Here is a 72,089-nt window from a genome sequence, read left to right on the forward strand (position 1 = left end):
CAAACCTTAGCACCATACGAACTAGGTCACTAGAGTAGTTCCTACAGGCTGCCCTTGTGTCCTGAGTCCATTAGAATTATGAGATTTTAATGTTTCCTCAGTCAACACAGTTCACTGACCACAGAATCATTTGATAGTTACATGGGATTTATTATTTTTAAAGAATAATAGTCTTTCTTTAAAAAAACAAAACAAACCCTCTTTATTCATAGGAATTAGCATAGTGATATGCCCAGGAGGTTTCTACCCTGAGCAGGCCAGTCCTGGCCATGGTGAGCCACCATCTCCTGCAGGGGATAATCGAGCAGGATGAAAACTTTATGCAGAGAAAATTACAAAGTAGTAATCAGAGGTCCAGTATGAAATATCACCAAAGAAAAGCAGAATGTGAAATGAACTTAAATTTAGCTATTGTGCAGAAATAGAGATTATAATTTGATGATAGTAAGATGAATGGAATTTGTTAATACTCTGAAATTACTTGAGTATTACTGGTCTATAAGGTAGGGACCACAGATAGGATATTGCTCAATTCAATGGTTGTGGTATAAAATATACACACTTTTTTATTGAAGTGTAATACTTCTTACTACTTGATATATTTTATGTTAAGAACATAAAATTTGCATATCATCCCAGGGACAGACACTCCTTCATCCTTTCACTTTAACAGTTGCAGGTTTTAAGGGCATTGGGATGAAAAAATGATGTTAATCATTATTGAAAAAAGCCAACTCATTTGTCCTCATCATTGAAAACAAACATAAATATGTTTCAAGATGTCATATTTAGAAACTACAGAATGCTGTGTTGTTTTCTTAATTTAATGAAATAGTACATTTAGGCAAATTTTAGCATTCTATGTGTGGTGTTGGTTACAAATTTTACTTTTTATTAGTAAAGGAAATTGAAATTCTGGCTTTATTATTGTTAATTTATAGTCATTATTCATGGCTATTCCTTTGCAGTGAACAAAGATAATGTGTTTTATACCCCAAGAGATGATTTGACAACTGGATATATGAAAAAATTTAAGAAATAAAGAGGTTCATATTCTATAATTCAAATTGATTTATTCCTCAATTCATTTCCACAAGAATTTATCATGTGCCTATTGAATGACTGTATGAAATACATCCTGCTATATTCTGTTTTTAAAATTTATTTCTATTTTTATTGATTTCAGAGAGGAAGGGAGAGGGTGAGAGAGAAACATCAATGATGAGAGAGAATTGTTAATCAGCTGCCTCCTGCACACTCCATACTGGGAATCGAGCCCCCAACCAGGGCATATGTCCTGACCAGGAATTGAACCGTGACCTCCTGGTTCATAGGTCGATGCTCAACCAAAGAGCCATGCCGGCAGGCCTCCACCAGATTCTAAAGGCACACATTTTAAAAAAATATATCTGTGTCCCCAAAGGGTCTAATAGCAAAGTAGATAAACACAATGCAATTGCTTTAATGGGACAGACATACACAGAAGAAGAGCTCAGACTGCTGGAGGAATCAGGAGAGGTTTGACAAATAAACTTAAAGCTGAAATGTAAGAGTTTTTCTGATGAGTTGAAGATGTGAGAAGGAAGAATTCTACAGAGAATGCCTCTGCAGGCATGGAAGTATCAAGAGCTCGAATAATTTGCTGTATACAAAGCATACATGGGAAAAAAGCCAAGAGATAATGTGCACTGCCAGTTAGGGGCCCTAACAGGAAGAGCTATAAATAGGTTAGGGGCAGCCAATTTAAAAATAATTAACAAAGGAGCAAGATGTCAGCTTTTTGTATTCCACCGGTTATTTTGCAATAGTGTGGGAGATGGAACGCATGAGTTTGAGACTGAAGTAGGAAGACCAGGAGAGATGAGAATGTGAACTAAACAGTAAGGATGAGAAGCAGAAGTGAGGACAGGTATAAAAGATAGTAAGGAGAAAAAAATAGTTTAGTACAGTGATTCTCAACCTGTGGGTCGCAACCCCTTTGGGGGTCGAATGACCCTTTCACAGGGGTCGCCTAAGACCATCGGAAAACACATATGTAATTACATATTGTTTTTGTGATTTCATCACTATGCTTTAATTATGTTCAGTTTGTAACAATGAAAATACATCCTGCATATCAGATATTTACATTAAGATTCATAACAGTAGCAAAATTATAGTTAGCAAGTAGCCACGAAAATAATTTTATGGTTGGGGGTCACCACAACATGAGGAACTGTATTCAAGGGTCGCGGCATTAGGAAGGTTGAGAACCACTGGTTTAGAATGAAGAGTAAGAAAAGGAAGATGTGTAGGGTGATTCCTAGGTTTCTGTCTTGGGCAACCAAGTGGATAATGTAGCCAAACAGTAAGAGCAAATCCAGGAGGAGGAACAGATGTGTGTGCGATGGGAAGATATGATCATTTGAATTGAAATGAAAATATCATGTTCTGGGTATATTCAAGGAGGTGGCTTTTATAAAAGTAGTTACGTGGTTGTCTGTATTAGTCATGGTACATTTATGTATTCGACATTCTTGCTGAGGAATTACAAGCCAAGGGTAATGGGTGGGGGTGGACGGTACAATAAGCAGTGTGCGTGTGCGTGGTCCCTGCCCTTCAACAGCGTATCATTGGGCGGGAGAGTGGCAGTAAACCGCATGCCTCAGCAGCTTGTATCAGCAGCAATGTCCAAAATGGTGACAGTGAGAATTCAGGCAATCCTTTTCCATGAGGGGTGTTATCAGCCCGCTTCCTGCAGGAGATTGTGGGATGCTGAGAGTCTCCTTTTATGTCCGATGCTTTCTGTCCCTTGTTAGTCCCAGCTGGCAGTGCTCCTGGTGATAGAGTATCACCAAGCACCTTGTAGCTTTATGTGGATTTCAGAGGAGCTCGCTCTATTAGACAGAACGCTCATCCACAGGTTTTTGTTTTTTTGGTGGGGGGAGAATAATTCCATTTGTATTTTGGGCTTCAGCTGAGATGGCTGAGGGGCACTGCCAATAAGCTTTTTGGAGGATGCCTGCTTTGATTAGGATCTGTGAGGCACACCTTTAATCTCTTGTGATTGAATACCTCTGGCTTCTTTTTTTTTTTTTTTTTATCTCTCCAGTGTTGCAGCAAAAGGTTTCACAGCCACCCCACAGCTTTCACTCTGTCCCAAATCAAGTCCTGGTTCCTTTTGGTGTAAGAGTTCTTTCTTCAATTTCTTTTCCTCTTCTCACATTTTACTAGAATAGACAGAAGAAACCAAGTCTCACCTTCAAAACTTTGCTTAGAAACCATCTCAACTCAATTGATATTCAAGTTCATCATTTACAAGTTCTGCTCACTACCTCAGGTAATTTTTCTAAACTTCCCTCTGTGACCTAACAATAATCTCTCTTCCTCCAGTTTCCAGTATATCTTCTCGCTTCCCTCTAGGCCCTCACCTGCAGTATTCGGAGTGTCCTTATTTCTACGAACAGTCTTTGCAAAGCCAACGGCACTGCTTACACAGTTCACTCCCTGATTTCAAAAACCCCTTCTACTTTTGGGGGTATCTTTCATGTTAACTCTTTCAGTACCAAAGTCTGTATTAGTTTTCTATTGCTACAAAATAAATGATCACAAACAAAGGAGTTTAAAACAATACCCACTTATTATTTCACAATTTCTGCACATCAGGAGTCCAGGCAGGCTCAAGTGGGGTTTTGTTTTCAAGGCTGAAATCATGTGTTTTCATGAGGAACTCAAGGTCCTCTTCCAGGCTCATTCTTGTTATTGGTGGAATTTCGTTCTCTGCAGTCACAGGAACTAAGGTCCCCATTTCATTGTTGGCATTTAGTCTGGGGTCACGCTCAGCTGTTTGTGGCCACTCTCCAACCCTTGCAAAGGCTCTCTCCATCTGCAAAGTCAGCAATGGTGCATCAAATCCTTCAACTGGAGTTTTTTATTTCAATTTAGTGTACAATTTGTGGACTTTGATTCTGATATAACCTCCCTACAATGAACTTTTCAAGAATTGTTTCTGCCTTGATCTGAGAGCATACATTGATTAAGATATTTTCCTCTCTCCAGACACTGGGTTTTGTTATCAAATGGCAGCACCTTGTTCCTCTCAAATTTCAGGAACCCTATGAGGGCTTCCTTTATGCGACCTGTGTACATATTTGAAAGTCTTGTTTTTATCTTATCAAGGACAGATTATAGACTGAAATGCCAGGCACCTACTTATATGACATTTCTATCTCCTCTGAAAGCAAATAATAAATGTATATAAGCAAATACAAGTAATAAAATAAAAGTCTTCATTAATTTTAATTGGAATTTAGCCACATTAAACTACCATTTGAAATGTGACCAAATATCATAATATAATATTAAATAGATATATATTTCGAGAAGGTATTACATATGTCAGTTATTAAGTGTGAAATTATTTTGAAAATGTTCATGTTGATGTACATTTCAATACACACTAATTAATTTACTGATTTATTAATAATTAACCAAACTAAGCAAAAACTCTACTTGACTTTCCTATTTGAAGGAAAAATTCCTTCAACCACCAATGACTAAAAGAGGCAAAAATTTGTTTTTAACCTCTTTAAAAGAATTTAATCAGAGGTTGGGTGATAAGCTAGTTAAAATCAGAACTTTCTTATAGAACTAGAAAAGAGAATTTGTCAAAATCAAAAAAAATTATCAATCTCTGTTCAACTATGATATTCAAATTTCCTGAACCTTAACTCTTTAAGGTCCCATTATGTTGAATAAAAACATAAATTTTGATAAACACAGACCTAATACTGAGAAAAGTAGTGTAAATGGATATATGTACATATATTTGGACTGTATTCCTATTTATTCATGTTAAGTAGCTCATTGAATTTAAGAGAAGCTGTTTCGTAATCTGGAGTTTTGTGACATAGAAGGGCATTATTCCTTTATAATAACACAGACTGTATATGCCTGCATTTTTTTATTTTTCTGGTGGAAAGTTTAAATTATGTGTCAAATCCTAAAAGATTTCCATTTGTGGTACTTCAAAAACATGACCGTAATATTTTGCACTCATTCCATCAAAAGGTGGAGTTTATTTTGCCCCTTGAGTCTGGCCCGTCCTAGTGAACTGCTTTGACCTCCAAACTTGGCAGAAATGACACTGGGTGAATTCCAGAACAAGGCCTCAAGAGGCGTGCAGATTCTGCTTGGGCGCTCCTGCAGTTCTGAGACCACCTTGCTGTGAAGAAGCCATGGGGAGAAGACACATACACCTCCCTCTCTGCAGCCACCCTTTCTCCCCAGTGAAGCCAGCTGAATGCAAGTGCATGAGGGAGCCCAGGGGAGACCATCTGGAGCCGCCCAGTCAATCCCCACATTGTGAGAAATAATGTCAGTTTTGTTTTAAGCCACTAAGCTTTAGGTTATGATATATGATGTAGCAACAGATAACTGGCACACCAAAAGCCTTATACCCCGCGAGAGGTTGATTTAGAGGTAAAAACAAAACAAGTTTAACTTCCAACACGACCGAGCCTTTTTGGCAAATATGCTAGAAAAGACTTTTGTCAACATTTTAATGATGTTTTCTTCTAATACTAAGTCAAAATGTGGTAATATTGATTTTTCAAGGTAATTTGATTACAACAGTTCGGACTTTTAAAAATATTTTTAAATTAATTTTTATTAAACATTTAAATTTACTAAAGATTTTGTTCTATTTGTATGAAGTCAAAATGCCCGGGATCATTTTATCAACACAAGTCATATTCCGTTTCTAAAGATGAGGCAGCCACTTTTACAGATATATTTGCTCCACTCTATTACTGTCTGAAAGGTAGAAGGGGGAGGCCTGGTGGCACTGCAGAGCTAGTTGGCCACGCCATCCGGGCTTTTTATAACATAAGAGAAGCAAGCCCTTATGTATCAGACCATTGGAAGTGGGTTTTGTTCAAGGTGCCCGAGCATGATCTGTAACTGCATCCCCTACCTGGAGACACTGCTCTGTGAAGTGCAATCCGGTCCATTTGATTGGTGCCGCCTGTGGTTGTGCAGTGCACAGCCTACACAGCTGTATGTGGTGGCTCTGGCCAAAACCATACTTTCCTAAAGCATGAACCTCCTAGTATTGCCATGGTGCCACCTTACAGACAAGGAATTGGGGGGGAGAGGGGAGAGCCATAAATATGAAATGTAAGATAAACTTTAAAGAAAAAGTCTAAATGAGTCTGAAGATTACAGTTTAGCTATCCCTTAAGTTATTTAAAACAGCATTCATGATGGTTAGTTAGCATTAAAAAAAACAGTCCCACTTCTCAATTGGGCAGAAATGATTTTGATTATATTGGCAAATAGTTTTAATGGAAATAATATGATGTAAATATTTCTCATTTAATTTTTTGTTCTCTAAACATAATTTAACAACCATGAACCGGAGGGAGCCCATGACTTATAACGCTGCATGCAAACTAGCTGTATAAACAATTGACGTGGTAATGAAGTGAGTCAGTGAACGTAAGTAAAAACTGTAGATTTTTTAAATCAATTTTCATCACTCTAATTCTAGAGAATTAGTCTTCTGCCTTTTTTTTTTTTTTTTTTTTTTGCTTGTGTTTTGGAAAACAACCTCAGAATTCACAGTAAATGAATTATGGTTAAATATTCAGATCAACAATGGATGGGGAGGAAAGAGAATGGAAAAATAAGCACGCCCCGTTTTTTCTAAATATGACAGCTATACTTTGAAATTCCTAAAACCAGATGGAAAATAAAAGCTTAGTATTTGCGAAATAAACACATGCAAATGAATGAAGAATTGGAGATAGAGCGCATGGTTTTAGCAAAATAACATAGTACGTTTTCTACTCTATCAGTTGACGGTAAGTACATTAACTGTCCCCGCAGAAATCTGAGATCTAAACAACCCAGGTCCACGCGACGCAGACCGGCCCGTCTAATCCTGGTGCCGCTGGGTCCGGCGGGGCGCTCATCTCAGTCCCCTTCTGACCGCGACCTTGGCCTTCCGCCCCACAGCGGCCTCCGGAGGCATCACCCCGCCCAGGGGGCATCACCCCGTCCAGGGGGCATCACCCCGCCCAGGGGCATCACCCCGTCCACGGGGCAGGGGCTCAGCCCCGACCGCCTTCCACCTCCATCGAGTGAGGCCACGCGCTGGTCCCGAGGCGGCGGTAGCGCCACGCAGGCCCCTGCTCTTTCTATTTGTGCACTTTCCAGTCTTTCCCTTCCTTCTCCTAGTTCCAGGCTAAGAAAGTAAGAGAACCACCGAATTGAATGGATGGAAAGGCCACCCGACGACTGAAGAGGACGACGAATCTGGAGCGGCCCTTAGGGACCGGCGGCTGAGACGGGCACCCCCAGCCCCGCGGCCCGTCCTCCGGGCGGACATGGCCCCCAAAGCCAGCCAGTCCCTCGGGCCTGGAAGACAAAGGAAGGCGAGGGCCGAGCGGGACGGGAGGGTGGGAGCAGCGACTCGCGTGAGCGCGGGGACGTGAGAGCGCAGCCCCCGCCCCCTTCCCGCCCCGTCCCCGCGAAAGGCGGGGCCTCCAGGCCACCCCGGGAAAGCGCTCCCCGCAGCGTGCGCCGAGGGTCCCCGGCGGCCACCCGCGTCCCGGCAAGGGCGGCGCCAGGCCCGCAAGGTGGGGGAGGAGCGGGGCGGGGGGCGGAGCCGGCGCGGAGACAGACAGCGGCCGGCGGGGCGGGGCCTGGGAGGGGGGCGGGGCCTGGGCGAGGAGGGGCGGAGCCGGCCGGTCCGCGGCTGCTTGAGACAGTCACTGCCCTGGCGGCGGCGGCGGCGGTTGGCCGTTGGGGGCTGGGAGGAGCTGGACCCTGGCTGTCGGCGCAGCTGGAGCTGGCAGTTGCCGGGGCCAAGCGGAGGATCCGGCGCGGGGAGCGCGCCCCAGGCCGGGCGGAGCCTGCGGCTGCAGCGGGACTGCCGGGCGCGCTGGCCTCGGCGGCGTCTCCAAGAAGCAAGTGTCTGAGGCTGAGCTTCGGCGGCGGCTGGGGCGGAGGTAACCGAGGGCGGCGGCGGTGGAAGCGAGGCTGCTCCTGGGGTCGGGAACCTGGGGACTGCAGCCGGGTCGCCGACCTGACCCACCCACGCGCTTTCGAGGCGGGGACCCCAGACGGCGCGGATCCCCTCGCTCCGCGGAGGGCCAGGCGGGGGCGGGATCGGCGCGCGGGTCGGGGGCGCAGAGCGGGGCAGAGCGGGACGCGGATTCGGAGGCGACCCCTCGGCAGGGATTGGCAAGGACGTGGGGCACCCCTCCCCCTTCGAAAGACACACCCCAATCTCAGGGCGGGGCGGGCTGCCGAGGATTTCCCAGCCTCTGCGAGGGAAGACCTCCCGGAGGAGGCTGCACCTCGGTCTGGGGGCCCCCTCCCCGCTCCCCAGCTCCGAGGTGGCCCCCTGTGGCTCGGTGGGGCTGCTGAAGCGGAGGTGGCTCTGTCGCCGGGAATCCCGGAATTCCTTTTGTCTATCAGCCGAAACCAGCGGCCGGAACTGTAGGCAAACACCCACCGGCGCTGGAGCACTCCACTCCTTCTGCCTTTCTGCCGGGGAGGAGTTGTCCCCGGCCGCCTCCTCTCCGTCCGCAGGAGCCGCTTGCACTCCTCACCCCCATCCCAAACCCTCATCTTTGGCACCGAGCAAGGAAAGATTCACGTTGTACCTGTGTTTGGATTTATCATGCGTGTGAGATCATCCCCCTCCGCCCCTCTTTTTTTTTTTTTAACCCTTTGCCATCCAGCCTCCTCCCTGGGAATGATCCCCCTAGATTTTGCAAACTATCAACAAAGAAGTGTGGCTAGTGGAGTAAACAGAGTCCTTGACTGGCTGGGCTGTGCAAGTTAACAGAGCTTCCTTCGCTGGTGCCGTTCTAACCAAGCTAGTGGAACGATCTTTTGGGCTAGGCTTAAGGATGTTACTCTAGGGTGCACGTTGTCTTTTTCCTCCCGTCTTCAACCCTTTTACAAATCTAGGGTAACGATTAAAATGTAGCTCTTTAGGAAGCGTGACCGTAGTGGAAGAAAAATACAGAAAGAAAAATGTAATCATTATTTTAGGGTAATTGTCCAACTTTTTGAAAGTGCCAAAAAATGAAAATATGGATTTTGGGGATTAACTGGTAAATTGTATCCTTTGATAAGGAAGCTTTTAACATATATTTTTTGCATAAAAATATATTTGTTTTATTTCAGTTACTTGTGGAAACTCTTGATTACCTGGACACCTTATAAGAGGAACCTGTGAACAGGTTCATTAAGCATCTGTCTTGAAAAATGCATTTTATGAATGCTTTGAAATAAGAGGTGTGAACAGTGGCCTGTCACATAAGAGACCACAATCTACACAGTTGCGTCCCTGGCAGTTGTCCCTGTGTCTGAAAGTGGCAGGGTCTGGTAGTTTGAGGGGCTATCCTTCAACAAGAAATATAGAGCTACCTACCTACTGTATAAATATAATCTCTGATGACATTTACTATAATGGACACCTTTTCTGATCTAGTTCTCAGATACAGAATTAACCATTTGAATCTGGAGAAGCATTTTGTACAAATGGAAAAATTGGGCTTTCTCTTTCATTTTCCAGATGTATTGTCTCATCTGCATACTTGAAGGATCTACAATCACGTAAACTCGTCTGTAACCATGGAGCCATGTGACCCATCAAGACATAGAAAAAGTGCTGCTGAGCTTGGGAACCAGGCACTTGTTCACCAGTTCAACAATTAAACTAATATATTCTCTGCTGATGATCAAGAATAGAGAGCCAAGTAAAGTCATGCACATTCTATTGACAAATGGACTCTGGCTGTTGAATTTTGCTGTAACTGGTTACTCTGTCATTCAAAGTCAACTTACTATGCCAGTTATGTCCTAGTGGATGTAAAGACCTGTGTTGATGTATTCTGATGTTAGCAAATGTTGAAGATAAGAAACCTATTATGACTAATCCTTGGGAAGAGAAAGTCTGCAAAATGGCTCAAACGAGTTTACTGCAGGGGAAGCAGTTTTACTGTAGGGAGTGGGTTTTCCACAAGCTTCAGCATTGCCTCCAGGAGAAAACTAACTGCTGCAACAGCACTGTCAACACACCACCCCTCTTAGTGAATTCTGGGAGCAATGCTAGTGTTGTCTCTGGAAAAGGCGCTGCCTGGGGTGTGTTGTTAGTAGGAGGGCCTGGCAGTGGCAAGACAGCCCTATGTACTGAGCTCTTGTGGCCAAGTTCGCCTACAGGCTTGCAGCGAGGTTTACATCGCCAGGCTTTGGCCTTTCATTTCTGCAAAGCCCAGGACTCTGACACGTTGTGTGTTGGAGGGTTTATTAGAGGTCTTGTTGCCCAGATTTGCCACAGTGGGCTCCTCCAAGGATATGAGGACAAGCTGAGGGACCCAGCCATCCAGAGCCTCTTACAGCCCGGGGAATGTGAGAGGAACCCAGCTGAAGCATTTAAAAGGTAACAAGAATGAAATGGTGTTCTAGTTCCTATGCAAAAATGAAAATTAAATTTTTTAGATTATTCTAGTTTTTTTATAACAAAAACTTTGTGGAGTACCTGTACTTCTGCTGTAAATTTGGGGATAATCTGTGGTTGTGAGTGAACATGCTTATTTGAATATTGAAGGAAACAAAATTTAAGCTCTGTTTGCACAGGATATGGATTAAAAATGTCTATAACAGAATTTGAAGTACTGTAGAAACATTTTTTCAAATGTATGCCAAATATTTGCTTTTCTAATATTACTTATAATTGGTAAGGGATATCTGTTCTTATGTAGTGAAGAACATTTAGCTACTTGTAGTGAAGAACGTATAGCTGCTTGGAAACTGGGCTGCATTTTTAGGAAGGGCAAACTATATCTATACCTGGTCCTGAGTTTAGAGGAGTTCTCAGCATAGACTCTACCATCTTCTTTGTTTATAGTATTATTCCTTTAAATAAGAAAAGTTCTCTTTGAAAGAGACCATTGAGAATCTGAAGAAAATTTGCTAATATGTTTTGCAAGTAAATGAAAAGTTGACTGATGAAATATGTGATCTTTAGAAAATAATGGAAATTTTTCGTCATTTTTAGTACTTTTAGTGAGTGATACAAAAAAACAATTTTAAGTTGTTTTGCAGAGTGGTTCCAGATCCAAAATGTGTTTTAAAAAAATGATTACTTGAAAATGTTTTGTATATCACTCCTCTACTCATTGTAAAAGAAGGAGGCAAATAGTTATTCTGTGCTTGCTATTATTGCCTCCCTGCTGCCTTAGTCATTTTGTCATATACTTTTATCACCTACACAATAAGTAGTTCTCAGCTGGCAAAAGTTTGTTTCCCAAAGACAGGTATACTCTGCACTGAAGGTTAGTGTGCGTGTGTGTGTCCGAGTCATTTCAGCAGGCTTTGAATTGCTGCGAAAGTGATTTTGTTCTTTTGACGTCCTCAGATCTAATGGTATGAAATCTATTGAAAATAATAATAGTAGCAAGCACTTTGTGTGAGTCGTTGTTTAAGTGCTATACCAGTATTAAATCATTTAATCTTCATAACAGCCCTGTGAGGTAGATACAGTTATTAGTCCCACTTCATAGATAAGGAAACTGAGGCACAGCCGAAGTAACTTGTCCAAGGTTACAGGCTAGCAAAGGGCAGAGCGGGGCTATGAAGGATGTGTGTATGTGTACAGGTTTGTAATCACAGACATCCTTTGGAGGACTTGGGGAAGGGGAATAGGTTTGAAGTTTGTGGAGAATGGGTGTTTGTCACAGTTGCGGTTTGAGTGTAGTTTTCCGATTACCCATCTACGTGATCAGTGGTTAGTCTGGAATGATCATGATGAATAGAGGCACACAGTTCCAACAGGTGAGGGGTTGATGAAATTCAGCCAAAGGGTGGTATCTTTGAGAAGTGTGATATTCTTGTAGACCTTTTCATGTGTAAGTGCCATCCGATCAAATCTGTTATCTTTTGCTGTTAGCAAAGTCTGGGTTAAAACTATTATATCATTCATAAACCAATGAGGAAATCTGCTAGCACAAATATGAGATGCCAGGTTTGATGGACAATGTTTAACATGGACTCACTATTTCCATATGAAATCAATAATGTAGGCTTTAATATAAAACTTTACTTCTTAAGAGACTTCAAAAAAAAAAAGAGAGACTTCAAGCCTCTGTACACAAATAACTCTTGACGTAATGCTTTTTCTGCACTAGTTGAAGAGCTGAATTTGCATTTCATGTAAGTCATTTCATAAGCTATTTGGATTTATTGACACCTTAGAAAATCAGTTTTAGAGTATAGTCTAACTAAATTTAACTTAGCCTAACTAAATATGTACTTTATTTTATTGGAATTCATATTAATTTTCTAATACTTTTAAATATTTGAAATCATGTCTGATAACTGTATATTTTTATATATTCTGATCCTGAGCAAATCTTTATAATATCATAGATTTTCCTGAAAAAGATCCTTCTACTCGGAGGATCCTCTTATTTTCGTTTTCCTGTGTGAATTTTAGTGTTTAGCTAATTGGAGAGAAAAAGCAACTGGAGCTGTGTGTAAAATCCACACCAGTACGGATTATCTGATTGGCCGAAGGAGCTAATGAACACTTTGTATTCCTAGTCTGTATTTTGGTAGAGAAAACCTAGTGTTTCTACTTGGACCGTTGTGATGCTCTAACTTAATCTCCTACTAGATCTTTCAGAAACCTGAGTCACTTTTTTTTTTTTATCATAAAGTAATCAATCATTCAATAAATTAGGTAATTTTGGTATTGGAACAACTGTTTCTGATAATTCATTAGATATATACTTCTATGATTGGGAAGCTGTGATATAACCATAGTCAAATATAAACATGAGAACACAATTCAAAGTTAAAAGAAATATTTTTGCATAGTCTATGGCATTAGATGGTTGTAGGCCTCTACTTTTGGACAGATAGTCAAGGTTTTATTGTAGGTTTGGTTAGTGACTGCAACTGACTTGTTAAATAGGTCCTTTAGAGAATTTTAATCGGAATGTATGTTATTTAGGCTGGATAGAGGTAATTCAACAAATAGACAATGGGCGGAAGATCGTTTGATCATTGTTCTCAAGGAGTTAACAGTATTTTGTGGGAGATGGAGATCAAAGTAGCTAAATATAAGAGAAGGGAGAAGGATAGAGGCACCGGAGTTAAGGAATGAGGGGGTGGGGCAGTGGTTTTGGGTCCTATGCCTGGTTTAGAAGCACAAGTGAAGATAGCTATTTAATTCATTCAGCCATAAACTCCTTTTTGAACCTGCTGTCCCTACTGTCATGCCTTGAAGCCAAGGGTCTTTTTGGAGATCATATGTATGTGTCCTAACTTTTATTTGTTTAACAATCTGCAAGACCAGGTGTGAGTTTTCTGTGTATAATGTCAATTTTCCCCTGTTGAGTAAAAGATTGTGCTCTGTGTGATGATAGGAATGGCTTGTTAGGATAGGAAACTGGAAGTCTGAACTCTGACAATTTTTTTTTTATCTTGAACAGGAATCCTTAGATGGTGTAATCTTTTTTCTATTCATCTCCTTCTCTTGACATTTATAATTATTCACGCATATCTCTTGAGATTTTAACTTTTTTTGTAGTTATTTATGCATGTATCTTCTGTTATCTCCTCTATTTGGCATATGCTTCTTCATGACATTATTTATGACTGATTAATTTTTTATATTTACCATTGTGCTTTGAACAGCACTTTTTATATAGTAATTGCTAAATGATTATCATTTGAATGACTGAATAATGCTACTTACCTATCTAGAATATGTTTGAATCTAATTGAAGGACAGCTGAAGTTCTTGCATATGAAAGGAAATTGAAATGTTTTATCACTTAGGTCAGTTTTCAGTGCAGACCAGAGTGGTGTGGTGATTATTAATTTATTCACTTGCTGTCTGTTCCTTAGCACGTGTGTATATGGCATTGTTCCAGATAGTTTTAAGTGGCCAGATGTCTATCTTCTGTCTCTACTGGCTCCAGGTATTTTTGGCAAACTCAATAAAAGGATGAAGAACAGAATGGGACTAGAAAGGGTGCTTCCTTCTTACCCTCACTAGTGGGGTATTTTCAAGGCAAAAATATTCCCTTTTTATTATCTGCCTCATATAACTAATACTATTTACAATAACTGTTATCCATTCTTAAAATAATGTCAGATTAAAAGATCTTGTGAAAGTGTCTTTACTGTTCACATTTTGAATAAAATAAATGAATAAATATAATTTTCATAATCAAAATTCCACATTTCCTTTAGTCTAAGATGGTCACTTTTCAGTGAAATGTCTGTTGTTTCCAACATTTAACTGTTATACTTATTTTAAGATGGACTTCCTTTCATTCAGACTCTTCTTTCTCTTCCTAAAATCTTCCCTTTCTTCCTTGGATGGGCTTTCTCTTTTATGCTTCATGTCTAAGTGCTGTTTCCTTTGGTCCCTGGTACTCTATCATTTGCTGAACCAGTCCTCAACCTTTATTAATCACTTCTGCGTTATAATGGCACAACATATTGCTCCCTGCTTATACCGTGTAATGTTAGCCAGCCACATTCTTAGTTCTGCTTGGCCATGCTTTTATTTGTGTACTTCTCGAAAACTCAGATTTTTTTTTAGACCAGAGAGAGTAAAGTGGTGCCCTACAGGGTGAATATGTTTTTTACCCAATTCAGGAAATTTCACACACATACCGGCTTTTTGTTTTTTCTTGAAAAAAAAAAAGGAAATTTTGACAATATTAGGCTCTAATTTCTTTGGAGCAATAATCTGGTTGAGCTGAGTTAGCTGCTGTCTGTAGATGGGCTTACACACTAATTTGATCCAGTCGTCCCTCCTCACCCCTATCATTCTATCCAAGACCATTTCATTTGTTTACTGTGCCAGCCTGGCTCCGGTAGGCATTTTCAAATATGAATATGTTTCCTATTCCTTTGAAAAAAAAAAGAATCACTATATTTTATCTCCCCCTAAATATGCCTTCATGTTATCACAAATTTGTGTATACAAGTGCTTCTTCCCTTCACCTTGCTTCCTAACTTACTGAGACCTGACTTCTCTCTACATATGCACAGGAAGTTATTCAGGCAAAGTAGCTTCTGAACTCACTGCTCTATCTTTAGCCTTGGGTGGTATGTTTTAGAACAATATTTCATTATCTGTACTTTGTTCCTTTCAGAATCCCCTCTCCAGCTGTGTTCTTTGGTGGCTGTTCCTCTGGATTGTGCCTGGATGTTTACCCAGCAAAACTTTTTTTTTTTTTTTTATTGCTTAAAGTATTACAAAGGGTATTACATATGTATCCATTTTATCCCCCCGCCCTAGACAGTCCCCTAGCCTCCCCTATCACCCAGTGTCTTATGTCCATTGGTTATGCTTATATGCATGCATACAAGTCCTTTAGTTGATCTCTTACCCCCCTACCTCCTGCCCCCCAACCCTCCCCGGCCTTCCCGCTGCAGTTTGACAATCTGTTTGAGGCAGCTCTGCCTCTGTATCTATTATTGTTCAAAAGTTTATAATGGTCTCTATTGTCCATGAATGAGTGAGATCATGTGGTATTTTTCCTTTATTGACTGGCTTATTTCACTTAGCATAATGCTCTCCAGTTCCATCCATGACGTTGCAAATGGTACGAGTTCCTTCCTTTTTACAGCAGCATAGTATTCCATCGTGTAGATGTACCACAGTTTTCTAATCCATTCATCTACTGATGGGCACTTAGGCTGTTTCCAAATCTTAGCTATGGTGAATTGTGCTGCTATGAACATAGAGGTGCATATATCCTTTCTGATTGGTGTTTCCGGTTTCTTGGGATATATTCCTAGAAGTGGGATCACAGGGTCAAATGGGAGTTCCATTTTCAGTTTTTTAAGGAAACTCCATACTGTCTTCCATAGTGGCTGCACCCGTCTGCATTCCCACCAGCAGTGCACAAGTGTTCCTTTTTCTCCACATCCTCTCCAGCACTTGTCGTTTGTTGATTTGTTGATGATAGCCAGTCTGACAGGTGTGAGATGGTACCTCATTGCTGTTTTGATTTGCATCTCTCGGATGATTAGTGACTTTGAGCATGTTTTCATCTTCTCTACTCATACTCATTCCTTTAAATATTGTATTTACTTACATGGATACCAATGCTTGTATCTATTAAGATAGCAACCAAAGCTGCATCAACAGCTTTTATCTTCACTCTGATCAATATATATCTTTTTACTGGAGTGTCCCTCAAGTACCTTCCAGTGTTCAAATCAGCATCTCTTTCAGCATTTCTGTTCATTGACTCATTCATTCATTGCTTAAATAAACATTCAGTTCCTGCTATGTGCTCAATATGTGCTGAGTGACAGGGCTAAAAAGGTGAGCCAAACAGGACACTGAATTAAGTGTGTGTGTGTGTGTGTGCGGGGGGGGGGGGGGGAGGGCAAGGATTGCATTAAACAAGCAATTACAGATATAAAAATTCAGCTTTGATAAATGCTAAGAAGAAAGGAGACAGGATGATTAAAATACATGTTATGAAGCTTGATCATTACTGGGAATTCTGGGAAAACTGATTATCTAAGTTGTTTCATAATTATTCTTATTTTTAGACCCTTTCTCCTTAAAAGTGTGATCTCCAGATCAACATATTGGCAACTCCTGGGAGGTAGTAAGAAATGCAGAATCACAGGTCTACTGACTCTGAATCTGCAACTTAGATCTCCAAGTGAATCCTGTGCACTATGATGTTTGAGAAGCATTGCCCTGTGCTAGATTCTAGGGTGTTCTCTATTTTCTATTATATTACATTTTAAGGTATTTAATCTTTTTCTTGGAATGTTTCTTGAATTCTTTTACCCTGATCTAGAATGTTTATTCATCTACTCCTGCTTGGTCTACTTAATTTTAGCCCCTCTGTATTCTGATTCACTTGGTTCCAGTTGGACAGCTCACCACAGTAAAACAGTGCTTTCTGTAGGCCATTCCTCGGAGCCTGTGATAATCTACACAAGTTCAGATTTCTCTGCCTGGCTTTAAAAGCTCTTGATAATGTGGTTCTGCTCCATCTAAAGTATGTATCATGTTTCCAAACTTCATCAAAGCACATTAAGCTCATTTATTCTTTCAAGAAATATTTCTAAGCATCGGAGATAGTATTAAATTGATAGGGAGGTATGACTAAATAAGAATATTCTTATTTTTCTTACTGTTTAGTAAGACCTTCATATATATATATATATATAATAAGGATTTGGCCTTTAATTTTGTTATATAGGTTGCAGATTTTTTGGTTTGTTTTTTAGCCCTTCACTTGTTTTTAGCAATGTTGCTTTCTTAAAAACGTTTTATGAAATAAAATTGTTTTTATACAGTAAAATAATTTGGGTTTATGAAGTAAATAAGTAAATACTTATTTTTCTGTCCTTAAAAAGCTTTGAAGTGTATTCTGATTTGTGGCCTGTCTTTACTCTCTAGTTGATCTAGTGATGTCTTTGACCACATATAATTGTCTTAAATTTCAAACCACTTTCTTTCATGTTGTCCTAATCTCTGAAATACTGCTAATGTCATTTTTCTATTATATACATGTATAACTAGTCTTTTATTATAAAATACACTTTGAAAATGTTCATGTAATTGCTTAATTAAGATAAGTATTAGTTAAGAGAACTAATTATGTCTTACCTGTGGTTATCTTGAAAAAAGATTTGGAGCTTTCCTGAAACTGGTGACCTTTTACAATTCTGACTTATTTGCATATGTAGAAACTAGTGCATGGACTCATCTGCCTTGGTTTTCATCGCTCCAGGCACCCTTGCTCTTTGCCATGTGCTATTGCTGATCCTTGTGTAGAGAACTGTACTTCTCTGCCTTTTTGTTTGGGCTCAGCCATATGGTTTCCTTTGGCCAGTGGGATATTAGCAGACAAGATTCAAACAGAGGTTTAACATGCAAAGGAGTGGTTGGGCCTGTCCTCTCTGTGTTGCCATCATATGAGGGGGATATGTTCTGGTGAGCTTGTTGGTTAAAGAAGGAGGAGGAGAGAGAGATGGAGCAGACAAGACCCATCCTGCACCATGACTCCAAGTCTAGAGTAGATCAACAGACACAGGAGAAAGTACAAATGATTATTATTTTAAGCTAAGCTAGTGAGTATTGGGGTGGTTTGTGATACAACAATAATGTGAAGAAAAAAAACTAACAATATAAAAACTAAGGAAATAATATTTTAAATAGGAAATCATTAATTTTCACAAAAAATTTAGGAGTCCTCATTGATTCCTCAATTTTACTCACCCTCTACATTGATTCATCAGCTACCTTTGTTCTATCCCAAGATAAAACAAATACTTGCCACTCTTGTCCATCTCCCATGGCTGCTGCTCCTATGATCTCTTGTCTAGACTCCTGCAGTGGCCTCCAATTTGGTCTTCTTGTTGCTATTGTTGTCCTTCACAGAGCAGTTGAGTATCAGATCATGTTACCTCCCAGGCCTAAAGCTTGCGCACAGCTTCTCACTGCCTTTAGAATAGAATCTAAGCTTCTCCCGCTGTCCAGGCCTTGCCTAGCCTTTGACCTCAGCTTGTACCCCTTCCACCCTTGTTTATTGCTGTTCATCCACTCTGCCCTTATTCTATTCTGAAGTAGGTCAAGTTCTGGCTGGCAGATTTTTGTGTGGCTACTTGCTCTGGTATTACTTAGGTGTATCAACTTTATTACCACCTCAGAGAGCTTCCCCAGTCCACGGAGTCTTTAGAATACTCATCACATCAGCATACTTTGTTTTCTTTGCTCCTTAATTTTCAGTGTCTTTCATGATTTGGAATTATTTTCTGCATTTGTTTAATTGGACTTCCTGCCTACTTATGGGAATGAGCAGAGTACTTGTCTGTCTTGTGCCCTTGGTATCTCCAGGGTTTAGAATATGGTAGAGACTCAGTTTCATTTAAAACATTATGATTTGTCACACTGATAACTTGTATTTTATCATTTAAAATTCATATTCATTTAGAAAGGAGGAAAAACTTTTGTAGCTTTAGTCTCAGTTAATATGCTTGTTAAATTGTCTCTTTTTTAAAAATTTTTATTAAGTTATTACATATGTGTCCTTATCCCCACATTACCCTCCACTCCCCCCCACTCATGACCTCAACCCCCTGTTGTCTGTGTCCATTGGTGTCTCTTTAGAGAGAGAAGCAGCTTGCAAATCATGGACTTCACAGGAATTGAAAGGGTAACACTAATAGCACCAAAGGGGAAGAAACGGTTGTAGAAAACTTCAGTTTATGGGGCTTAGGAATTGCTCCTACCCCAAAGTGTTTCAGTTAGTCAGGAAAGTAAATAAATAGGGAAACAAACACACATGCACCCATTTTGCCACATTTGCTTTAAGTCTGGATTTTCTGTTTTGTTTTAAAGAAAAATAATCCACATTGGAAGTCCCCCAGTCCTCTTCCTAACCCTGACCTACTCACCCCCGGTATGTGGCCCCCCCTGTGGATTTATGTGGCTTGGTAGTGTGCGCAGTTTGACTACGCAGGGAGGCCTGTGTGTTGACACACATACTTGTGATCTGCTCCTGTTTTGTATACTTTTGATTTCATATCAGTAGTTCTCAAACCTTTTTATTCTAGGTATCATTTACACTCTTAAAAATTATTTAGGATCTCAAAGAACTTTTGTTTTGGGGGGTTATATTATATCTATCAATATATACTTATTTGAAATTTAAACATAAATTTAAAATGTGTATTAATATAGTTAATAATTATAAATTTATTGCACATTAACATAAATAATACTTAATAAAAGAAAAATATCTTGTCCAAGACAAAAGAACACTTAAAAAAGTGGTATTGTTTTACTTTTTTTGGCAAATCTTTTTAATATTAGGCATAATAAAAGACATCTGGAGTATCATAACTGCTTCTGCATGCAGCCTCTGGAAAACTCCATTATATTCTTGAGAGAGAACCAGAGTGAAAAAGGCAAATAACATCTTAGTTTTATTGTGATCTTGAAAGGGTCCAGAGTGTAGGAGACTCCTGGGATCCCTAGCCCACACTTTGAAAACCACTATTCTGTGTGAATGGAGTCTATTCTGCAACATTCTGTGCCTAATACTATTCTTGTGTATTTACCCGTGTTGTTACCTGTGGATCTATGTAATTCCCGTTAACTGCTACGTTGTATGTAATTCATTTGTTGTTGTCATATTGATATTCATTTAAGATGGATTTAGCTTTTTAACTTTACACTGTGCTGCTGAGAACCTGTTAGAGTGTTTTCATGGTTACATTCCAGGTGCATTGAAAACTGATTCCAAGTTGCATACTCACAGGTGAAATTCTGGATGATATGGTGGTATGTTTATCATCAACTCTGAGATAGTACCAAGTTACCCTTTAAATTATATCAACTTACACCAGCGGTTCTCAACCTGTGGGTCGCGACCCCTTTGGGAGTCGAACGACCCTTTTCACAGGGGTCACCTAAGACCATTGGAAAACAAATATATTATTACATATTGTTTTTGTGATTAATCACTATGCTTTAATTATGTTCAATTTGTAACAATGAAAATACATCCTGTATATCAGATATTTACATTACGATTCATAACAGTAGCAAAATTACAGTTATGAAGTAGCAGCAAAAATAATTTTATGGTTGGGGGTCACCACAACATGAAGAACTGTATTAAAGGGTCATGGCATTAAGAAGGTTGAGAACCACTGGCTTAAACCATTATAGTGTGTACTTGGATTTACAGACTCAGGTCACCAGCACTTGCTCTGTTGTCAAAGTTCTTTATGTTTTGTAAGGTGTGAAATGGTATCTCATTATTTTAAATATATCCAACCCCGTGGCTGACCATTTTGTGTGTGAATTTTTTTGTTTTGAAGTGTAAAAATGAATATAGGCAAATATATCAGTCTTTTTCTGAATGATTTCCTTTATCGATTAGTCTTTTTGGGTCTTAATATTTTAAAACTTGTTTTCTACCTGATCCAGCAACATTTGTTAATTGACTGGCTCATCTTTCACTATTAATTTGTAATACTACCACAGTAAGACACACACACACGCACACACACACACACAAACAAATATATGTATGTATTTCTGAGTTCTGAATTCTACTTTGGTTTATTCATTCACTCACTGGTTTATCAAATATAATTACCAGATGCTATTGGTACTGGGATATGTTAGCAAATAAAAGTGGCAAGTGTAATCTGTGTTTGTTAGAATTTTAGGGTTGGTGTGTGTGGTTGGTAGAAAAAAATAAAACTTAGCATATCACTTGGCAAGAAGGGCTATGTGGAAAATGAAAGTAGAGTAAGGAGGATAGGAGTGAGGTGCTGGCTAGGTTGGGTAAAAGGGGTTGCCATTTAAGTAGGAGAGGTTAGGGTGCTTTGAAGGAAGTCTCTGGCAAGAGCATTCCAGTCCTGAGGTGGGATTTGGCTTAATATTATCCAGGAAAAACAAGGTGAGCCTGTGTGGCTTAAACAAAGTGAACAAGGGTTGAGTAGCAGGAGACAAGTAGAGAAGTTAGTTAGGAGCCATCCAGTGTATGGACTTGGAGGCTGTGGTAAGGACATTCATTTTTATTTTCACTTTGAGAAGATTGGAAGCCATTAAAACTTTTTTTTTTAATTAAATCTTTATTGTTCAGATTATTACATTTGTTCCTCTTTTTTCCCCCCATAACTCCCCTCCTCCCAGTTCCCGCCCCACCCTCAGCCCTCACTCCCCACCCACTGTCCTCTTCCATAGGTGCCCGATTTTTGTCCAGTCTGTTTCCGCATCTCCCACACCCCTTTCCCCCCCAAGAATAGTCAGTCCATTCCCTTTCTATGTCCCTGATACTATTATGATCACCAGATTATTTATTCACTTGATTCTTAGATTCACTTGTTGATAGATGCATGTTTGTTGTTCATAATTTGTATCTTTACCTTTTTCTTCTTCTTCCTCTTCTTAAAGGATACCTTTCAGCATTTCATATAATACTGGTTTGGTGGTGATGAACTCCTTTAGCTTTTCCTTATCTGTGAAGCTCTTTATCTGACCTTCCATTCTGAATGATAGCTTTGCTGGATAAAGTAATCTTGGTTGTAGGTTCTTGGTATTCATCACTTTGAATATTTCTTGGCATTCCCTTCTGGCCTGCAAAGTTTCTGTTGAGAAATCAGCTGACAGTCATATGGGTATTCCCTTGTAGGTAACTCGGTTTCTTTCTCTTGCTGCTTTTAAGATTCTCTCTTTGTCTTTTGCTCTTGGCATTTTAATTATGATGTGTCTTGGTGTGGTCCTCTTTGGATTCCTTTTGTTTGGGGTTCTCTGCGCTTCCTGGACCTGTAAGTCTATTTCTTTCACCAGGTGGGGGAAGTTTTCTGTCATTATTTCTTCAAATAGGTTTTCAATATCTTGCTCTCTCTCATCTTCTGGCACCCCTATAATTCTGATGTTGGTATGCTTGAAGCTGTCCCAGAGGCTCCTTACACTATCTTTGTATTTTCGGATTCTTTTTTCATTTTGCTTTTCCAGTTGGGTGTTTTTTTCTTCTTCGCATTTTGAATCTTTGACTTGATTCTTGCGCTCCTCTGGTCTGCTGTTGGGTGTCTGTATAATATTCTTTATTTCAGTCAGTGTATGCTTAATTTCTAGTTGGTTCTTTATCACAACATCGAGGGTCTCATTAGATTTCTTGAGGATCTCACTACATTTATCGGCGGTTTCACCAGTCTTTTCGAAGGCCTTACTAAGTTTATCAGCAGCTTCTAGACCTTAAAAGTGTGGTTTTGAGCTCTATATCTTCCATTTCTGACATTTGCGTCCTGTTTCTTTGTCTCCGCATTTTTTTATCTTTTCTAGGTGCACCCCCTAGTGGTCTTTGTGCGCAGTCTTGTAGTTAAGCCTTGATTGTTGTCGGTAATACCAGGGGTGATTTGACCTCCAGGCTAACTGGCTATGAGAGTCAGCTGTGTCTGCAGTGGGAGAGCTTCTGTGCTGGATCTCTAGGGCGGTGCTAATCTAGCCTTTGCCTGAGGCTATCCGGCAGATGGTTCTGCACAGGGCTTGGGCGGGGCGGGTCCCCAGGGATCTACATGGCGGGCGGAGCGAGCAGTTATGGCTGCTCTCAGTTCCGTCCCTAGGGGCTCTGCCTCTCAGAGTCCCAGCAACTGCTGCAAACCTCGGAGAGAAAGCTGCCTTCGAGTTCTGACCAAAGCCAGACAGTCCCGCTTCTCCCGTTTGAGTCTGGGTCCCCAGAGACTCGCCCGGATCTGGAGCTCAGAGTCTGAAACTCCCTCCCGATTGAAAACAACAACCGTGCCCTCCGCCACCAGCCCGCTCCGCGCGCACTCCGCACCTGAGTATTTTACTTCAGCACTGCGCCTCCTCTGAGTCTGGGTATGATATTCTCTTTCCTCTTAGTTGTAGAATTTCCACTCAGCCAGCCTTCCTGTGGTTCTGGATGATGTCTGTTCTGTCCTTTAGTTATATCTCTGAAGTGGTTGTTCGAGGCAGCAATCTCCGGCGTTAACCTATGTCGCCATCTTGGTTTCTCTCCCATTAAAACTTTTAAACAGAGGAGTGACATAATCTAATTTAAGATTTTAAGGCTCACACTGGCTACTGTGTTGAGACCTGTGGTGGTGAAGGTGGAAGCAAAGAAACCAGGAAATGGCTGGTGCAGCAATTGAGGTTGGTGCTTGAACTTGGGGGAAGTGTTGGAGGTAACCAGAAGTGTTGTAGTTTTATTTTTTTCTGTCTAATAAGTTTTGATTTTATGTTAGCCAGTGTGTATTGTAGAGTTCCAGACAATGTCTTTTCATCAGAGAAGGTTTCTCAGACAGGCTGAGGGGACAACACAGTCAGGATCTAGCTAGGCCAGTGGCGCCTTTGTAGTCTTAGTGAGATCACTGGCTTATTTCTGTCATTTTGGTGTGGTCCTTCTGAGCTTTTGATTGAGAGTTCTGAAGAGACTATTTATTGATAATTCATTTCTTCCCCCACAAATATTTGTCCCTTGACATTAATCATATAATAATTGTAGCAAAATTATTAGGAACACCTACCATCTACTAATTTTCTGGAATTTCAGTGTTGAGGCAAGTGACTTTTAGTACAGAATCTGTGGCAAACAGACATGGATGTTTAATACTCTCAGGAAAGTAGAATTTGAAAAGTAGCATATTCAGTTAGAAGATCTTAAAATATATAGTTTTGCTTTTCCCATGAAAACGTTTTCAGGAAATTTAAATGCGAAAAAATTAGCCACTTACTAATTTAGTCAGGTTGCCCCAAGGACTTTACTGTTTAATTGGACCTTAAGCTCATATGTATATGTATATATAATTTTTTGATATTTTCCTAAGCAGTTTAGCATAATAATTAAGAAGAGGAACTTTGAAACTTATCAAATTCTATTCCCTCTGCCACTTACTACTTGTTTCACTTTGCAATCTACTTTGCTCTGTACCTTTGTTTGTTCATCTGTGAAGTGGGAATGATAATAGTATCTCTGTTATAGGATTGCTGTGAGGGATAAACTGGTAAGTCCATAGAGATTACTTAGCATCATGCTTCATACTTAGTAAGCACTCAGTGAATGTTAGGTTTACTATGTTTATTTCCCATTTTTATATTTTAAATATTTGGTTTCCCAAATAAAACAAACATATAATATATATATTGTATTCAAACATACAGTATATATATTGGTTCAGAAGACAGATGCATTATTACATCCTCTACCATCAGAAAGCCGTGCTGTTTTAACATTGCTAACAGTTCAGTCATTTCCAGACGTGGATCTTAGTTTCTGACTTTGAGTGTTAGTACCTGAGAATTTTGGTTTGTTACCAACTTCTAGAAGCAGAGCAGCTTGAATTAATATACTGCTTTCAAGTAGATGGGAATCAGTAATTTTGATTGCTGTTGTAGGTTTATGAATAAAATTCCTATAAGCATTCATGTACAGATTGTTGTGTAGCCTTAAGTTTTCACTTCACTTAGGTAAATACCTGGAAGTGGGATTGCTGGGCCATGGGGTAGGTGGGGTAAGTGTACATTTAACTTTTTAAGAAACTGCAAAACTTTTCCAAAGTGGCTGTACCACTGGAAATGGCAGTATCACTGCTCCATATCAGTGACAGCACTTGGTATTTTCAGGGTTTTCATTTACTTCAGCAATTCTAATAGGTGTCTAGTGGTATCTTCCTGTGGTTTTAATTTGCATTTCCCTAATGAGTTAATTGCATGATGAGAGACATGAAGCACATACCAACAGAGGAAACTGTAAATGAAAAGGCCTTTTATAATTGTGTCTGATGCAAGTCATCGAAAGAAGGCCACTGTGGCTGGACTATCATTTTGAAAAGGATACTCCGGCTGCAGCAGGAACTCTGGGAACATGTGGTTATTATGGTGGCCCAGGCAACAGATGATGGTAGTTTGGACTAAGGCAGCGATTTTCAACCAGTATGTTGCAAGAATTTTTAAAACATGCAATACCTGACTATCTAGTTAGGGGCACTGACCTCTTTTCTCTTAGATTGTCAAATAAAGACAATAGCCAACACAACAATGGCTGTCCGGTGTGAATGAATCAAAATATATCTTTTTTTGTCCTATTGGCAAAAAAATAATATTTTTTTCTGGTGTGCTGCAGACTTTTAGTAAATAGTTTGTGTGTGCCACAACATGAAAAAGGCTGAAAATCACTGTTATATGCTGAAGTGGGCTTGAGGGATTTTTTTTAAAGAAATATTGATAGGACATAATGATAAACTGGATCTTGGATGCTGTGGGATTGAAAGATTAAGAAGACAGTCATGGAAAGGATTATCTTAAGTTTATGGTATTTATAATCATGTGGATTATGTCCTCCACTACTGTATATTTCAGCACCTTACTCAGCACAAGGCATGTATGAAGTAAATATTTGTTGAAAATGAATGAGCATTGTTTTAGTTATGAAAACATTAATTCAACTGCAATATAAATTATGAGTAGAAAATATATTCAGCAGAATTATACCCAATAATTTATTCTTTACATTGAAATTTAAAAATACATCATTACATCCAGTGGGACCTAGACAATAGTTTATCTTTGTACAGTTTTTCCTAATAACATTTGTGTAACAAGCTAGTATGCAGTACAGTCATTTTATAAGAGAAATAATGATAAAACACTTCAAACTTATACTGAATCTTTACTATTTTTCTTATTATTACAGTGGTTCCCAAATTTGTTCTCCCAATGCAACACATTTTAGCTTTGTCATAAACAATTCTAGCTTTTTACCGATTCAAAAAATTAGAAAATATTGACATCTAGTTTCCTCAAGTTCCTTTTGCTCTTCTCAATTATGCTGAATTACTAACACACACACACACACACACACACACACACACACACACACACTCACACTTTACTGTGGAAAATGTTATTGGCACTGCAAACTATTTTGGACAAGTATTCTCCTTAAAGTAAGGAATTGAAACCTGTACAATATTTTTATTCTAAAATCTTAATTCATTTTGTAAAGCATATTTGTCACTAGTAATATCAATGTTTGGATACTAAATGTTAACAGCACAGGCGACAATGCTCACACTGCTTGTATGGATATGCCTTACAGGTGTGTTCTGCTCCCGCTTTTGGGAATGAAGCCTCCCCAGCAAAGCCTGTATCTGCTTGTGGATTCAGTTGATGAAGGCTGTAACGTCACTGAAGGCGAACAGACGTCCACCAGCTTATCTGGGACTGTGGCAGAGCTTTTAGCTGGTCACCATGAGTTCTTTCCACCATGGCTATTGCTTCTCTGTTCTGCCCGAAAACAGAGTAAGGCTGTTACTAAAATGTTTACTGGTAAGCATGATTCCTCCTGCTATCCTCCAGTGGTTTTCATGGATGAACTAGTCTCTGTGGCTCCTTAGAGGAGAGTATGCAGTGGAAAATCTGGTGGTTGCTTCTAGCAACTCTTTGCAACAGTACTTTTTTAAAGTTGTGTTAAAAATAAGCCATGGGATGTTTTAAGATCCTTTAATATTACCTTTTTCAATATTCTTTTCCTAATTTTCTTAGTGAAGATTAGGAGTATTTCATGCCATGGTAGCTGCTATAGCTCTATAGAGCTTCATTTATTATGCTGTTATATCGGTTTGTTATATTCTAACTAGACTAAGCATCTTGAGAGTTGTGAATATGCCTTTTTAAAAATCAGTGGTAGCCCTGGCTGATGTGGCTCAGATGGTTGAGTTGGTTGAACGTCGTCCCATGCACCAAAGGGTTGCTGGTATCTTGGTCAGAGCACATGCCCAGGTTTCGAGTTCAATCCCCAGTCAGGAGTGCGTACAAGAGGCAACTGATTGATGTTTCTCTCTCTTCCTCTCCCTCTCTAAAATCATTAAAAACATATTAAAAAAGTAAATCAATGGCAGTTACCAAGAAGGTTTTCCTGGTGTGAGAGGAGAGACAGAGGCAACAGCTTTTAGGATACCTCTTGAAATATATCCTTTTTAAAAATCCTTTTCTGATATGTGAGTAAAAAATTGATATAATTTATAAAAATACATGATCAGTTTTTTCTTTTTTAACTTTTTTTCTGACTCAACTGTTCTACTTTTCTTACTATCACAATAAAGTTATGATCCTATTAGATCATGTAAAGCATTCTTTGTGCTTTATGAAATAAAAAGAGTGTAAAACAAGGACCACTCACAGGATTTATAGTTGGAAAGAAAGTAATTAAGTTATTGTAGTAGCCATGTCAATTTTAAGTAGTTCTATGCACTTTACAGTATGATAAAACCTTACTAATTTGTTCAAATGATTTCCTCCCTCTGTGGGTTGTCTCTTAGATTTCCTTGCTGCTAATGGCAGCACTTTTAATTTCCATGTGTAGTATTTTTTGTTTTTGATAAAAACAGTTGATAAAGTTTGAGGTGAAAATGACAAGAGTGAACACTGATGGAGCACCTCAAGCCATCTCATCATGTAGGCATTGTTTCATCTCACATTATCACAAGAAGAGAGAGACCATATTCACATTACTTTCATTACATTATATTGTTATAATTGTTCTATTTTATTATTAACTATTGTTGATCATCTTTCTGTGCATAATTTATCAATTAAACTTTATCATAAATATTTATGTATAGGAAAAGACAGTGTATATAGGTTAGGCACTATTCATGGTCAGGCATCCACAGGAGGTCTGGGGATGAATCCCCTACAGATAAGGGGGGACTGCTGTAATTCTTTAGAAAGCTATTATATGTAATCTATGTATTGTCTTTACTAGGATAATTTATCAAACCACAAACTTATTTTCAGCACTATTTATTGACTCTCTTTCATCATACAATTAAGTTCAGGTATGTGTGCATATGTATGTGTCAGTGTGTTATTGATGTATTTCTAAACTATGCTTTTCTGAACTGTCAGCATTTTTATGCCAGTGCAACATTGGTTAAATACTTTTAATTGTTTGGTACAGTTACTTCCTAGACCTCTTTGTCATTAATGTTATTCTAAATTATATATTTTTACCTGTATTCCTCCAGACTGAGTTTAATAGCATATTTTCAAAAATTATAACTACCCATGATAGAAACCAAAAATATTATTAGATTTGGTTTAAAATTTTAGTTTAGTTTAGGAAGAGTTTGACATTTAAAATATGCTTTTGTTCCATGTATGAACATAGCTTATATTTTGATTTTTTTCAGCTTTTTTCTTAGATTTTTCCGTATTTCTTATATATTTATATACCTGTGCACCTTCCTGCTCATTGCTACTGTTGTAAGTTGAAATATGTAGTTTTTAAATTGAGAAGTATGCATTCAAATTTAAAACTTGCAGGCGCATAATCTTAGGACAGTAACATAGTAACATTTTTACTATGTTTAAATCAGTTTCATCTACTCATATCTAAGCACTTAACATTTTGTGAAGAGAATTTTTTTCCTCATGTATATACTGTACTGACCAATAACATTTTTGTTAACAGCTTCAGATTAATGTAATGAAAAATCCTTTTGGCACTAAGCAGAATCTTGTTTAAATATGAAGGTGTTATCATAAGCTACTAGCTATTGATACTTGTTATGGGACTAAAAGAAATAGCAGTCCATTGAAAACATTTTGTGTATAAAAAAATTGAACTTCAAAGATTTTTATACATATTTATTTTATCTGATTAAAAAATAATACTCCTGACCAGCTTGGTTCAGCGGTTGAGCGTTGACCTATGAACCTGGAGGTCACGGTTTGATTCCTGGTCAGGGCATATGCCTGGGTTGTGGGCTCAGTCCTCAGGAGAAGGTGTGCAGGAGGCAGCCGATTAATGATTTTCTCTCATCATTGATGTTTCTATCTCTCTTTCCCCCTCCCTTCCTCTCTGAAATTAATAAAAAATATATATCAAAAAAGTTTTAAAGAATACATGCTCCATGTAGGTAATGTTTTAAATGACAACATACTCAAATAGTACATCATTCAGAGATAAAGTAATAATTAGCCACTCTTGACCACTTTGGATTAAATTCTGTGTATGTTACCCTACCTAGTTGAAATCATGCTTTCTGTCAATTCAAATTCTATTTTGTAAATTTAACAGTTACAGGCTTTCAGTTTCGCTGTATTTTCTTTTCAATAGTTATTTTAATGGATACATAATTTATTAGTGCATCAATATGCCAGAGTTCACTTAACTTTCTTATCATCATGCTGTTAGGTTTTATTATATTTTCCATCCCCACAGATTCGTTAGGATAACAAATAATTGCATTGAGCATCAGTTTATAAGTTTTGGCACAGGTCCTATCATTCTATCATTCTACTTTCACCAGCACTGAGTAATCTCACATCCTGAGAAATGTCTTAAGTAAGGATATAAAAGTGGTCAAACATTTCAGTAAATCGTGTTTATATTCGCCTAAAATTTTTGAGCATTTTTCAGCCTTATAAAAATTTTTAAAGTGTTTTAATATAATGTACTAAAATTGTGCATGTTCCTAAGAAGGGAATTACATGTACAATGGTCAGAAGTTGCACTATAATAAAAGCAATTATTTTCAGTAACTTTAACTCGAGATATTCAAATTTTTAGTTAGGTATTCTTAGTTATGTATTAATGAACAAATAACTATCATTAATGATGAACACATTAATTGATTCTATGTAGATTCATATTACTAAGTATATTTAGATTTGGGAATGCTTCATTTTTTTAATTGCAAGTATTTTATATCTATACTTGATGACATTTTCTCTGCTTTATTTTAGAATTAATCCTATGGCTCTATCTTCTACCCTTCAATCCCCTATCAAGCACTTGCACTTTCTTTCACAATTTTCTCTGCCCATCGCCATCTTAATGTAAAGAGCAAACTTCAAAGTCAAAATAATCAGAATTCTGGATATATGATTTACCAGCTGTGCTACTTTGGGCAATTAACCTGGCCTTTATGAGCTTTAGTGTCTTCATTTTTATTTTTATTTTTAAAAATATATCTTTTATTGATTCCAGAGAGGAAGGGAGAGGGAGAGAGAGAAACATCAATGAGGAGAGAGAATCTTTGATCTGCTGCCAGCTGTATGACCCTACTGGAGATTGAGCCCCCAACCCAGGCATGTGCCCTGACTGGGAATCAAACCGTGACCTCCTGGTTCACAGGTAAATGCTCAAACACTGAGCCACAACAGCCAGGCAGCTTCTTCAGATTTAAAGTAGGGAAACTTATCTCACAGGTTTGACATAAAAAGAAGTTAGGTATGGTAAGTACTTGAAGCGCTGCTTTAAAACTAGTTGACTCAGTAATTGTTGCTCTCTCTTATTTGTTTCTCAGGAACTGAACCTGTTATTATGAGGTTTAGCCTGTTTTAATTATCTCAGGTTTCAGTTGTGGTATCTTAGGTTAAGTAGGTTTAATTTACAAATATCCTATTTAATAAAAGAGAAACATGTAAATTGATCATCCCTCCGCTAAGCTCACCAGCCAATCATGAGTATGCAAATAAACCTGACAAAGATGGTGGGTTAATTTGCATACACAGACGCTGGGCGGAGAGCAGAGCGGGAGAGCCAGCGGCTTGGGGGGGACGTAGCTCCCTCGGTCGCTTCCCCCCAAACCGCCAGGTGGAGAGCAGAGCGGGAGAGCCAGTGGAGAGTGGCTCCCCAAGCCGCCAGATAGAGTGCAGAGAGGGAGAACTGGTGGCTTGGAGGACTTGGCAGAGTGGGAGGCCATGGGATGGAGACAGAGAAGGAAGGGAAAACCAAGAGCACGGGGAGCACCAGGAATGCTGGGAATCGTAGTTCTGGTGGCAGACAGATCTCATAGCCCAGCAGTTCTCAACCTGTGGGTCGAGACCCCTTTGGGGGTCGAACGACCCTTTCACAAGGGTCGCCTAAGACCATCAGAAAACACATATATATTGCCGAAACCGGTTTGGCTCAGTGGATAGAGCGTCGGCCTGCGGACTGAAAGGTCCCAGGTTCGATTCCGGTCAAGGGCATGTACCTGGGTTGCGGGCACATCCCCAGTAGGAGATGTGCAGGAGGCAGCTAATCGATGTTTCTCTCTCATCGATGTTTCTAACTCTCTATCTCTCTCCCTTCCTCTCTGTAAAAAATCAATAAAATATATATTTAAAAAAAAGAAAACATATATAATTACATATTGTTTTTGTGATTAATCACTATGCTTTAATTATGTTCAATTTGTAACAATGAAAATACATCCTGCATATCAGATATTTACATTACGATTCATAACAGTAGCAAAATTACAGTTATGAAGTAGCAACGAAAATAATTTTATGGTTGGGGGGTCACCACAACATGAGGAACTGTATTAAAGAGTAGCGGCATTAGGAAGGTTGAAAACCACTGTGGTAGTTTTCAGAACCCCCAACCATAAAATTATTTTCGTTGCTACTTCATAACTGTAATTTTGCTACTGTTATGAATCGTAATGTAAATATCTGATATGCAGGATGTATTTTCAGGGGTCGCGACCCACAGGTTGAGAACTGCTGGTAGAGCAAAGTGAGCCTGGAGCAAGTTACTGTTGCGGTGGGGGATGGAGGAAAAGCAAAGGTGAGAGACATAAGTAAAATCAGAGTGTCTAAGAAAAATTAAAGGGAAGTTATCCTAAAACTTCTGGGAAATCTCCACCAATGAAGCAAAGAAAAAAAAAATGCCTCTTATTATTCTGTGAGCAACTAACCAAACTGAGTTGGGGTCTCAGACAATTCACTCACATGATTACAAAGACAGACAGAAACTCCTGGACTGGAGAGGGCTCCCCAGAGGGCTCCCAGATTGGAGAGGGTGGCAGGTCGGGTTGAGGGACCTCCACAACCCCCAGTGCATAAATGTTGTGCACCGGGCCTCTAGTTTATTCATAATAGGTACTGTAATCTTTCATGTAAATCAGTCAGTATCTACAAGATCATTTTGGAAACTTTAAAACTTTATAATGTAAGATAGTTATTATTAAAAAATTTTTATTAGCAACATTCCAGGTGTTTTTCTACCTAAATTGTTTGATGATTTTATAAAGCCAAGAGCAAATGAACACACAGAAAAAAGTTAAGAGGCAAGTTACCTCATGTCCTTGGTAAATGTAGATTGTTATAAATTTCAGTGCATGTTTTAAACTCTCCTTGGAACAAAAGTGTCTTTGTTATAATTAAAATTACCTTTTAAAATTCTGTTGAAAAGCATCTTATTATCTGTATAATTAATTAATAATCAGTTGTACATATATATATTAGATTTTTATTTTTATATAGATTTAAAGCTATGCAAATTTATTTCTTCATATGTCATTCTTAGTAGGTTGTGTTTTCAATAAATTTATATATTTCATGTAAGTTCTTCATGAATTTATCAGCTTTCTCTCCAAACCTATTATTTATCCTTCAGTGATGTCTTTACCATCCTGTTCCATCAAGCCAGAAATTAAGTCAATGTTGACTTCTCCTGTCTTTCCTTCTCCATATTCGCTGATCTCCGTGCATCTAGCTCTTAGCAATAATTTCCAAACTCATATTTCATTTGTATCTGTTCTGCTGTGGTTGTTCAAGCCCTTAGTGATTCTTATCTAGACTGAATCACAGACTCTTTGAAAAGTCTTGCCTCCGTAGTAACAGGTGACCATCTCTAATCTCTGCTCAATTTCTAGAGTTGTTTCTCTTAAGGGAATTCATATACTCAGCAGTATTTTTCTTCTACAAGAGGAATACATGTGTTTAATAAATTCCTGTCTGTAAATCAAGATATCATCTCCCTTTAGAAATTTCTAAAATTTTTATTTTAGAAAATAAAATTATGGTTCCCTTTAAAGAACTTAAAAGTGAATTTCAAATAGCTTTAACTAGTATATTATATTGGTTTAAATATATTAAGCTGCTTTATTTTTACAATGCTGAAGTTTTGTTAGCGTAATTTGACCAAATTGCATCTTAAGGTTCAAGCTATTTATTGACAACCTGACATTTAATTTAACAACATGTAAAAAAGTGTTACTTAAAGGCCATGACAGATGATATTCTAATTGAATATGAATATTCAGACCCCTAATTAAAGCTAGTATATATTTAGTTATGCAGGTGGAAATGTATAAAATTTTTATATGAAAAAGATCAGCTGTAGAAGCAAACAACTCTTATTTGTTGCTTCCTGCACTTTTTTCCCCTAATCATTTGAGAGTTCAGAAAATCTTAACATGCCTTTATGGATATGTCTGTAAGACTGTCTAATGCTTATCACTGAAGTTGAGAGGAGAACAGAGCCACTACAATATGTCCCATTTGTAAACTGGAAAATGAAATTGTTTCTCTGCTATCAGTGTGTTAAAGAAGGAAAAGAAAACTGATTTCTATACTAACAGGTATGGGTTTCTTAGTATTAGTTCATGTATCATTGATTTATTTGCTTATTAGTTTATTATATACTGAAGACATTTTCTTTGAGTGTATGGCAACTTCTATAATTATTTTCAAATGACGACATCTATTTTTTTGTCTCCTCTCTAGGTTTTCGAAAAATAAGTTTAGATGACCTTCGGAAGGCATATATTGTTAAGGATGTGCAACAGTACATTCTCCATCGTTTAGATCAAGAAGAAGCTTTGCGACAACACCTCACAAAAGAAACTGCAGAGATGTTAAATCAACTGCACATTAAAAGCAGCGGGTGCTTTCTTTATCTAGAACGGGTTCTAGATGGAGTTGTAGAAAATTTTATTATGTTACGAGAGATCCGTGACATCCCAGGAACTCTAAACGGTCTCTATCTCTGGCTGTGCCAAAGACTTTTTGTGAGAAAGCAGTTTGCAAAGGTTCAACCTATTTTGAATGTGATTCTTGCTGCCTGCCGACCTTTGACTATAACGGAATTATATCATGCAGTATGGACCAAAAATATGTCATTAACCTTGGAAGACTTTCAACGCAAGTTAGACGTGCTCTCCAAACTCCTTGTTGATGGACTAGGAAATACTAAAATCCTATTTCACTACAGCTTTGCAGAGTGGCTTCTGGACGTGAAACACTGCACACAGAAGTATTTATGCAATGCAGCAGAAGGACACAGAATGCTGGCTATGAGTTATACCTGCCAAGCCAAGAATCTAACACCATTGGAAGCACAAGAATTTGCATTGCACTTAATTAATTCAAACTTACAGTTGGAGACAGCTGAGTTAGCTCTGTGGATGATATGGAATGGTACACCTGTCAGAGACTCCCTGTCAACCTTAATACCCAAGGAACAAGAAGTGTTACAGCTGTTGGTTAAAGCTGGTGCTCATGTGAACAGTGAAGACGATCGCACATCATGCATAGTCCGCCAAGCCTTAGAAAGAGAGGATTCAATTCGGACCTTACTAGATAATGGAGCTTCAGTAAATCAGTGTGATTCAAATGGGAGAACATTATTGGCTAATGCTGCTTACAGTGGCAACCTTGATGTGGTGAATTTACTTGTGTCTAGGGGAGCAGATTTAGAGATAGAAGATGCTCATGGGCACACACCACTTACCCTGGCTGCTAGACAAGGACATACCAAGGTGGTTAATTGTTTGATTGGGTGTGGAGCAAACATTAATCATACTGATCAGGATGGCTGGACAGCATTAAGATCTGCTGCTTGGGGTGGTCACACGGAGGTGGTTTCTGCACTACTTTATGCCGGTGTAAAAGTGGATTGTGCGGATGCTGACAGCCGAACAGCTTTGAGAGCAGCAGCGTGGGGAGGACACGAGGATATTGTACTGAATTTGCTACAACATGGTGCTGAAGTCAACAAAGCTGATAATGAAGGTAGGACTGCTTTGATAGCAGCAGCATACATGGGACATAGAGAGATTGTGGAACACCTTCTGGACCACGGAGCAGAAGTGAATCATGAGGATGTTGATGGCAGGACTGCACTCTCTGTAGCTGCACTTTGTGTGCCTGCAAGCAAAGGACACGCGTCAGTTGTCAGCCTTTTAATTGATCGAGGTGCTGAAGTAGATCATTGTGATAAAGATGGCATGACCCCACTGCTGGTGGCTGCCTATGAAGGACACGTCGATGTGGTTGACTTGCTTCTAGAGGGGGGAGCAGATGTAGACCACACAGATAACAACGGCCGTACACCCCTCTTAGCAGCTGCTTCTATGGGCCATGCTTCAGTCGTGAACACACTTTTGTTTTGGGGTGCAGCTGTGGATAGCATTGACAGTGAAGGTAGGACAGTCCTCAGCATAGCCTCAGCCCAAGGCAATGTTGAGGTGGTACGTACTCTACTGGATAGAGGGTTAGATGAAAATCACAGAGATGATGCTGGATGGACACCTTTGCACATGGCAGCTTTTGAAGGTCACAGATTAATATGTGAAGCACTTATTGAACAAGGTGCTAGAACAAATGAGATTGATAATGATGGACGAATACCTTTCATATTAGCTTCACAAGAGGGTCATTATGATTGTGTTCAGATATTACTGGAAAATAAATCCAACATTGATCAAAGAGGTTATGATGGTAGAAATGCACTGCGGGTTGCTGCACTAGAAGGACACAGGGACATTGTTGAACTACTTTTTAGCCATGGAGCTGACGTTAATTACAAAGATGCTGATGGTAGGCCTACCCTTTATATTTTGGCCTTAGAAAACCAACTTACAATGGCTGAGTATTTTTTAGAAAATGGTGCAAATGTAGAAGCAAGTGATGCAGAAGGAAGGACAGCACTTCATGTTTCCTGCTGGCAAGGCCATTTGGACATGGTGCAGGTTCTGATAACCTACCATGCTGACATCAATGCCGCAGACAACGAAAAGCGATCTGCCTTGCAGTCCGCAGCGTGGCAGGGCCACGTGAAAGTGGTGCAGCTTCTGATTGAGCATGGAGCTGTTGTCGACCACACTTGTAATCAAGGTGCAACTGCCCTCTGCATCGCAGCCCAGGAAGGGCACATCCATGTCGTGCAGGTTCTCCTAGAGCACGGTGCTGATCCCAACCACGCAGATCAATTCGGACGCACTGCTATGCGCGTGGCAGCGAAAAATGGACACTCTCAGATAATTAAATTATTAGAAAAATATGGTGCATCTAGTTTGAATGGCTGTTCCCCCTCTCCTGTTCACACAATGGAGCAGAAGCCTCTACAATCCGTGTCTTCAAAAATGCAGTCGTTAACAATTAAATCAAATAGCTCCGGCAGTACTGGCGGAGGGGACATGCAGCCTTCACTGCGTGGTTTACCGAATGGGCCAGCGCATGCCTTCAGTTCTCCTTCAGAATCTCCAGACTCTACAGTCGATCGTCAGAAGTCATCCTTGTCCAATAATTCTCTGAAAAGCTCAAAAAATTCATCTTTGAGAACTACTTCGTCTACAGCAACGGCTCAAACAGTGCCAATTGATAGCTTTCACAACCTGTCATTTACTGAGCAGATCCAGCAGCATTCGCTGCCCCGCAGTAGAAGTCGACAGTCCATTGTGTCTCCGTCTTCCACAACACAGTCCTTGGGACAGAGCCATAACTCGCCCTCGAGTGAATTTGAGTGGAGTCAAGTCAAGCCCAGTTTGAAGTCAACAAAAACAAATAAAGGGGGGAAATCAGAAAATTCCAGCAAATCTGGGTCAGCTGGGAGAAAGGCTAAACAAAATAATTCCTCACAGCCAAAGGTTTTAGAATATGAAATGACTCAGTTTGATTCAAGAGGGCCTGCAGCCAAACCCGGGTCCAGCACACCCCCTAAACAAATACCCGCAGAATCTCAGTGCAAAATTATGATACCGTCTGCTCAGCAAGAAGTTGGACGATCTCAGCAGCAGTTTCTCATTCACCAACAAAGTGGGGAACAGAAGAAGAGAAATGGAATAATGACAAACCCAAATTACCATCTTCAGAGCAACCAGGTGTTTCTTGGTAGGGTTTCCGTCCCAAGAACAATACAAGACAGAGGGCATCAGGAAGTGTTGGAAGGGTACCCTTCGTCAGAGACAGAATTGAGCCTTAAACAAGCCCTGAAGCTTCAGATCGACGGTTCTGACCCTAGTTTCAACTATAAGAAGGAGACACCATTATAACAGGTAACATTTCATCAACATAAAGAATAAAATGCCAAAAGTCTGATTGCCTTTACTTAGGAATTTGAACTTTCCCAGCTCAAGCACTCCCTTTCCTACTTTTATTGTCCCAAGTACTTACTATTTCACATACTTTACATGTTTTATTTATTATTGTGTTTATTATTTGTTTCCTTCCAACCTAAATGTAACCTTTGTGAAGGTAGGGATCGTTACCTGTTTCACTGCTATATTCCATGCATTTGGGATACTGCTTGGACTTATAGTAGTTCCTCAATAAAAAATGTGTTGAATAAGTGAATAAATGAATGAATGTACTATTTATGGATCTCAGATTAAGAATTCCTTCTTATACAATCATTTTCCTTCTTAAAATTTATTTGATGGTAACAGAGGGAGGGGCTATTTCTGTAATACTCCTTGGTTTTAATAAAATAGTGTATGTAGTGCTTAGTAGATAGTAAATATTAATTTCCTAACTTTTCACCCAAGGAGTCAAAGATTTAATCAGCAAAAGGTAATTTTTAGTAGGACAAATTCTTAAGACTCTTCAAGTAAAGTATACACACACCAAGAATAGGTGTGAAAAGAAGATTAATGGCTATATTGGCAAGAGAGCTTTTAGGTCCCACTATATTTAGACATAAGAATTAAATGTTTAAACCTCAAAAATAAATTCATATTTATTAAATAAAAACACTTTTTTCTTCTTCCCACCTCTGGATGATTCATTAATTATATAAGGGAAGTTAATGGGAAAATAGATAACATGATTTTATATTATCGATACTTTTTTAAAAGTACATTTTTGGTATTGGAGATAGATCAAAGATTTCATTAGGAATATTTTCCTACTTTTATTAAGGTATGTTTATCCCAGTTTACTTATTTTTATCCTCTATTGTACTCTTTCCTTTTAGAAAATGGAAATCTCTTATGTTTCTTTTGTCTTTGGAGATACAGTATTTTAGGTGACACATTATCATAAATTTTGCTATACCTTCTAATAATAAACACTTCCATGTGACTCTAGGAACAATTGATCAAATCTCATTAAAAAACAACATGTACAAAGTAGTTAATTCATTCCCCATTGTTGTTTATTTTAAAAATACTTAGTTCTGATAGTGTCGCTCTCCAACTCTCATGATATCTTTTGTAAAGGCAAAGTATTTAAACAGCAAAACACATGAATTAAGGTAAACATTTTGTGGAATCTTTAAAAGTGGTTTATAAGTTAAATAATGAATCTCAGGTAATCTACATTTTTCTTTACATGGTAAGTAAATATAGTTAAATAATAAGTATAATGTAGAAATTAATATATTTTTCTTAACTTTTGCATTAGTTTCCTGTTCTGTGAGACAGAAGACATTGTGATTGGAGTGGTTCTTCAGCTACTGGATGGAAACATAACATGCCTGTTGATTGCTGAAAAAAAAAAAAAAGAATGTGATATTTGCAGTTCAGTTACCTTAATTACTGTAATGTGCCTAATAGCAAGGCTGCCTTCTCAATGTAACCCTCTGTGCTTAAAAATGTCATTTAGTGTGCTTTGTATTCACTACACAAGAATAAGCACTTTTTTTTTAAATGCAGGTATATACTGCAGTTCCCTGTTAAAAGCTGAAAAATTTTTAAGTATTTTAAGTTAAGATTTGATAAATGTGCATGTGCCATGATCAAATATATATGAAAAGGCAGTGTTCCTTGTATTTATTTTTTTTTCTTTTTGTGGCAAACAAAAGTTAAGCCTACTGTTTCAGTCACATTTGCATTGCTGTAGTGTGTGGCTTGTTTCCTGTATCTTTAAAAATGTCACTCATTAAAATAAATCATGCAACTATTTATACTCACTACACCTTCAGCATTGGTTGAAAATGAACTTCTATTTAATGACATTGAGGTGAAGAAAAATGGTTTCTTCGTAGATTTAAAAATAATTTCTAGTATTTTAGGGAGCTGCTCTAAGTAGTTTAAATTTGGATTTCCCAGTAGTATCCTCCTAATTTCTGGCTACATGTGTCAAAAAGAAAAAAAAGACTATAGGCAGAACAAAGTTCTGTTTCATTCAATGGGGTACAATTTCACCTTCCATTCACTTGTCATTCCACCTCCAAGAAGACAGACTGTCATTCTTGAGGCATGGAACGTCTCAGGACACAGTCACGCTGCAGCCACGTGTACGTGGGAGGAGATATGCCTGTCTCTCTGAGGGTAGATTTTTGATCCCTGAACAATTCATTGACTACCCTTATCTCTACCGTCCAGTTGAATCAAATACAATTTTCCAGTGTGAATTTTAATACTGGCTTCTCTCTCAGTTGCCTGTTTTGTAAATCACTGCATGATGGAGATAGCCCCACTCAAAGTCATTTGGATCAATTTTAGAGGTTAGTTTGATGAATATTCTTGAATGTAGTAAGTGCTGTCCTTCACAGATGATACCACTAACCTGTCAGTCATAACACGTGTATTTTTTATTATTATTTGATAAACAATTTTTTGTTCACATACTCTTTCCTGCTTTCTTCTTTGAACAATTGTTTGTGGGATGACTGAATGCTATGGTTAAGGTGAGGTCTGTGACCAAGGAAAACAAAGTTGACTGGCTCAGACGAGCATGTGACCCACAGCCGTGGCCTAGATGGACTCTCACCCAGTGGGGCAGTTGAGTGGGTAGGTGTATGTCTGGAAAGGTTCGAATGTACTTAGAAGCCAAGGGTGTGGGTTTGATATTGAAATAAGCCCTGAAAAATCTCACAAAATCCAGAAGTTCTGTTCTTTCCATATACTGTTGATAAGGAGGAGGAATGAGGAAAGAGAATTTGGAGATTTAGCACAAAACTTACTATTGGAAAAGAATATTTAGAAAATGTCTTAGTAACAGAGGTCAGTAATGTCATCTTAAATGAAGGATACATATGTAGTGCATTGTTCACAGAAACAAACGTGGAATTGGTTGTGATAAATGTTTCACTTGGATCTTTTTTTAAAGTCAGCAACACTCATTTTGTTTATGTCATCAAGTCATAATCAGGAGTAGGAAATGCATTAATAAGTTCACTCGCTATTAAGGTGACATGGCAATATGGATAACTCGAATGTGAATGTTTCAAGTATTGAATTTTTGTCCCTATGGGACATTTATTAAATACACTTAATAGGACTCTTGCGAAGTAGCCTTAGAAGTGTTAATGATTCTATTAATAAATATGAATATACACTATTATGAGAACCATTCTTACTCATATCTCAAATACAGTACATTTACATTACTGTAGAAGATGAAGCTCTAATGTTTTATTAGGTGTATTTTTTTTAGAAAGAGAACCCTGAAAGCTGCCAGTTTTTCTATTAACCTTGAATTATTGGAATTGTATTTATTTAATTTTATTGTTTTTTTGTTTTGTTTTTTACAAAAATGCACCTTGTGGCCAAAGGGCAAAGATATGACTCATTACATAAGGGATTTATGTTTTTCAAAGAGCTAAATGTTTTCATGTCCACATTATATTACCACTTGAAACAGTTGGTAGGAAGAGAACCTGTTGGAAAAAATAAGATGTTCAATATGATGTTTTTATATTGTTTGGAATAGGACAGAAACGGCCTTCAGTCAGACTGAGGATGAGAGGGTGCTGAGATGCCTGACTGCTGATTTCTTTCTGTACTGATTTAATACTATGACTGAAAATGGCTTTTAATCCTTAAGAAGAGTAAAAATAGTCCCCCAAATATAACTCCTAAATAGCTATTTTAAGAATTAAAATGTTTAAATTTTGTAAATCACTTGATGCCACTACACACCTATGATGCCATGTGCTTATAACATTTTTATAATATTCCATCCATGTCCATCCCTAAAAGTCATGAGGTGGTAAAAAGGGAAGTGATAAAAAAATACAGTACTGAAGAATGAAAAGCTGAATGCTTGTAGGAAAGGTTTGACCTGAACTCTGTGTACTGTGTAGCACACAGTATCTTTTGTCCCTTATCCTTGCCCCTCTCCTACTGGAATCTTCACCAAAAATAATTCCTACTTACAAAACAGGAGTAAATACTTTCTCAATATTGTCTGGCTATGCAAATGTTTGTTTTCCTTCATGTCTCCATTTACATGTCTCAGCAAATATAGTTGCAAACAAATAGTTTTTTTTTCCATTGGTTTGGGGTTTGTAAATAGCCTAAAATGTACATTGAACTTCACAATGTAAAAGTTATTTTATTCCTTGTATTATATTAAGCAAAAATCCCTATGTATATGAAAGTGCATAATAAATATATTTGCTTTACAGAGGATATCTTGTTTTAATTTTATTTTTGAACCAATAGAACATGCATGACATGTTTACAGTAAAACAGTTGTTTTACATTATTAACTTATTTTAAATAAATACTGACCAAATGAATTTGGAACTATTTTTAAAAAATGAGACACGATTACCTTCCAAAGGAAGGCAGAGAAAAAGGTCTAGCCTATAAATCTTCCTTAGAGCTTCTGGAAGGACCTAATGTTTGCTTCTCCGGACTTACACCATGTCTCACCATGTTAGGTGTCAGGCCCCTGAGATTGCACTAATCCAATAAATTGTGTGCATGTATGCTCCTTGACCATCAGAACATTATGGCCATCTTGCATTTGATATTTTGGAGTTTTATTGCAAACATGGTCATTTATTTTCCAAATAAATTTCTGTGTATTCTTCACTCAGTAAAATTTAGTCACTTCTTCACAACCTTCTGCTTCCCCAACCAGAGCACAATGGTGTGTGTATGTGTGTGTGTGTGTTCTCTTACTCCAAAGAGAGGTTTCTAAAAAGGCCAGCAAGGTCTTTTTTTGTTAGGTAATTTTACAGTAATTACAGGGTTCAGTAACTACCTTATATTCTTTATAAGTTTGTTGAATTAATAGAAACCTTATTCTAAATTATTTAATAATGTTTAAACACAAATGGGTGATTTACATAGAAAAATTTAAAACAGACTGGTTGACTAAATAAACATGGAATTTTCTAGCTGGTGGTCCAAAAAAATGCACTGAGAACTTGGCAATGACTAATGTTTTCACTCCTTCGCTCTAGTACTTGGAAGGATTCCAACTAATAGTACTGAGATACACACTGAAGGCTTAGATTCCTGAATTCCTGGGAAAATTTCAGTCATCATGCAAATATATGCCACTAATCTTATTTTCAGGAGAAGGCCTCTGCCTATTTTGCTATTATAATAAAATTAAAATTATCCAAATTAAAATGGAGTCATTTGAAATTTATTGTATGTTTAGGTTTCTACTCTTATTTTTATTTTTCAATTACAGTTGACATTCACTATTATTTTGTATTAGTTTCAGGTGTACAGCATAGCAGTTAGATAATCATCTACTTTACAAAGTGATCCCACCAATATTTCAAGTACACACCTGACACTGCAGTTATTACAATACTAGAGGCCCAGTGCACAAAATTTGGGCATGGGTAGGGTCCCTAGGCCTGGCCAGCAATCAGGGCCAATCAGGGCCTTCCAGCTGCCAGCCAGGGCATTCCCTATTAGGGTGGTGAGGTGCTTGGGGGTGGGGCCAGCCAACCTCCTGCAGCCCCTCCCCTTGGCAGGCCCCACCCCCAGTGGGCCCCCACCACCCCGATCGGCCCACAGCCCCTCCCCCCGGCCAGCCCCATCCTGATCATCCCTCCCAATTGGGCAGTTTGCTGGCCGCAGTGGGTGTCATAGCAACTGGTCATTCTGGCATTTGGGTCACTGGCTTTTTATATATATAGATTTGTATTTCGTAAACCCTTTACCTTTTTCACCCAGCCACCCCGCCGCTCCCATATGGCAGCCATCAGTCTGTTGTTCTCTGTATGTGATTCTGTTTCTGTTTTGTTTACTCCATTATCTTATTCTTTAGATTCCACATATAAGTGGACTCAGATGGCATGTGTCTGACTGATTTAACTTAGCATAATAACCTCCAGGTCCATCCATGCTGTCACAAATGATAAGATTTCATTCTTTTTTATGCCGAGTAATATTCCATTGTATATATGTACCACAATTTTTACCCACCCATCAACAATTGGTGTTGCACAACTCAACACCAAAAATTAATCCAATTAAAAAGTAGGCAGAGAACCTAAATAGATACTTCTCCAAAGAGGACATATACAGATGGCCAATAGGTATGAAAATATGCTCAATGTCACTAATCATCAGAGAAATGTAAATTAAAACACAATGAGGTATCACCTCCTACCTGTCATAATGGTTATCATAAAAAAAAAAAATCAACAAACAACTAGTATCAGTGAAGATGTGGAGAAAAGGGAACCCTCCTGCACTGCTGGTGGGAATACAGACTGGTACAATATTGAGGGTCCTCAAAAATGAAAAATGGAACTTCCTATGATCCAGCAATTCCATTTCTGGGTATATATCCAAAGAAACCCAAAACACTAATTTGAAAGAATGTATGCACCCCTATGTTTGTTGCAGCATTATTTACAACTAGAGGCCTGGTGCACAAAATTCGTGCATGGGTAGGGTCCCTAAGCCTGGCCGGCGATCAAGGCCAATCTGTGGGGCGACTGGCAGGACAATAGGGGGGCCCCCGTTGGCACCCACCTTGGCTGGCCTGGGGCCTACGGGCTGGAGGCAGCTCTTGCATTGAGCATCTGCCCCCTAGTGGTCAGTGTGTGTCATAGCAACTGGTCATTCTGCTATTCAGTCGATTTGCATATTAGGCTTTTATTATATAGGATAGCTAAGGTAGGCTTTTACTCTTGATATGCACTGTCATTACCACATTGCAAAATTTAGCTAAGTTCTGAGAACCATATTCTTTAAAAAATGTATCTGTAACATTTAGAAGAAGCCCCCTAAGTATTTATAGCTTTTACTTATTCTTGGTTTACATGTGTGAAAATTTATATAATGGTATGTCCCAGAATTGATACTATATATTTTTTTAAAATATATTTTATTGATTTTTTCACAGAGAGGAAGGGAGAGAGATAGAGTTAAAAACATCGATGAGAGAGAAACATCGATCAGCTGCCTCTTGCACATCCCCCACTGGGGATGTGCCCGCAACCCAGGTACATGCCCTTGACCGGAATCGAACCCGGGACCTCTCAGTCCGCAGGCTGACGCTCTATCCACTGAGCTAAACCGGTTTCGGCTGATACTATATTTTTTAATGAGTGTCTGGTACTCTGATTTTGTTCATAAACTTATGGCGAACTATAAGGTATATACAGGAAAAGACACAAATCCTAAGCTACTGTCCTATAAATTTTTACAAGTTGAACATACCTGTCTAACTGTCCACCCTGATTAAGATGTGGGCCATAACCACACTCAGAAACCTCCCTTACCCTTTGCCAGACATTACCCCTAACAAAGAAAACCCCTATTTTAATTTTCATCACCATAGATCAGTATTATATAAATGGAATCAAACAATATGTCCATTTTGTGCTGGTTTCCTTAACATCATTTTGTGTAACAATGATTTGCCCTTTTCCATTGCTATGTAGTATTGTTTGTCCATTTTAAATTGCATTGTATGGCTTTGTGTGAATACTTTTAAAAATACATTTTACTACAAGTGGACATTAGGATTGTTTCCAGGTTTTGGCTCTTAATACTGCAGGCAATAACATTTTTGTACATGTTTTTGGTGCCCATAGTACATATTTATTTTTAACTAGAGGCTCAGTGCACAAAATTCATGCACAGGTGCTGTCCCTAGACCTGGCCGGCGATCGAAGCGTGAGCGTCTGGCATGAAAAAGCAGGTCCCAGCTTACCTCTGGGCCCTGGGAAGCACCTGGGCCCCTGGGCCCCCACGCACCCCCTTTTGAGTCACAGTGCCGAGTCCCCACATGGAGATGTGGTGAGTGTGGCTGGATGCTGCGGGCTGGGGCACAGCGTGGGCCTCTGGGCCACCCAGCAGCACTGCACAGAAGCCAAGGCAGGAAGTGCACTCTCTCTTGGCCAGCCTTGCAGACAGGCTCCTGTGTGAGCCCCTGGGGAGTCCAACCAGCCCTTGCGGTCCTGGTGGCTGCGGCCTGGCTCACCTGGAAGAGGTGGCATGGGTGTGGGGCAGCTTCCTCGTGGCGCATGGCACCTGAACACAGGGGCTTCCCTGGTGCAATGAGCCCTGGCGTCCCGTGGGAGGGTAACAGGGAGAGTGAGAGTGAGCTCGGCGGACACCCCGCATTCTTACCGCACCTCTGTTCCCATCACCCCTGCCCCCAGGTAGCCGACAAGAAGTCGCAGCCCTATCGCCATGGCACCACGGGAGGTTGGTCACTGCCATCCACCCCCAGTTCACTGTGTAGCTGACAAGAAGTCGCAGCCCTATCGCCATGGCACCACGGGAGGCTGGTCACTGCCATCCACCCCCAGTTCACTGTCCCAGCCCGAGGCCCGGCCCCAATCAGGTGATCAGGGCCTCTGGCCACTGATCGCCATCTGTGGGGTGATCAGTCGGGGTCAGGCCCCCCGCCTGGCTCCCTCAGTGCCTGGGAGCTGGGCAGCAGCCCCACCCCCAACTGCAGCTGCTGGCTGCCATCTGTGGGGCAATCGCCGAGACGATCGGGCCCCCACTCGCACCTGCCTTGGCCTGGCGCTGCCCACTCACCTACTCCACCATCCTGTAGTGGTCCCACTCTTGTTGGGACCCATCGAGGCTGGCAGCACCTCCACTGCTGCCTGTTGCCAGCTCCTTGTTGCTGATGCTCGCCATGTTCTGCACTGCCCCCTGGTGGTCAGTGCACATCATAGCGAGCGGTCAAACTACAGGTCGAATGACCGACAGAGGGGACAATTTGCATATTAGGCTTTTATTATATAGGACTAGAGGCCCAGTGCACGAATTCGTGCATGGGTGGGGTCCCTTGGCCTGGCTGGTGATTGGGGCTGATCGGGGCTGTCTTGCTCAGTCCCGATTGGGGTCCATCGGGGCCAATTGGGGCCAATTGGCTGGGAGGAGGGACCACAGGAGGTTGGCTGGCCACAGGAGGTTGGCTGTGGGAGTGCACTGACCACCAGGGGGCAGCTCCTGCATTGAGCTTCTGCCCCCTGGCGGTCAGTGTGCATCACAGTGACCTGTCGACCAGTCATTTGGTCAACCGGTTGTAATGGTCGCTTAGGCTTTTATATATATATATAGATAGATAATATGAGTGAAACTACTGAGTCTTAGGACATGAGTATGAGTAGCTTTAATAGATAACATCAGTTTTCCCAGGTGGTGGTATCAGTTTTATTCACACCAGCAGTAGAAGAATCTGTGCTCTACATCTTTGCTAATATTTTGTCACTTTGTATTGCTTATTTCTTTTTTTCTTTTTGTAATTCTGTTTGGTTGTGCACTTGTATTGAGGTTTGAATTTGTATTTTTGAGATGACTGATGAAATTGGGCACTTTTACATAAGATTTTTGTTTGTTTGTATGTCATATTTTTAAAAGAAATTTGCCTTTTTTCCCCCCTTGGGTTTCTTGGTTTGTAGACGTTCTTTTACATTTTGGATATAGGTCCTTTTTTAAATATATGTGCAGTGCAAGTATCTTCTCAGGTTCTGAGCTTTGTCCTTTCACTCTCACAACAGCATGTTTTCATAGCCGTTCTTATTGAATAAAATCTAATATTTTTTAGTAGTTACAGTTTTTTGTGTCCTGTTGTGGAAATACTTGCCTATCCCAAGGTCATGATGCTAGAGTCTTCTTTCTTTTCTTCTAATAGCTATTGTTTTACCTGAATTAATTATCAAATTAATCCCATATTTCTCAGTGTCTTTTACTATCACCTTTATTAACCAGGTACTCTTATATGGATGTGTCTTTTTGTCCATCCTTGAGCCAATATCAGAGCCATTAAATTACTATGACTTTATTATAAGTTTTAATATTAGGGAGTATGAATCCTCCGACATTTTTCTTCAAGATTGCCTTGGCTCTTTTTAGAATTCTGTATTTCCATATAACTTTTAAAACTGGCTTCTCATTTCATTTAAAAAAGAAACTTGCTGCGACTTTGTGCGAGATTGAATTGAGTCTACAGATCAATTTGGAGTTGGGTGAATTGATTTGTTAATACATTTAGTCTCCCAATCAATGAACTTGCTATATCTTTCATTTATTTAGATTTTCTTTATTTTAAGTAATTTTATTTTTATTTTTCTGTGTAGAGGTAGGTGTACCAATTACATTTATTCCTAGGTCATTTGTTTCTTATTGATGTTGTTGAACATGGCATTTTTATTTCATATTCTATGTGCTGCTATATAGAGAAATAGCTTGTCTCAGTTTATTGATCATTTATTCAGAAGTCTCCCTAAATTTATTTTTAAGGAGACTTTTATACATAACTTTTATACATAAAATTCATATTTTTAAAGGCTAGTTTGATGAGTTTTGACAAGTCTATACAACATAAACCCCATTGCAGTTGAGATATACAATATCTCCATCACTTTATAAAATTTCTTTATGCATGCCCCTTAAAAGCTAGTCCCTCCTCTCACCGCAGCCTTTGGCAACCACTGGTCTTGATTTCTGATAGCTCTGCCTTTTCAGAAATGGCTGTGGATCAAATCGTACAGGCACTATTGTGCCTGGCTAATTTCACTCAGCATAGTGTTTTCAGACGCACCCGTGTGGTGGCACGTGTGGTGGCATGGCTTTTCCTGCTGCGTGGCAGCCGGTTCCCACTCTGATGCTGGTCATTACCACGGTGATAGATATTGAGCTGTTTCCCGTTGTTGGTGATAGCGAATAATGCTTTTATGAGCATTAGATATTTGTCAGCCTATGATTTCATCTGTCTTGGGTGGGATTACTGGGTTGCAGTAAATGTATGTTTACATTTATAAGGAACAGACAAAACACTTTAAAAGGTGGTGGTACCATTTTGTATTCTCACCAACAGTGGATGAAATTTCTAGTTTCTCAACATTTTCACCCACACTTGGTACTGTTGGTCTTTTTTTTTTTTAAATATATTTTATTGATTTTTTACAGAGAGAAAGGGAGAGAGATAGAGAGTTAGAAACATCGATGAGAGAGAAACATCGATCAGCTGCCTCCTGCACATCCCCTACTGGGGATGTGCCCGCAACCCAGGTACATGCCCTCGACCGGAATCGAACCTGGGACCCTTCAGTCCGCAGGCCGACGCTCTATCCACTGAGCCAAACTGGTCTCGGCACTGTTGGTCTTTTTAATGGAAATTTTTATTGAGATGATTGTAGACACATATGCAGTCAAAAGAAATGATACAGAGAGCCTAAGTACCCTCTCTGCAACTTCCTTCCATGGGCACATCTTGTGAAACTGCAGAACAGTATCACAGGCAGGATACTAACATTGACCCAATCCACCATGTTACTTGGATTTCCCATTTTACTTATACTCATTTCCATGTGTGAGCACACACACACATTTAGTTTCATTCAATTTCAGTACATGCATAGGTTCGTGTATCCACTACCACAGTCACAATACACAACAGCTCCATGACTACCAGGAGCCCTCCTGCTGCCCTTTTGTAACCACACTCTCCTGCTTCCTGCCCAGCCCCTCCGTTCCTACCTCCTGGCAACCACTAATCTAGTCTCCATTTCCATAATTTTGTTATTTCAAAATTGTTATGTAAATGACATCATAGAGTCTGTATCCTTTATAAACTGGCTTTTTCGCCCAGCAGCATTCCCTTGAAGTTTATCCAGTTGTTTGTATCATTGGCTTTTCTTTTTATTGCTGAGTAGCATTCATGGTACTGGTATGTATGTACACATTTTATTTGTTTACCTATTAATGGACATGCAGACTGTTTCCTGTTTCGAGGTATTCTGAATAAAGTTGCTATCAATATCTGTGTGTAGGTTTTTGTTGAACATAAGGTGTAATTTCTCCAGGATAAATGCCCAGGAGTACAATTGTTGGGTCACATGGCAATTGCATGTTTAGTTTCATAAGAAACCACCAAACTTTTCTAGAGTGATGTACCATTTTACATTTCATCAGCAATGTATGTGTACTCTGATATCTTCCCATCTTGCCAACAATCGGCATTGTCACTTTTTACAGCCACTCCGCTAAAGGTGTAGTAGTTCCCCTTGAACCCCCTTAACCAGGACTTGTCTCCTTTGTGCTGTGCCTTCTCCAACCCTACAAATCGATAGTAGATAAATTCTCTTAAAGCATGGCTGTGATCACAGTGCAGACTCCAGCTGGCCCTCAGTCTGTCTCCTTTGTGGTCTGTCCTTCATGGAGCCACTAATTCTCTCTTCAGCACATCACTCTGACTATGGTATGCCTCTCCCTCTGCACCTGCAATAGCTGTCATTCCTTACCGAATGGCAACGTGACTGCAAGGCACAGAAAGCCCTTCACAGACTGCTCTTCACCTGTCTTTCCAGCTGCTGCTGCTTCTATTTCCTCTCCCCATCCAGCCCACTGGACGTGCACCCCAACCCCTGCTCCCATTTCCCACAGACCACTTGCTATTGCTAGAATGTTCCATGTTCCTTCACAGCTATATTTTGCTGCTCACATTGATTTTTGTCCCAGTCTCCAAGCCAGAGAGCACTTCTTTTTAATTACTATTGTATTTCATATTGTCATTTATGGTTCTTTTCTGGCCTTGTGCTAAACACATTGTTTTCTTTTCTTTCAGGTTAATCTTCGCGTAGGCAGTAATCGAATCTTGCTCATGTTTGTATCTTTTAAATTGTCTTGTTCATAATAAGTGTTCAAGACTATTCTTTTTATTGCACTTTCTTTTCATTCAAAAGGAGTTGTGCAGTGAGAAACATTTAAATTCTGCTATTTTAGGCCACTTATTAAAACATACTCTTGGCTTAAACAAGCTCAAAGAGGGATCAAACTCGGTATAAAATAGCACTGATTCCTCTCCCATCTATTCTATTGACTCATTTTGTGTTGAATATAAGAGAAAAAACAGGCAAATTAGCCATTGTTTATTAGTTTAAACATATCTGATTGACTGCTAGATTGCTTTTGCTGATAACCTGACCTGACCTCTTTGTCTTAGAAACAATTAAGTTGAATTCAGTTGATTCTTTTAAGACAAACTTGGTAGCTGTCACTAAAGTCAAGAAAATACATCCATTTGTCCTTTAATTATCCAGCAAGCATGGACACCAGAAGTTTTCAGGGATGCAAAAAGAGTGAGTCTGGGCTGTCAGCCCCATGCCACATCACAGACACATCACTTCCCTGTCTGACCAATCCTTTCTCTGAGAATCCACCGTAAATTCTCCTGGTGCAATAACAATTGGCATTTGATCAGAGGCCTAGGAATAGTTCATCTGATATAAATTTTAATAGAAGCTGAAATGGAAACTGTTGGATCTGTAGCTCATTATCCTATTTGATAAAAGGCTAATATGCAAATCGACCAAACAGCAGAACGACCAGTTGCTATGATGCACACTGACCACCAAGGGGCAGATGCTCAATGCAGGAGCTGCCCCCTGGTGGTCAGTGCACTCCCACAGGGGGAGCGCCACTCAGCCAGAAGCCCTGAGCTGGGCTCATGGCTGGCAAGCGCAGCAGCAGTGGCAGCAGCCTTTCCTGCCTTCATAGCAGCGCTGAGGATGTCCGACTGCTGGCTTAGGCCCTGCAGTTGGACATCCCCCAAGGGCTTCCAGACTGTAAGTGGGTGCAGGCCGGGCTGAGGGAACACCCCCCCCCGAGTGCACAAATTTCGTGCACTGGGCCTCTAGTAATGAAATGAAAATAGTGATATAAAAGTGTACCAGGATGAAAAATAAAAGAAAATGTGACTTTAAAACAAAAAAAAGAGACTTTAAAAGAAAAAAACAACAACCCAGTTGAGATGACAAAAAGCAATCAAGACTATGATTTTGCCTTATTTTAAAGTTATGGGTTATATCTCATTTGATTTGTACAAAAAATACTTTCATTAAACTGTAGATTAAATTCTATTCCTATATATTTTTTAATTTGTAATTTTCTCATTTATTATTTTTTATATTTAATTGTAATCACATTTACTTTCTAGCTAAATTCTTATTTAATAAGGAATGATTTTCAGTGTCCATTGACCACTGAGAATTTATTACATTGATACTGAGAACTACTAGACTTGCCTCACATAAATGCAAAGAGAACTTATTTCTTCATCCCCTTGGGTTCTACTGTTTTTAATTTCTATCTTGGACAATTGTTTATGACCAATAATGCAGATATTCAGTGGCAGGAACTTCTCATTGAAAGTAAGATCATTTACTTAGTCAGTAAATTTTTATTGAATACTTAATATCTGCTAGTTATCATAATAGAAAATAATAAACAAGAAAAGCAAATTTTTTTGCCCACAAAGGATTTATATTTTAGACTTGTGAGGTGATAAGACCTAGACTGGCTGTTTATGTTAGAGTTATTTGGTTGAAGGAAACAGCAACCAACTCAAGCTAAAGGAAATGAATTTTGAGGATATTAAAAGCTCACAAAATTCATGGGAAATGGTTGGGACCTGGTCTGGTCACAGGCAGAGTTCAATTAAAGTATAGATTTTAGAAAGAGGATGGGCAGAAATAGTGGGGAATAATTGTTTGGGGGTTGAGATTCACCCATATTGTAGCATGTGTGGGTGGCATGGCTTCCCTGCTGAGTGGCAGCCAGTTTTCCACTCTTTGTGTCATTCTGTTTAAGTTCCAGTGAGGTTAGCTCAGATCATGCCCCCATCTCTTACCTAGGAAAGAACAGAATTCCTAATTACATTCATGAGATAGTATTCAATAGGGAATATAGAATTCTCAAGAGGGAATCGGGGTGTAATTAGGAAGGGAAATAAATGCTAGAGAATGTCAGCTCTACTGCTTATGTCAACTGAGGCATATCAAGAATTGTGACAACTCTGATTTTACCTCACTCACAAGCTCACCAGTCAGCCTGTCAGTCTCACAGATGCCAGCAGAAGACACGAGACTTGGGTCAGAAATAAAGAACTTTATCACTCAGAACACAGCTAGCATCATGACCTTCATGTTTGCATAAGTTTTGTTCACAAGGTCTACAGGGATGATGCAGAGGCAGCCCCAGAAAGATGCTTCATGCGCCACAGTGATTGTGCATCACACCTAAAAAACTCTGAGTCTTGGAAATTCTCAGTCATATAAAGGGATTGCTAGCAAACTTGCCCCACCTTTGCCTTGAAGAGAGCCATTGTCTTTATTATCTTGGATGGTTGAAAAAAAAAAGTCTTCTCTCTGCACTGAAAGGAGATACTATATTTCTAAGATTATTTGCTACAAAAAAAAAAAAAAAAAAAGATGTCACAAGATAGGCAGAAACATGAGACCTCCATGGAGGATTGTCTACCAATAAGGTCAGAGGATGAGTTGAGCGGGACAAAGAGACATTGACAGATGAATGTCTGATACAAATCAAAGATGAAGAAAAAGGTCAATGTCCAAAACATTAGAACTCAAGTTCAAAGGGACTAGCAGATAAGAAGAGATTAGGGACCCAGAGCTGAGAGAGTTGGGTTTTATAGGTTCAGAGAGAACAGGTGGTGATACTGGTGCTGGTGTTAGAGATCTCAAACCCTGATTGTCGTTTGTTGCTGGTGCGGGTCAGGCAGGCTTGCAACACCTATGACAGGGTGAGAATTGTGTCAGTTTGTGCCTCCATCTCTTTGGCAGAACTTGAAGAATTACACAAATGTACTTATAAAAGAAGATGCAAGAATATGTGTAAATCAGGCAGCGCTCAGTTTGGAATTCAACCAAGAGACCAGCTTCATGCCATCGCCTTAGTGACAGAGTAGTCACTGCGCACAGTGAGCTATTCTTCGGAATGAATTCCCACAACAGCACCTGGGCCTTGCACTGTTTCCTAAGATGGACGAAAACTGGCCATCATGCTTTGAAATATTTTCCCCATCAAACCTCATTATGTTTGATATCGGCACCTTTCTCTGTCCACGCTCACGGGCTCACGGGTACTTCCTGGGAGAAAAGAAGCCAATCTTTGTCCTTGTCAGTCCCGGCCCCTCCCACAGGGCAGTGATGAAAGTGTTGTAAGTGTGGGACTTGAGCCAAGAGCAACACCCTAGAACCTTCATGGGAGAAGATGGGCAAGTGTGGGCAATGTCCCTGTAGCTGTTTCTCCGTAAGGTGCTTCTCAGGAATATCCGAAGGAATAGTTCTTGGTTTCTGCTTTAAAAACATATCAGTTGGCTTAAGGGTAAAAGTAAGTATTAAAGAAAAAACTAAACAATCTGAAGGCAAACTTTTTTTTATTAACTGAAGCTTACGTTAATAAGTTTAGACTAAGGTGAAAGTCAGGTCTTCAAGCAGTTAGCCCATGTGAATGGATGCTTCTACTTAAATAATTTAAAGCTGTTCTATCCAAACAATTTAAAATAGACATTTTAAGGGAAAGAAAAATTACTCAGTTATTTTTGAAAATTAAGCAATGACAATCTAGCAAGAAAATAAAACTTTGTTAAGCAAGATATGTGTTATCACTTATAAAGTCATATAGAAACTTTGTCTAAAGGATTTCCTCCTTTTTTATAGTGGCCCTATTCAAATCTTGAATAATGAATTATTTCATATTAATGAAATTCTTCACAATATCTCAAAGAAAATGTTAACTTCTTGTGTAAACGTTGCAATTCAGGATATATTTCAGTAAATACACTCTTAAGGGAATGCTTAAGAACAAAGATTTAAAGGAGATCCAGAATTTCCAATGGATAAAGATCAATAAAAAAAAAAACACCTCTCTCTAAAGTCTGGAAATGTGTATATATAGGTTGGTTAAAGAGCTCTCACTTTTTTAGCGGGTTGTTAGCTGGAAATAGCATTTATCTCTGCAATGGATGTTGTTACAGTCCTGCTTAAAACAATAATTTTGCTGTAAAAATTTACCTTGGATCAGTGGATTTCCAAACCCAGCTGGCCATCACATCACTTCCTGGCCATTTTGAAAATCAGCCCTGGTTGTGACGCATAGCTTTGGGTCATCTAGTTCAACTTCCTTCTTTAATAGAATGACTCAGTATATTTAATCTCAGTCATAGGACAGATCTTAATCCAAGTTGAAGGATTTCTATCCCTGCCTCAACCGCTAAGGTTTTTCATTCTACATTTCCCATTGATTATTCTAACATTCTTCCTTTCCCACAAGGGAATCCACAGTGAAGTTTGATTATTTCAAAGGAAAGTGGATCATATTTGTTTCTTCAAGCTGTCACAGTACCAAATGAAGATACCTGTTTTCCCATCAGAGGTCAGTACAGGAAACAGTAGCATATATCCCAATTGTGAGCAATTTTTATCAAATTTTTCAAGTGGAGATAATGCTGTATAAAAATAGAACCACAACATGTATGAAACAAACATGAACCTTGAATGTGCACAGACAAAACAATATTATTGGATTTCCTATTACTCATAAGCCTATCTTAATATCTAAAAGGTCTAAGTTTCTATATGAAGAAGTAAATCATATATAATCAAAGCCTAATATGCTAAGTGTTTGGTAGACTGGTTGGCCATTCAACCAATCAAAGTGTAATATGCTAATGATATGCTAAGGCCACTAAACCGCTTGCTATGACATGCACTGACCACCAGGGGGCAGATAGTCAACCGGTTGACCAGTCACTATGATGTGCACTGACCACCAGGGTGCAGATGCTCCAACTGGTAGGTTAGCTTGCTGCTGGGGTCTGGCCAATCAGGACTGAGCAAGATGGGCCGGACATGCCCTGGAGCCCTCCCGTGGTCCCTCCCAGGCTGACCAACCTCCCACATCTCTTCCTGGCCCCGATCATGCACTGGTGGGGTCCCTTGGCCAGGCCTGTGCCCTCTCTGACATCCGGGACCCCTCGGGGGATATCAGAGAGGCGGTTTTGGCCTGATCCCACAGGGGAAGCATTGCTCAGCCAGAAGCTGGGCTCATGGCTGGCGAGCAGAGCGGCAGTGGCGGGAGCCTCTCCCACCTCTGCAGCAGTGCTAAGGATGTCTGACTGCTGGGCCTAAGCCATCAGTCAGACATCCCACAAGGGCTCCCGGATTGTAAGAGGGCACAGACCAGGCTGAGGTACCCCCCCCCACCCCCAGTGCACGATTTTGTGCACCAGGCCTCTAGTCTAAGAACAATCAATCTCAGGACAAGAGTTTGCTCAAATACAAGCAAATTTTTTATTTTACTTATAATAATGGTGTTGAGTTCTCATGTATTCTTTACCTGGACTCACTCTATTTAAAAGATGATAGACTATTTGTGTTTCCCAAGTTTTTACACACACTGTTTTTCCATTTTTTTTATAGTTCTGTGAAAACTTCACTGCTCGCCCTCCAGTCTACAAAAGCCCAAGCACATACAGCTATGCATGAGGATCAGTGACCATCACGTCACTTCTCTCAGGGCTGTTGGTGATGGTCACTGAGTACCTGTGATTTATTTCACCCACAGACAGCAGAACATGTCATTGTACTGTTTCCTTGTCTCCCAGTGACAAACTCCTGACATTTTACAAAAATGTATGATTAAATGCGGGATGCTTAATGAAGAAATATGAGCTGTGTCCCATGAAAGTCAAGAATAAGTCAAGAAAGTTCACTGTCACCACTATTATTTAATATTGTTCTAAAGTTAGTAGCCACCACAGTTAGAAAAAAAGGAAAAGGTTGAGTTTGTAAAGAAGGTAAAGCTATCACTTTGTGTAGACACTGTCATCACCTACTTGGAAATGTCTAAGTAAATCAACTGAAAACCACCATAAGCAATGCGAGATTTCAACAAAGCATTAAGGTACACATTAATATGTACTTACAGTAGTTTTCACATATACAAACCATAACCAAGTATAACACATAGTGGAAGAAATACACTATCAGGCATTTTTGTGGTCTATCAGAATGGCAAAATTCCCCACATTTGATTTTTTTAAAAAACCTCTTTTTTGAAAGTCCCTGAGAAAATCCCATGCTCACCTACTGCAGGGGGGAGTACAAACAGCTCCAACCCCTAAGGAAAGCCATTTACTTATTAGGTAAGAAAACTGCAAATTCATTTACTCTTTGATTCAGATTCCCTCTTTGATACAGTTTACCTGCAGACATGCCTATACATGTTGGATATGATGAAGGAACTAGTTTATTCATTGAAAAAGAGAGTTACCCAACAAAATGTGAACGTACAGCAAAGAAACAAAAATTGAAATGGCAAGAAATTGGAAAGACATGTCTATCAGTAGGAGACTGATTTAAACAAATTATTCACAATAAAAGATCTCCAAGAAAATTTGTCATGTGAGATAAAAAGCTTGGTGCTGAACAATGTGTATCTTACGTTGCCTTTTGTAGAAGAAAAATGACAATGAGGTCTGCATGAAACAAGGTTTTATATCTGAGAAGAGGAGGAGGAGGAGGAGGGTGGGGACTGAGCACAAGGGTTCAAGGTGGAGGCAGACTTTTCCACTGGATACCTCTTATTTATTTACTAAGTGAATTTATTCCCGATTCAAAAAGAAAAACCAATGAAACACATTAATTTGATTTTTTGAACTTATTTTCCAACTCAATATTTTAAAATATTATTTATTCATGGGGCCCATTTAATCTTTTTCCTGCATGTCAGTAGACCTCACCTGCCAATGTGTACACTGGCTGGAACCAGCCCACGATGACTCATCACAACATCACTTTAGGTACCCTGGTTGCAACCCCATGAATTAGCTAAGGATGCGAAACTGCTTCCTGCCTGGGCAGCAGGCCACAGGGAAGGTATGAGCTTTTTAGTCAGACTTAATTTCAAATCCAGTATCTACCATTTCCTAGCATTATGCCCTTTGGCAAATTACTTAACCTCTCTTAGCTTCGGTTTCCCTTCTGCAAATTAAAGATAATAATACCTTCACTACAAGGTTGTGAAGATTAAAGGAGTTAACATGTGAAACACCTGTTGAGGCACAAAACAAATGGTAGTTGCGTTTTTCTCCCCCCCCCCCCCATGACTTGCTAAGTTTAGCAAATGATATTCTAAATTAAATGACTTGAATCAAATAAATGCTCTTTATTCACTCATTAATAATGTTTGTAGTCATTGATGGTCTGAGTGTGAATAGTTTTAACTCTTTAGTCTGAAGGGCACCAAGTTTTGCCCCCCTAAAACTGTCTTTTGAGATATTGATTTTAAGCTGGTTATTAAGAAATAAGACTCCAAAAGAACGCTTGACCCTCCCCCTTTCCTGACCAAGAGATTCATATGGAAAAACCTGCTCCATGAAGGAAATCTTAGCTTATTCACCTTTGCCTAATTGAAGTTAAGTAGATGGGAATGCTCCAAGCAGGGGCCTATTGACTGGCTCACCGGAATGTCCCATTGTTTCTGGGTTGCCTCATAAAAATTTACCTGCAGGTAAGTTCTGCTCTTCCTCAACTTCTTATTGCCCTTATTGCCTATTCCCTATTGCCTATTCCCTATTGCCTATTCCCTTTGAAATCTTAGACCCCTGACTCCTCTCTTCCTCCTCCTTCGGCCAAAATGACATACTGGTATATGCCCAGTCTTACCTCACTATCTTTGGAATGTTCATGCTTATGTGAATTCCGTGTACCTATGTATTCAAACTTGATTTTCTTCTGTTAATGTGCTATATGTCTTTTGAATTATTAACCCAACTAAATAAAACTTAGATGGTGGGAACAAAAGTACTTTTTTAGCCCTCAAAATTTATACACATTTTTCAGCCTTTTCTGGTATCTTGACCCAGCCTATGTATGTTCAATCTACATTCAGTTTAACTGATAGCATATTCCTTCATAAAATGCAGACTGATTGATGATTTATGGATTTCTTAGGACAAGTTAATTCTATCAAACAGCTAAATGGATTTTTTGTGTACAGACAACTTTTTTCCCCCTGACTAAGCAGAATCAATTACAGTGCATACAGCTATATGATTTTACATCTGATGAATGACATGCTAGTGAAAGGAACTTAAGGGAAAACATAGGCAGGTTTAGGGAGTTTTAGGAATAAAGAGGGTCCTTTGGGGAGGAAGGCATAGATGAGGGCTTGGAACCACCAGAAGGCATACATTTGCAGAGAATAAAAAAGGTGCCACAGTATAAGGGGAGAGGAAGACATCCATTCACACAAGATAAGGAAAAGCCATAGAGTATGGGGAGGAAAAGGAAACAAACTTTCACAGAGGATAGAGAAATGCTGACAAATGGGAGAAAGAGGAAAACAGATTTTCACGGGAGATAGAGAAATGTTACAAGATAAGGGGGAGAGAAAGAGGGAGGTTTGGGCTTAAAGCTGATATTCTGCAAAAAGGTTGATCAGTTAGAGAGCACAGGATCATAAAGTGAGGAAGGGGCCCAATTAGAAGGGAGCATGAAGAGACAAAGAACTACAGCATAAACCTTAGAAAAAGGGGCCTTGTGGGTTACCCGCCTTGGGACCTTCTCCCTACGTGGGAGTTTGTATTTGCTTCCAATAAATTTCCACCCTTTTCACCTATCACCTTTTGTCTGTGGCTTCATTCTTTAAATCCAGGGAAAGAAATCACCCTTGTATCCTACTCAGGAAAACAACCCAAATCACTAGTAATGTAGGTAAAGCAGAGACAAATAAGAAAGAGCAAAAAGCAGATTAAAAGCCAAATTAGCATTAGCAATACGGTTTCTCTTCAAAGACTAGTAAAGTATTCTGTAATATTCTATTTAGAAAAATGAAACTGCAGGTTAAGTCCTGCAGTGGAAGATGTGATTTATTGGGGATTTCTCATGAAGAGATTGCTGAGACTTGTGGAAACTAATAATGAACCGTATAGCTGAAAGTCAAGATTTCCAGATGAGACACATATACATACTTCTTCAAGTGATAGCATTTGGTCCCCCAAATAAATCTCAGAAGAAACATTCTGAAATTTCATGTCATAAGCAAAATAGTTATATTTGAGAACAATCTATATATAATGGAAATAGCATTGCAAGATTTGTAGTGGTGTCTGATTTATTACAATATTACAATCTGAAAGAAAGCCAAAGGACAAGAAAAATTGTACCATGGACCAAATGAATAAAGTTAGCTTTATCTTCTTCTCACCTTGCCTTTGGATGAAGGCACACCAGTTCTGAGAAAAAAAGGTGTCTTTAGGTCCACATTGACCAATAATAACATCACAAATGATTACTGCCATTATTTTTGTTTTATTTGTAGTAAAAGCTTTAATTTGTTTTTTTTTCATGAGAAGAGTCTTTCCTTGATATACATATAAAATGCCTGTTGGCCTTTTATAAGGGACAGGTGCCTACACTGCAGGTGAATTCTTTAAATTAAATTATAGACAGAAAGGTCCTAAGAAAAAGAAGAGCATTGGCATGGAGCTTCCTACATGTTGAAAGTGTAGCCTGTATTTGTGTTCTCTTTCAATCCACAGGCAAAAAATTGCATCTACCTTCCGAGATTAAAGTTTCAACTCTTTGGAATTACTGGGTGGAAAATTAAACCGTACCTATCTATCAGTTTCCTACAACAAGGAATTGAGAATGTTTCTTTTTTCTTGTTCATCTTAAATTTTAATGTTTTTCCCAATGAAAGGAGACTTTTAGGACACAGAATTAGTTATATGGGGATTCTGAGGAGAGGATCAGTAGGAGATGGCACCCTCCCTGTTCCCATGTTTGTAGGAAGTTAACACTGTAATATGTCTTTAGGGGGCTGAGCCATGTGGCTTTACAGTTCATTACCCTTTCAGTCTCAGGAGCAACACCTTCTATAAGGAGTTGCTCTTTGCTTGCTGAGCAGTTTAGAATAGAAACTAACAATGGGATTAAATTCATTCTGCTGCCCTGCAGGTTTCTGTCCTCAGGGCTCCCTCAATTTGAAGGATCGTAACATCAGCTCAGGAGTCCGGGATATGAGAACAGCAGGCAGAACACATGGGTGTAAAGCAATCAGAAGAGATGTTTGCAAAGAAATAGCCTAATTAGGGCAGGCCAATAGGCAAAACCAGACACAGAGTCATCACACCAGCACATGGGCAGCTAAAGGACAGGCAGCCCTTGTAAGTTGGCCAGAGTGGGAAGAAAGTCCTTGCATTTTGGTAAAGGGCTAATTTGGTGGTTTTCTTTTTGTTTTTAAAGACAAATATTTTGAAGTATTTGAGACCCACAGGTACTCTTTCCCCTCAGCCTAGGGATCATGAGAGTATACTGCTTACCAAGGGCTTTTGTGCCAGGTACTGTGCATTGTATACAATTACCTTGTATTTATCCTTATAACAGTTTAATGAATTAAGAAACATCATTTTAGAGAAATTGAGTAAACTAAGTAAAAGGAGAGAGCCAAGATTCTGTATTTTTTATTAGTGAATATTAATTTGAAGGAAAAGCTGAAGAAATAGGTCATAATTTAGGGCAGTGATGGCGAACCTATGACACCTCTGACACGCGAACTCATTTTTTTATTGATTTTTCTTTGTTAAATGGCATTTAAATATATAAAATAAGTATCAAAAATATAAGTCTTTGTTTTACTATGGTTGCAAATATCAAGAAATTTCTATATGTGACACGGCACCAGAGTTAAGTTAGGGTTTTTCAAAATGCTGACACGCCGAGCTCAAAAGGTTCGCCATCACTGATTTAGGGTCTATGGACAAGAGTCAAGCAAACCGAGATTGGAAGACAAGCACCTATGGAAGACTACATTTCCATCTGGACTCCTACAGTTTACCTGTCACTTCTAGCTTTTCTTTCAGTGTAAGATCAAGGTCCACACCCACCCTTCACACTGCACTAGGCACTAACAATTTCAAAACCTTCCCTAATTTGGATAAGGCAGGAAAAGGCCTAAGTTCCTAAGAAGTTGAGTCAAAATAGGAATTGTTAGGATCTTTAAACATTCTCTTTTTCCCCTCAAACATGCTTGTACATTTTTTACAATGAAATAATATAAAGGATTCCTCCCCAGAAATGTATACACGCGCTTTGAGTAATTATAAAGGCAATGCTTATTAAAATAAATTTCATTTTCAAAACTGAGCTATCAGCTCTTAAAGTGTGTATACGCTTTATTGGGACACCCTGTGTTTTGATTAGCAACTAACACAGGATTCAAGAACATGCTGCCCAAAGGAAGTTTCCAATGACATTTTCAATACATGAATAAAAAAAGATGAGAGGAAAGCTGAATTTATAGAACCACATGGCCTTGTCTTTAATCCCCAAATAAGCTTTCTCATATTGGTTAGTTTCTCTTTATAGTAAATACATTACTGTCAACTCAGAGAAAAAAGTCCGTTGAAGGAAGAGACAAGCATCTTGCCCAGGGCACTTTAATTGATCTAAACAAAGGCTGGGCTCCAAGCAAGTGTAACGTTGGAGATCAGAAGATTGCAGCTGTTGGCAAACAGGCAGGTTTTGGGAGTCACACATGGGGAGGCCTGCTGGAGGCCTGCTGTGGCTGTTCCAGCCCTTGCATTTTGTCTGTGGAGATTGAGCAATCAAACATTCAGAATTTGCATGGAAATTTGCTGGAAGCAGGTGTGAACATACTGACTAGAGGTGTTGCCCTGGGATTTTTGGCCTGTTGCGGATTACCTTTAATGGGAACAAAGAACACAAAGGATTTTCTGAGCATGTACAGAGCTGTATTTCTCACGAGCTATCTGAACTGTTTCCTTACATCAGCATGAGGCTAAAGCTCTGTGAAATGAGCTGCTGAAAGTCCCTGGTTGTAGACTCATTACAAACTTCACATTCTGATTTACGTTTACAAAGCATGTTCACAGAACTGTGCTCTTCTCTACCCTACCACTCACAGATACATGTTTATTATAAAATTAATAACAAAACCAAAACAGTTCCTGTGCCCCATGCCCACTCCTCTCTTACAGTCCAGAACTCATCACATTAAGAATGTTTTCCTGTCTTTACACCTAATGTCTTGAGCTAATCTGAATATAAGTCCACTTGGATCAGAAGCCAAGTTCAGGTGAACTCCAAGGGGCCTGGAAGAAGATGAGAGACAGGCCTACTCAAGAAACTTCAACGAACTTTCTTTTTGGCCTGGAGGTCAAGAAAATGTACCACACAGACCCTTTATCAGAAAACGTGAGTGCAGATAGATATAAGGCCTTCTAAATTGCATGCTGAAGGGACAATTTTAGTGACAAATATCTTCTGAAAGGAAAAATGAAGTCTTGCAATGTGTTTGAAAACCTACCTCCGAGGAGACGTTTTCGCAGGACAATGGATCTATTTGCTTCAGTGGTTTCGGTAAAGCCTTGTGGGAAGATGACACTAGCTGGACAAAGAGACACTCAGGCCCGACCAGGCCAGATTTAGGATCTCATAAAAAGGAAGGTGATGCAATGGTCACAGGTGAGAGATATACTCATTTTGGGTGTTCTGCTTTGCAAGTAATAGACATCCATCCGAATTATTTCTGGCAAAGTGGGGATTGAGAGGCTGGATTGGCCAACTATGGGATGTCAGAGTCAGTTTAGCCTAAGGATCCTGACACCCTTCAACTATCTCTTCTGTCTGTAGATCTTTCATAGGATTGGGATCTTCAAATCTCATAAAACTGCCACTTGAGAGGGACTTCCTCTCTCCCTAGGGAGGAATTCAGATTGGCTCATCCTGGGATAAAACAACTCTGACAAAAATGGTTCTATTATTGTCAGAAGTCATTAGAAATTCAAGGTAAAGTGGAAAAAAGAATAGCTTCAAAAATAGAAGGGGGGCAGTTCCCAGAAAAAGGACAAGTACATGCAGTAATCAAACAGGAGGCAGCTAATCCACCTAGAATGAGAAAAGAAATGATCAATTCTACTCAAAAGAGAAACTTGGTAAGAGGGACTGAGGACAAGGAAGCCATGCAGAGATGAGACGGTGGGAGGAAGGCTGGGGCTGATTTTTAAGGCAGAGAAGAATCAGCCAGTATCCTGTTCAAGTGGCTGTAACCAAGCCTAGGAAATTATCAGACTAGGGAGGTAAAAAGCAACAAAGAGGGCTTTTTAAAAATAAAGTTTAAAGCCAGAGAATGATTTAGGCTTTGAAGTTCAGGTGACTCATGACTTCCAGGAAATCCCTAGTGATCTTCTAAAGACCACAACCTCAGGGTTCGTGAGGCCCTCTGCTGGTCCTCAAGTACTCAGGTCTGAGGTATTAGTACCTACTGCTTCTCCATCTCTAACCCATTCCTAGGTAACCTGAATTTCCGCATCAAATCAAACCAAGGTCAGGCTTTCACTTTCAGCAAATTCAATTGAATGACCAACCCACCACTCATTTTCTTTTCTCTTACTACCCAGTTAGGTCTGAAAACAAACTAAAGGCAAACCAAAACAAAATTTGCTGAGAAGTATTTCACATGTTCCTTCTTTTCTGATAATAAACCTTATTAACTCTGATTTTTTTTTCAAAAAGAATTCTTCTGTCTTTTGTTTAGAAAATGTAGTGCATATATGAGGCTGGTGAAAAGATTATCTCAATGCAAACGACTTGAACAGACATTTCTCCAAAGATGACATACAAATGGCCCACAAGCTTGTGAAAAAGATGCTCAATATCACTAATCATTAAAGAAATACAAAATCACAATGAAGTATCACCTCACTAATTGTGATGCCTGGCTACTCAGAAAACAAGTGTTGTCCAGGATGCAGAGAAATTGGTGGGAATGAAAAATGGCATAGTCACTATGGAAAAAAAGTAGGGGGATTCCAGTTAAAAACAGGATTACTGCATGATCCAGCAATTCCAATTCTGGGTATATATCCAAAGGAAATGTAAGCAGAATTGCATCCATGTTTGCAGTAGCACTATTCACAACATTCAAGAGGGGGGATGGATGGATGAATAAATATAATGTGATATACACATACAAATGAACGTTATTCAGCCTTAAAAATAGGACATTCTGACACATGCTCCAACATGGATGAACCTTGAGTACATTATGCAAAGTGGAATAAGTCAGTCACAAAAGACAAATAGTGTATGATTTCACTTGTATGAGGTTTCTAGAGTAGTCAGAATAATAAACAGAAAATGGAATGATGGTTGCCAGAGGCTGGATGGAGGGTGAGACAGAGAATCCAATGGATGTAGAGATTAGGTTTTGCCAGATGAAAAAGTTCTGGAAATGGTTTGCACAACTGCATGAACATATTTTACACCACTGCACTGCACACTTAGAAATGGTTTCGATAGTAAATTTTTCTGTTATATGTGTGCTTTTTACTATAATAAATCTGTAAATTATAGTCAGAATTTGTTGATGTAAAAATATTTGATTATTTATCTAAATAAGAATGTTTATATTATGAGTTGATTTGATAGAAACTTGTCTTATTTCTTGCAATCTATACTTCTTAATATAGTGTGATGTTTTCTTTTTAAAATTATATTGTTCAAATTGCTGCTAATTTTGTAATTACTGCATTCACTTTTTAAAAATTATAATAAGACGTTTATAAACACTACTGATTTTAAAACCGAATTTTCCCTTCTATAATTCTGCTCTTAGGAACTGAAGAATAATGCATTTTAAAGAGTATTTAAATATGTCATAATTCATTATGTTTCCAGATACATCAACTAAGCCGGGCCTTACAAGCAGAGGGCGAATTATGCGGACAATGCAACCTCACTGTCCCCCAGGCTTGTTCGGTTATTTCTGTGCTCTAATTTAGACATGCAAGTGTTTATTGGCTGCTAGGCAACACCTGATACAAATATTTAAGTACAAGCAAGGACAATTATATACCTGTGAAGACATGCAAAAAAAGTTTTATGTGAGAAAGAGGATTTATCTGCTTGAACTTTTGAATATCTTCTTTGATCTTTATATGTCTCTAACACAACCAGCAATATAGCTCTTACCACAAATCTAGGCTGCTAACGATACTGAGTTTTTAAAAAGTGAGATTATAATCCAGCTTTCATGTATTCATGGTTGTATAGGTTGCCTGAGCTCAATGGGAAATTCTCTCCCAGGTTTCTCATACCATCTGAAGGTTTAATGGTGGATATCCAAGCAGTTTCTTTGCTCACATGTCTGGAGACTCAGACCTCCAGGGCTGCCTCTCCAGGTAACTGTGTTTTCCCATGTGACTGCTGCAGTGACACCCTTTAATCTTGTCTAGAGGCCCCACGGTCATGTTTTGACTCAGCCTGTGCCCCTCCTGGGTTATTAACCATTGACTTGAATGCAATATGTAGCCCCCAAAGAAATAACTTAACCAAGTTTATGAGTGTCATTTTAAGAACTGTAGTTCTAGTACAGTCAATCTTGATTAACCTTAACCCATCTAACTGGAAACCTTAACTTTTTTCCCCTAAAAAAACTGAAAAAAATGAGGTGCCACACAAAAAAAATACGCTTATATCAAAGTTTTACTTAAAAACTTCCACTCAAAACTTCCTCCAGACCTATTTAGAAAAATCTTCCAGTCCAGAAGCCCTTGGGGGATGTCTGACTGATGGCTTAGGCCCATGGGGATCGGGCCTAAGCCATCAGTCAGACATCTCTCTCGCAGTCCAGGACCCCTCACTCCTTACTGCCCGCCTGTTTGCTGCTCCTTACTGCTCAGCTCGCTGCTCCTTAGCACTGCCATGGAGGCAAGAGAGGCTTCCATCACCATCACTGCACTCGCCAGCCATGAGCCAGGCTTCTGGCGGAGTGGCACTCCCCTAGTGGGAGTGCACTGACCACCAGGGGGCAGCTTCTGTGTTGAGTGTCTGTGTTGTGGTCAGTGCATGTCATAGCGACCGGTCGTTCCGCCGTTTGGTTGATTTGCATATTAGCCATTTATTATATAGGGTAATCTACTCCTAAGGCAAACAAACAAACAAACAAAAAAACCCACAATAAAATTAAGTAGAAATACAAAATAAGAGTACTCAAACTTGAGGCAGAGAGAAATTAATCAGAAGAGGAAAATAAGCATTGTGTGGTTACTGGAAATAGAGTTGAGAGGTGGGACTGAATTCAACACATGGAAATGGTGAAGAAGGAGATGTCATTTTAGGGAGAGAGAATATATTGAGACAAGCCTCAGGGTATTAGAATACATGAGAAAATGTCCAGGTATAGTGAGTGATGGCTGTGACTGAAATTGCAGAAGGTTAAGCCTGGTAAGGCAAGTGGGATTCAAGAAATATAAGGTTTGAGTGCCATGAGATTTCATGATCAGATTTATTTTAATAGGAGAATTTGCTAAGGCTGCTTAATATGTTATTAGATATTTAGATAGATAGGTCATGAAGTAAATAGATATACAAACCTGGGATGGGTACATGTGGAATATATATATATATATATATATATATATATATATATATATATATATACATACACACACAAATATATTTATTTATTTATTTATTAGAGGCCTGATGCATGAAATTCATGCAAGGGGCTCGGCCCTCACAGCCCCAGCTTCATCCAGAAGGACTTCTGGTCTAATTAGCATATTATGCTTTTAATATATATATATTTGTGAATCTTCATAATACAGATTGCACTTAAATTTGCCACCTCAAATATGACACCACTAAGGAAGTGGGAGTTATATAATAGAAGAGACTCAGGATTGAGCCACCTTGATCTCAGGGTTAGAGAGCTAAATAAGAAGCAGCAAAGGAGAAAATTCACCTCAATACATTGGGAAAGCCAATGAAGAAAATGCGAAGTATGATCATTTGTGTCAAATATTGATGATGCGAGGGAAAAGGAAACTCTTAGAGGGGTTCTATTATAAAGAAGAATAGAGAAATGGAGTGGTAACTGAGGGGAAGCCTAAAAAAGTGGGTTGATTTTTTAAAATAGGTAAAATATTTGTACATAGGAATAATTCCCCAAAGAGGGAAAAACAAATGATGATTCAGGAAAGAAGAAGGAAAGAAAGTAGAAAGACTTGTGCTCTTGCCCAGCTGGCATGGCTCAGCTCAGTGGTTGAGCGTCATGGTTCCATTCCCAGTTAGGGCACATGCCTGGGTTGCAGGCTTGATCCCTAGTGTGGGGAGTGCAAGAGGCAGCTAATCAATTATTCTCTCTCATCACTGATGTTTCTCTCTCTCTCTTTCTCTTTCTTTCTCTCTCTCTCTCTCTCTCTCTCTCTGTCTCTCTCTCTCTCTTTTTCCTTCCTCTCTGAAATCAATTTAAAAGAAGACTTGTGCTCTACATAGAATGATTTAAAATTAGAAAATGTAACTTTCACAGAACAAAGCCATATATTTAAGGAACTATTAATTAGAATTCTGATAATATGTGCTTTCTGCATGTATAGGTAAAACTGGATAAAATAATCCTAAAATTTATAAGCACAAGTACCAAAGAGTAGCCTAGAATATTTTGAAAAACAGTAACATAGGAAAACATGTCTCCACAAGAACATACAAGAAAGCCACTATAAACAGATCAATATGGTATCCACCCGGTATTATACAAATGGCTCAGTGCATCACCCTAACCGGTTTGGTTCAGTGGATAGAGCGTCGGCCTGCGGACTCAAGGGTCCCAGGGTCGATTCTGGTCAAGGGCATGTACCTTGGTTGCAGGCACATCCCCAGTGCCCCAGTGGGGAGTGTGCAGGAGGCAGCTGATTGATGTTTCTCTCTCATCAATGTTTCTAACTCTCTATCCCTCTCCCTTCCTCTCTGTAAAAAATCAATAAAAAACAACAACAAAAAACCCCAAATGGCTCAGTGCATCAAATAGAAAATCCAGGATCAGAGCCAAAGTTATATGATAATTGAATGTATGACACATGTGTAATTTGAATTCATTGGGAAATTATTTATTATTTTACTAGAGGCCCGGTGCATGAAATTCGTACACTCAGGGGTTCCCTCAGCCCAGCCTGCACCCTCTCGTAGTCCGGGGGTCCTTGGGGGATGTCTGACTGACTGCTTAGGCTCGCTCTATGTGGGAAGCAGGCCTAAGCCAGCAGTCAGATATCCTTAGTGCTGCTGTGGAGGTGGAGAGGCTCCCACCATCGCCACTGTGCTCACCAGCCATAAACCCAGCTTCTGACTGAGGGGCACTCCCCCTGTGGAAGTGCACTGACTTCCAGAGGGCAGCTCCTGCATCGAGCGTTTGCCCCCTGGTGGTCAGTGCATGTCATAGTGACCAGTCGTTCCGCCGTTTGGTCGATTTACATATTAGCCTTTTATTACTAGTACCTATGATAATGAGTATGTGCAAAAGTACAGTTTCATCTAGATAAAAATAATATTTGTCCCTGTTTTATTAAGTATGAAGTCTGTTTGTTTTAAATTCCTCCTTCCTATTTTCTGAGGAACAGATGGCATCACCCTTTAGAATGATGTCAAAAACCATTTTAACTTCTTTTCTAAGTTTGGGTCTTTCAGACTTGCATTTGTCTTTTTCTTTTTGCTTTTTTCTACATTTGACTTTCTCTACATTTATGGAGATGTTTTATTAATGTCAACCTGCCTGTATGTGACCCTTATCTCATCATCTTACCACAAACAAAATTTAAGTTGTGCCATGAAAATATATCTCTGTTTTCTTTGGGTGGGGGGGACCTGTGCTTGTTATGGAGAGAATTAAGCTTGGAGTGAAGACAGGTTTGAATCTCAGTTCCCATACTTACCATCTGTATGAATATGGACATTTTTATAACATGTTGTAGAGCCCACTTTATCATTTGGAAAAAGAAAGGTGGTGAAATAATCTTGAAAGCTGTTGAAGAAATTAACCATTTGAAAATGTCCATTTATCCTTCATTGACTGGCTTATTTCACTTAGCATAATGCTCTCCAGTTCCATCCAAAAATACCACATGATCTCACTCATTCATGGATAATAAAGACCATTATAAACTTATGAACAATAATAGATACAGAGGCAGAGCTGCTTCAAACTGATTGTCAAACTGCAGCGGGAAGGCCAGGGAGGTTTGGGGGGCAGGAGGGAGTGGGGTAAGAGATCAACCGAAGGACTTGTATGCATGCATATAAGCATAACCAATGGACATAAGACACTGGGGGGGTAGGGGAGGCCAGGGGATTGTCAAGGGCGGGGGGAAAAAAAGGACACATATGTAATACCCTTTGTAATACTTTAAAAAATAAAACAATAAAAAAGAAAAGAAAATGTCCATTTATTAGAAATGCTCTTTAAACCATTTTTAAAGTTTTTTTCATTTTAGGTATTAAATTTAGAGAAAACATACTTGATTTACTCATTTTATGTGATATTTATTGCACTGCGTGCATGTAATAGCTAGAGCCTCTAATTGACTAATGGAGAGTGACATGACCAAGTAGAGAGAGTTCTCCTTGGGGATCTCAGGGAGAAAGCAAAATCATCATTCATTGTCTATGTGAAGTGTATGACCATATACTCTTACATGGAGTATCCAGTTGCCTGAGAATTAAACAAAGCAGTAGCTCTTATTTTTCCAATATGAGACTTTTGTTTTTCTGATGAGTCACGTCAAATGACATAGTCCTTTAGTGTAATTCTCTGTTAAGATGAACACAATCTCAGTTACAGAAAATAATTGGAGAAATAGTGATAATCTTGCATACTTACAACTATGTATTCATTATCCCTGAATAAAATTACTAAACTAGACAAAATGTGTGTGCCTGTGTGTTTTGGGGTGATGAGAAGAGAGATTTAAAAAAGGAAGCATAAGAGTTACCCCTTCTCTTTTAGTGATTATGCCTAAGAAAATAACAGGGAAAACAAGAACACCACAGTGGATGTAGCCAACATGACAGGATGTCCTCATTCAGATCAGCCACGTGTGCTGCTGCAGGGCACACTTCATGACGATCCGTCTTGTGGAAGCATCAGCAAGCTCTTCCAGAGAAAAAAATACACACTGAACCTACCTCTGAAAGGGAGGATGTGATGCGTGGAGAGAGATACAGGAGATGGCTTTCCAGACAGGAATCCTGTGGGGTCTTAGCAGATCTGTTTTCAGGAAAAGAGAAGTGCTAAGAGACTGAGACAGAGATGGAGAAATTAGTGTGTGACTGAAGAATGAGAGAAGACACAGTCGGTGGAGGACCCTCAAGGAGGGGCAACACCTGCTGTCTGCTGTTTGTGGCGCTCTTGCTGAGTGCTTTTCAGCGAGCACACTCAGGGCTCAGCTTGCGGGGAAGTACACTCAGTGACATACCCACTGGCCTGATGCAAGTGCTAACAAATGCCACATCGTTCTGTGGGTTAGACCACACAGGTGGCATGAGTACTGTCAATATTATATATATATATATATATATATATATATATATATATATATATATATATATATATATATATATATATATATGAAACAGAAATCTGGGAAGTCTGCAATCTCCTAATCTAATGGAGTCCCTGAAATACTTTTTAAAAAGTGTGCAACGTTGAGTCTTTAGCTATATCTAACACATAGAGAATATTTTTTTCTCCTGGCAATTAAGTTTGCTATTAGCAAAGCATATCTATAAACATATATCATGGAAAGATTTGGAAAAATCTGGAGAGGAAACATAGGCTGTACTAATAGGGGATGAGCGTCAAGAAATCTTTTGAGAAAAATTAGAATGTAAAAATTCATCTCTCTATGCATCTGTATATACTTAACATATGCATGTATGTGTGTATAGAATGCACCTATTACAAATATATAAATAAATGCTACATTTAAAATTAATATTCAACAGAAGGTACATGAAAGAATTTTGGAGAGAAAGGGGAAAAGAGATTTCTCTCCAGGTCCATGAAGTTTAAAGGGAAATTGGTAATGTAATATTAAGATATTATTATTCATACTCAATTGCAAATCTGATAGCAAAAACTACACATTAGTACTTCTCTATTTATGATTACAAATATCCCTGTAAGGATCTTTAGTTACTTAATGGCTTAGATCACATAGTAGCCGAGAGCATAGATTTGTCAAAAACACCTGGATACATTTTTAGCTTTGATATTTACTAATTATATAATCTTGAGAATGTAACTTAATTATTTAAGCTTGGGTCTCAAATAAAATAGGTATAAAATAAGTGTAATCACATGATCTACTTTATAAGGTCATATTTAGAATTCAATGAGATAAGCTGTTAAGCATTGAGCATTTGGCCCGAGGATTAATACATATAAGGCATTACTGCTATTGTCCTTAGAGATAATCCTCAAGAATTTTTGCTTCTAGTACACCACTAATTTATTTTAAAATTCAGGACTTGTATGCATGCATGTAAGCATAACCAATGGACACAGACAGTAGGGAGGTGAGGGCATGTGCTGGGGGGTGGGAGCTGCTGGGGAGAGGACAATGGGGGGAAAGGAGACACATTAGTATGTAATACTTTAAATAATAAAGAATTTAATTTAAAAAAATTCATCATCAATTTGAAAGCTTTTGTTGAAAAAATGAATATAATATCAGATCAAATACATATATTTGAATTGTAAGACACTGATTGGAAAAGTTT

At 39.2% G+C, this 72,089-nt stretch overlaps 1 protein-coding gene across 2 annotated transcripts; it reads left to right on the plus strand.

Annotated features, from left to right (window-relative positions):
* The first annotated feature begins 7,850 nt into the window (after positions 1 to 7,850).
* ANKRD50 (ankyrin repeat domain containing 50) lies at positions 7,851 to 41,889 on the plus strand. Of its 2 annotated transcripts, XM_059698086.1 has the most exons (5): positions 7,851 to 7,991; positions 9,572 to 10,438; positions 26,634 to 26,863; positions 34,043 to 37,593; positions 38,939 to 41,889. In XM_059698086.1, the coding sequence occupies exons 2-4, from the start codon at positions 9,894 to 9,896 to the stop codon at positions 37,588 to 37,590; spliced, it is 4,323 nt and encodes a 1,440-aa protein (XP_059554069.1). In that variant the 5' UTR covers positions 7,851 to 7,991; positions 9,572 to 9,893; the 3' UTR covers positions 37,591 to 37,593; positions 38,939 to 41,889. The 2 variants fall into 2 exon arrangements, with proteins under 2 accessions (XP_059554069.1, XP_059554070.1); XM_059698087.1 differs by lacking the exon at positions 9,572 to 10,438 and having other exon boundaries at positions 7,860 to 7,991.
* Positions 41,890 to 72,089: the final 30,200 nt, after the last annotated feature.

This window comes from Myotis daubentonii, chromosome 5 (assembly GCF_963259705.1).
Source record: "Myotis daubentonii chromosome 5, mMyoDau2.1, whole genome shotgun sequence".
Taxonomy (NCBI): Eukaryota; Metazoa; Chordata; class Mammalia; order Chiroptera; family Vespertilionidae; genus Myotis; species Myotis daubentonii.

What these genes read in the sequence shown, in the direction of transcription:
- ANKRD50 (XM_059698086.1), top strand. Translation starts at nt 9,894, where the DNA reads ATGTTAGCAAATGTTGAAGATAAGAAACCTATTATGACTAATCCTTGG. An exon ending in CCAGCTGAAGCATTTAAAAG is followed by an intron (nt 10,439 to 26,633) that starts GTAACAAGAATG and finishes TATGCCTTACAG; the next exon opens with GTGTGTTCTGCTCCCGCTTT. An exon ending in TGTTACTAAAATGTTTACTG is followed by an intron (nt 26,864 to 34,042) that starts GTAAGCATGATT and finishes TCTCCTCTCTAG; the next exon opens with GTTTTCGAAAAATAAGTTTA.